This window comes from Calonectris borealis, chromosome 1, assembly GCF_964195595.1.
Source record: "Calonectris borealis chromosome 1, bCalBor7.hap1.2, whole genome shotgun sequence".
In the NCBI taxonomy this organism is placed as follows: domain Eukaryota; kingdom Metazoa; phylum Chordata; class Aves; order Procellariiformes; family Procellariidae; genus Calonectris; species Calonectris borealis.
Genome location: NC_134312.1, coordinates 136,759,849 through 136,831,937, shown reverse-complemented (window position 1 = coordinate 136,831,937; position 72,089 = coordinate 136,759,849). Strand labels below are relative to the sequence as shown.

At 40.5% G+C, this 72,089-nt stretch overlaps 1 protein-coding gene across 2 annotated transcripts; it reads left to right on the top strand.

Moving 5' to 3' along the window:
- Nucleotides 1-23,849: 23,849 nt before the first annotated feature.
- On the top strand, nt 23,850-71,271 carry EGFL6 (EGF like domain multiple 6). 2 transcript variants are annotated; one of them, XM_075135208.1, is made up of 12 exons: nt 23,850-23,917; nt 30,337-30,449; nt 32,578-32,670; nt 35,537-35,656; nt 39,436-39,555; nt 43,343-43,477; nt 45,224-45,346; nt 54,011-54,340; nt 65,080-65,160; nt 67,070-67,156; nt 68,446-68,711; nt 70,614-71,271. In XM_075135208.1, exons 1-12 carry the CDS (start codon nt 23,850-23,852, stop codon nt 70,707-70,709), a joined length of 1,632 nt encoding a protein of 543 aa, XP_074991309.1. In that variant the 3' UTR covers nt 70,710-71,271. The 2 variants fall into 2 exon arrangements, with proteins under 2 accessions (XP_074991309.1, XP_074991379.1); XM_075135278.1 differs by having other exon boundaries at nt 67,052-67,156.
- The last annotated feature ends 818 nt before the right edge of the window (nt 71,272-72,089 follow it).

The following is a 72,089-nucleotide window of genomic DNA, read 5'->3' as shown; positions in this document are numbered from 1 at the left end:
ATGTATACCACCGCACACAGTATCACAGTAGCATTCTCCTTCAGAAAGCTCAGCGTGTGTAAAGCAATTCTGTCCACAGCTAACAACTAACGGGACTTGGGTCCGATTCAGCCTGAAACATGTCACTCAGCTGCTAACAGACAGGCACTGTGGCCAAATATCCACCGTCCAGCTGAGCAGAGAACAGGATACAGGGTGCTTGCCGAGCTCATCACCTGCAGTACATTTCCACCGTGCTGAGGACATACGGCCACCGTGTCTCCTGAAGGAGAGGCTTGAAGGGTACAAGCTTGAACCTGAAATGCCTGTTTGCTTGGTTTTGACTAACAGCTTTGTAGACTTTAGAACAATCATACTCAGACACACCATTTTATTGACAAATCTTTTAAAAAAAAAAATTAGATCTACCCTGTTCTCCCTGTTCAGACAGAAAAAGGAATCTAAAGCTTTGTTATAACCTTAGGTTTTGAAATTTTCAGGCATGATTCACCATTTACTAACTTCAGTATATTCTTACTATAAAATACTTTGGATGCTAAGAATGGCAATGATTGTGGCCATGAAATTCTTGTTGTATTTTTTTTGAATTATAACTAGAGTCCCCAAGCTTGTTTTTTGTTGGAAGCTATCCTCTGAAGGCCTTTCTGGAGACACTATATGAGCAGATCTTAGAAAAGACAAGTTGGTTTCAATTAAAAAAAGGCAGAGATAACTTTATTTTAGCACTGTGAAAGGAATAAAACAATGTGAACATCAGTCTATACAGAGTTTAGACATAATGCAATAGCATTTATGCAACCATGCCATTATCAACTCTTGGACCAGAGAGTGAACTTTTATGACCACATAAGGGGTAATTTTCTCATGTGGTTTACCCAGCATCATATCAGAAACAAATAGTAGAGCCAGGTTCTAAAACCACAAAATTCCCAAATTTCAGTCCAAGAGCTTTAGCAAAATACTCTACCTCGTTTTACTAAACTAGATATGGGCCTGAACATCCCTCCACTCTGAATTCAGACCAGATTCAAGGCCTATTTTTATAAGCTGACTAGTCAGAATTTTGGATTTTGATTTCTTTCATAACGTGATAGCATAGGCTCAGCTCTGCTGTGGTAGGCAATTCTAACAGGAAGAAAAGGCTGTTTTTAAGGTCTCCCTGCAATCCTGGGCGATAGCCTGCTGAGCTATAAAATTTGTTTCCACCCTTTGTTTCCTTCTTCCAACCCTATAGCTCTTTCTAGAAATAATCCACACAGAGATAAGCAATAATGTAGGAGCAGGTTTACACACATACTGTCAAAATGTGGAGCATATATTCAATATGTAATGTCCTGATTTAATAGAAAGATTATCTCAATTTGGCAATTTTAATTTATAACTTTGATGTTATGAAATGTCTCCAATTCTACAAAGGAAACATTTGCTATACAAACTCATTTTGCAAGTGATTGCTTTGTAGTTGTAATAATCCTCCTGACAGATTTAATGGTAATTTTCAAAGCTGAGGAAACAACACTGTTTATTCCATTTACCATTAGTTTGAACAGAGGATTAAAAAAGGAAAAAAAGCGTGTATTTAGGTTAGTAGCTCTCAAATTTCAAGTGTATTTTGTTACAGCTGGCACCTTTAAGAAAACCCTAAAAATGCATTTTTGAGAGTGATGTGGAAGAAATTAGATGATAATAATAATAATAATTCCCCATTTAACAACAAAGGAAAAATAGTTTTCTACCTCTTCTCAGTTTCTGTTACATCTTAGCTACCCCCAGCATCTCTCCAAAGTGAATTTAATGAGAAAGATATATCTGTTTAAAGTCTATCAAAAACACAAAAATGAAGCTAGTATATTTACAAAAATATACACGCATCCACCATTTTGCTCACTATGCAGGCCACAGGTTAAAAAAAGAAGCTGTAGTGATAGTTAATTAAGGCTTTATGTTTTTCTATACCATGAGATGTTTTTCTCCCATGTTGGTACTATGGAAGCAATGCAAGTGTAAAAGTACATAGTTTTCCTTACACTTCTGGCAGTTTTCCTTGCATCATTTAGTAGCGAAGCAGAGGGAGTCCCAATTCAAAATAAACAAAGCAAAACCTTGCATATAAATATCTTTGAGTAGACAACTCATTAATCTCTCTGTAACTGAGACCTGACTCTCTCTTTCTCTCCATATCAATATCTCATAGGAAAAGAACAGTCAGATATTTGCAAAACAACTGTAACGGCACAATTGGGTATCTCTGAGGACAAGAATGAGCAGATGGAGGTGGAAAACGTTCAGCCCAAAACGGCTGACAGAAAAATGCACATCAAATTACTCTCCAAAAGTGCTCCAAAAATTAGAAGCCTCCTATAAGCCTGAAGTGATTATGGTCAGGGTTTGGGGTGTTCTGAAGTCCTACAGCACGAATGAAAGCAGTGTTTCCCCAATTTACTGAACTAAAATCTAATTCTAAATTCCTGCCCCCTTTTGGAAAGCTTTGGCTTTAAGAAAAGCATTTGACTGACAGAACTTGGAGAGGAAGGAGCAGTTTTGCCAGGTTTGAATACCTTAGATTTCTTTATGGTCTAGGAATGAATTGCGCCTAGGTGCCCTCTTTCTCTAAAGACTATTGATACGACACATCACATACAAGCAGGTCTGTGCTTATGCATATGTATTGATCTATTTATATCCATAGATATATGTAAATATATGTAAATATTTGTAAAGGAGTGGCTTGAGTGCATGGAGGTTTGTCTTGGGACAGGTAACAAACCTGTAGAGAGAAATCACACTGAACCAACCTGATTGTTTTCTGTGAAAAGGTAACTAGCCTTGATGGCTAGTCAAAACACAGCCTTTGCCCACAGTCTTCTTATCACCAAAGTAGCGAGTTGGGTCGAAAATTGGACAGATTGGAGTCTCAAGGAGTTGTGATGAGTGGTGCAAAGTCCAGCTGGCAGCCAGTAACCAGTGGCATCCCTCAGGTATACATACTGGGGTCCATACTGCTTAACATCAATGGCATGACAGAGTGCACTCTCAGTAAGCTTACAGATGACACTTAACTGGGACGAGTGGTCAATATGCTAGAGGGCAGGGTTGCTATTCAAAGGGTCCTGAACAGACTGGAGAAACGGGCTGAGAAGAACCTCATGAAGTTCAATAAAACCAAACGCAAATTCTTGCATCGGGGATGGAATACCACTGCGTAACAGTAGAGATTGAGGAAGATTGTCTGGGAAGCAACTTTGCAGAAAAGGACCTGGGGGTCCTGGTGAGCAACAAGCTGGCAAGAAACAGTAGTGTGCCCTGGCACCAAAGAGAGCCAGCTGCATCCTTGACTGCATTAGCCAAGAGTGTGACCATTAGGTCAAAAGAACGGATCATTTCTATCTATCCAGCACTTGTGAGACCACATCTGGGGTGGTGTGTCCACTTCTACATTCCCCAGTACAAGAAAGACACTGACATACTGGAGTGAATTCAGTGGAGAGCCACCAAGCTGCTCAGGGGGCTGGAGCACATGACATGTGAAAAGGCTGAGAGCTGAGTTTATTCAGCCTTAACAGGAGAAGGGAGACCTTATTCATGACTTACAACTATCTGGCTGGAGGATATAGAGAAAATGGAGCCAGGCTTCTTCTCAGAGGTACACTGGAATAAGACAAGAGGCAATGGACACAACTTTGAACATGGGAAATTCCAATTAGATATAAGGAATACATTTTTTTCTTTTCAATGAGGGTGGTCAAATACTGGAACAGGTGTCCAGAGAGGCTGTGGGATATCCATCCTTGGAGGTATAGAAGACTTGACAAGGCACAGCCCTCAGTTATTTCATCTAATTAGAGCTGCTTTGAGCAGGGTAGTAGAATAGATGACCTCCAGAGGACACTTCCAACCTAACTTATGATATCTCTCTCTCTCTCTCTCCCTCTCTCTATCTATTAATACACACACAGAGACACACACACACACAATCTATATCCAAAGTCTGAGCATAGATGGAGTGAGAAGAGGTAGGTTTCTTCCAGAATGCAAGCTGGGGATTATTATTAGTACTACTAATAAAAATTATCTCTGAAGATATGCAAAAGTGATATTCAGTTGTTCCCTAGGTTCCCATTTTAATTTGCCTTTTCCTTCTTTCCCTCAAAAAAATTTACTGTAATTGAAAGGAATCATTTATGATTCACACAGCTCATCAGTAGGGTGTTGTGGGAGGACAGATTAGTGAGATTTATTGCCGTGCTTCTCGTAAATGAATGAGGCAAGAGAAATAATAACCTAGAGCTTTCATAGCAATGGAAAAGCAGATAGTCTTCAGGTGACCTATTCGGTGATTCTGAAACACACAGTAAAGGAAGATACCCTTCTGGGCTGTGGAGTGCCAAATAGGAGATACCTGATTTCTTTGTTAACAGTCATTTATATGCATTGATTTTTATACCAGTTTTGTTTAAGGCATTTACTCACTGTTCTATGTGCCATGCTATCTTTTGAGAGAAATAAATTCAAAAATTAAAACAAATGTTTTGATGTCTGGAGGAGAATTTCCCCAGGTTACCAAAACTAATTTTCTCTTCTGCTCAGGTCACTAATAACAATGCCACTATCCCAGCAGGAAAAAAGATGGAAGTCTTTGCAGATTCATACCGAAAAATCACCCAGTTATGTTATGTTAGATCGGAGAAGGTAGAGAAAAGGAACAGCAACATTAAGGCATCAAATTAAAGACAACCTGCCACCCAATCTCTTCATCTTTAAGTAAGGAATGCCATTAGTCAGTGTGATACAGAAAGACAGAGTTTGGTGTCGTCATGACCATAAACTTTGTGTTAAGTTGCCTGCTGAAGGCAAAGGACTGCTCCCCAATTATCTTTGATGTGTCTGTAATCACGACCTGTAGGTCAAAATCAACATCTTTTCTCAGAAACAAATTAGAAGCTAGTACAGATTATATCTGCCGGTTTATGCTGCCATTCCTACCCTGAGTATCTAAACACCATTATCAGGCAGTACCACCCCAAGGGAGGAGTCCAGCCTATGCATAATCTATGTATCATCATAAAAGAGCTGTGTGTTTCCAAAGTTACGGCTGTTTATTTTTTTTGCTATCGGTAGATTCGTCTTGGCTTGATGGTGCTGACACATTTTCACGTGTCAAATTCCAGAGGGACGCAAGCAACAATAATGGTCATTGTGGGACTTCTGCTGCTGGCCTGCCTGAAGAAGCCTTCAGATGCTCTAATTGCACCAGCAAAAGATAACTTAAGAACATCTTCATCCCTCTCTGCCAACTTGTCCCCACCTTGATTGCCTGCATCATGTTTACACCCAGAACAGTTGACAGACTGGCAGTTCACACTCCCTAAATATCAAACTTCCAAACTGAGTTTGTACCACATGAATTCATCAGTGATATAATTTTGTGTTTTGTTGAACGTGAGGCTTGTAAGAAGAGAGAAGGAGGATTTCACACTCTCATTCCCTGCAGAAATCCTCCTCAGCCAGAAGTACAGGTCAATCTAGTCCTCAAGGAGAAAGGAACAAAAAGAAAAATTTGTAAGAACCCAGGAAAAATGAAGTTTTCTGATGAGTGACCTCTTCAGTAAATTAGTTGTTCAAGAAATTTAGCGTAACATTCCTACACGGACCTGAGTCACAAAATCCATGCTCAGCCATTTAGTTCCTGTCATAGGCCAGGGCTCAGAGGCTGAAGTTTCTCAGGAATGCCCCCAACATACAGGAACCGACCTACTCGCTTCTAAATCAAGAGCTGCATCCTAGGCAAGTGAAACACACACAGTTATGAAATAAGAAAAAGAATGCACCATATTGTCTGCAGCACAAAAAAGCACTGGTTTTGCAGTGAGATGGCTGGGATTTCTTCACTTTATATTTCCTGTCGTTCTTTCTCACATGGGGCTCTTTCATCAATTAGCAGCACACCTGTGAAATAAATGTTCAATTAAATAAAGAGAACCAGCACAAACACACACATTAAAACACAGACAGACACTGGCATTTATTCGGTATTATAATCCTCCTCCAGAAACCACTGAACGCTCTGTGACACAAAGCCATACAGTTCTGTTTCTAGAGAAGATACTCTCTCCAGAGACCACTCTTGTTCAAGACAGGAGATGTAACTTAACTCTCTTAAACAGATTGCTGGGGAGAAGCAGGGCACTGCACATTGGTTTCTGATTCCAAGAGGTGCAAATACACGTTACCTCTCTGTACATTATTAATTGCTCAGACGTACTGTAAACAGCACTAATTTCAAGAACAGAAGAGCCCATTTCCTACAGTCAACGACAAAGCCCGCTTCAAACACTGAACCAAAACGTTTTTAATGCTCTAAAGCTCTTACTTCTTCCTTCCCTCTTTTGAGCAAGAAGACAAGTCTACCCTGGGCAGTCAGTAGTTCTGGATCACGACTCATCTTTTTCCTTGTAGTCCTCCTTCTCCTTGCACCCTGCTGCTTACATGGCCCACAGGGTCTGCACAGCTTCCCCTGTCACCAGACCTCACTATGACTCCACTGACTAACGCACTGGATGCCTCCCATCGGCCAGAATCTCCTTTTTAACAAACTGCATATCATATGATTTATATTTAAGTTTAATAAACATGTCCATCTTACTGATAATGGTATTGGAAATGGAAGACTGCTGTAAAATGTTAGACAGCTTCCTGCGGCCTCAGAATCACAGGCACAGGAGGATTTACTAGCTGCTAGTGCAATCCCCAACCGTGGCATATCAGTTTCTGCTGCTTCTAGCAAGAAGAAACTCAATTTCTTCAATGTGCTGATTGAAATTAATGATAAAGAAATTAAATTCCACATTATTGAGCAAGCTAGATGACTGATACGGCTTTCTGGAAACAAGCAGTTTTCTTTTTCCATCTCCTATCAGAACACTTCTGTCAAGATACGATCAATGGACAAAGAATCAGCTCCTACTTGTGGGATTTTTCCAGAAAATAGTGATTATATGATTTAAAAAGTAAAATGCAGCAAGAAAAGACAGAGAGAGTTGGCCTTGAAAAAGACAAGTGTCTTTCAAAAGGATAGCACTTGGACAATAACCAGTTCTCCATCTGTGCTTTGCTGTAGCACTGCTTCTTACTGTAGATGACCAAGCATCACTCCAAAAGCATCAAGAGCTAGCTCTGAAGACCTCGAAATGAATGAAGCCTTTGAAAAGATCTCTTGCATTCATTTCTCCTTCAGAAGAGTAGAAGGGCTGTTTATACAGAAGACTAAAGTCCTTCTCCTGTGATCCAGTTTTGGTAATTAATGTACACCACCAAGCTGCTAACAAAAAGGAGAGGATTAAGGGAACCACTGAACAAGGCACTAATGGAATTGCAGGTATAGTCTATGAAAGCTGAATCAGGCCTTTACGCAACAGTTCCCAAGCGGAGACTGGGGTCACACTGGTGAGGTGCTAGTGAAGCACACTATAGATGACACATGACAAAAGGGACACACTAACAGGCTCTGCTGTCCTGCGCAGGTTCCTTAGTGCACCATGAGGTGCAGAACACTCCCTCCTTCCAGGTGGGGCTAAGGTGCAGAGAAGTTGGGAAGCACTGTCATAAAGGACTGAATTACCTAGAAATGTCATATAGATATACTTCTGATTTCCCCTTCACATACTCACAGACCCTTAGTGGGAAAGAAGAATTGACTCTGCAAGAAGCACAGAGAAAGCTGAAGTCAATAAACATTTCCAGTCCTCAATTTCATCCTGAAAGCTTCTGAAATCTGGGCACTTCATCTGCTTAGAAGCTGTGCATTATTGGCCTGCAGGAGATGGCATTAGAAAACGCTTGTTACAATGACACTGATCCCACATTAGTATTTTAGCCACATGAATCTAAGATGCTTGTATGCATCTGTTCGTTAAGGAACATCCCAGTGTCCAATCCCACATGGCAGCCACTTCCAGGAGAACTGTGATTACACAGTACAGGGCAATACGACAGCCAAACGCAATTACAGAGCAGTGACAAAGAGGCTGTAAATTCCACCCAAACTAAATTGTATTTTTCTTTAGCAGGGCAGGATTAGCCATTACTCATTCTTATAACCATCTGAAGTTACTATGCATGGTCAAGAATGATGATATACAAAACACACGGTGCCCAGTAACATCACACTGGGGCAATTGTTGTAACTGCTATGAGTCTGGTTTTTTCACTAGCGCTGTTGAGCTCTGCAAATTACATCATACAGATTGCTTCTATATCTGGCATCCATTCAGCCTGCATGTATACTTATCCACCTCCACCTGTCTGCTTGGACGAATCAGCAATGGGAAAAAACCAAAAAAGCCAGGCACCATATAAATCCATCTGCACTGAATTGCAGAAGAATTAATATTAAACACTGTGCAATGGAGAACTACTTTAGATTTCAAAATGGAGCAACTCCCATCTAGAGAAGGAGGGAATCCAGTCCACAGTAGGAACAGAAAAACTGAGCACTCTCACATGTTTAAGCACAGCAGATACCAGCGGGATACAACATTACAAAACAAACAGACAGCTATCTACTCAATCTTACCATCAGTCAGTATTGCCTCCTACTGTTAGTCTACAATGTCTGTTTTCTTCAAGTCTTTGTTATGGGTTGCCTCAAACACAATGGCATCAAAATCCCACAGTTTATTGCAAGGGGATATAAATTAAGCCACAGGAGAAGCACCTACACAGTTGAATAATTCAAGGCTTTTTTCACAGAATAAGAATTCTGAAACAGGCCAGTGCTGAAAATGTAAAAAAAAAATTTCATGATACTGAAGGGATAATGATATCATTCTTCTTCTCCTCAAAAGAAAGATAATCCTCAAGCTGGAGGTTAAAAGCTTTCTTAGTCTTAGCATTATCACACATGACCTCGTAGTATTTGAATGGAACAGAGAGATGGCCTCTCCTTGTCAAATATTGCATTCACACTGGTACATTTTTTTTTTCGTCTGTGGCTATAAGTAGGAGCAGGTGTGGGTTTTGGTTATATTCTGCTTTCCTACAAGCTTTAGATTATGCAGCTTTCTGAGTTGCTGTGTTTGCCATAATGTGTTCTCATAATGAACCACCTACCACTCTTGTCTTTTCATGGTATGGGGAGAGCACCAGTTATTCATGACGCCTAAGTCCTACACAGCTGTAATTCCAAGTTTTTCCTAGAAGTGCAACCAGGATGTAGAGACTTGTAACAGAAGTATTGAGGTTGGCAAGAATTAAATATGAATGGAAATGTGTGTGTGAGAGAGAAAGCACCAGAAGAAACAGCAGAACAAGGGTTAAAAAAATAACCTAACGAAGAACACTGTTCCCAGTCAATCACACCGAGGAATGTGTCAAACCCAGACAACATGCAGTGTGATAAGACTGCAGCAGAAATGTCTCATTAATGGAAAACACTCTGAGAACAGAACGGATGGCAACAAGGCTGCAGAACATCATATATGCCATTCCCTCCTGTTATCACAACAGAAGGATAATAGCAAAACATTATTCCTAAATAGACATGAGAGATCTGTCCAAAAACTAGTTCATCATTTTGAATCATGAAGAAGCTGTGATGAGGACTCAGTAGCCACTGCCCCTGGTCCTTTGTGTCACACACAATGCCGGACCACTCAGACACACTTGGTGCTTGTGAGTAAGTGGAAGTAAGAGTGTGAATGAAGACAATCACTGAGAGAATGAGCGTGAGTAAAATCAACTTACTTGGAGCTTTTGCAAATAACTTGCACCTTCCCCTTCCTTTTAGATCTGACACTGAGTTTTCCTACACCAGTTACAAACAAGTTTCTCTGATTAAGCATCTATACTAACACTGTACCACCAGGTCCACAAAAGTGACCTGTCCTACAAGAATTTAAAAGAGTTCAAAAGCCTTTATACCAGATAATAAAGTCTTCTAGAAATTAATATTCATCAATATAATGTTCTTAACTTCCTTTTCCATTAAGGACTTTTTCCTATAACACACATTCCTCAACACTTCTTGGACAATGGGAAAGAGCAAAGCTTTTCCATCTTCCTGAACCCAGACCACAAGTAACTGTAGATTAAATGAAAGAACACCTACCAAGCAGGCAGAAACACTCATTGCTTTCAAGCTTTCATCAGCTGGCTGGGTTAATTTAGAACCATGCTATGCATTCATGGGAACAAACTGCTTGTTAGTGCTGTGAACAAAGAGGTTCTGAAATATTGCGTAAGTTTTAAGACAACAGCTATTATTTTAACAGCAGTCATTTTCCAGTTACTGTGGTAAGCACACCACCCAATGTGCCTTGAAGACTGAAGAGTATAAGAATGGGATATTTCAAGAGGTCGAGCTTCCAGGCAAGCAACCAAGCATCATGGAAGAGCTGCCGAAAGCCTTCTTGAGAGTTTATGGTGAGAAAATAACAAAGCTCTTCAAGAAAAAATCCGGGAGGTCCTCTTTCTCTGAAAGTTGCCATGCAAAGGTTAAACATGGAAACTTCTTAATGAGCACTGTGATTGTTTTCTGTCTGACACAGAGAGTAATAGAAAGCAGATGTTTCTGAACAGCCACCTCTAAGGAAAGGAGAGCAGGGATGGATGAGGGAGAAAGGCAGTTGGACATGAACACTATGGCTTCAGAGTACAAATTTTTTTACAGTAAGTACACAGCTGAGAAGCCAAAAAAAAAAAAAACAGCAAAAATATTTTCCAGGAGGGACCTAAGGCATACACTTAGCTTTACATCGTGCATATTAGCAACAGATAGATGTTAAACAGATGTTTGTTGTAAAAATATCCATAATAATACATCTCCACATATAGGCTTAAGAAATAACTGGCTCACGTGCAAAATTTAAAGGAGAGGAATACATGTTGGAGGAAAAAGTTCCAAGACAGGGTGGTTAAGACCAAAGAGGTGTCTACTCGGCAATACAAATGGAGCAATAAGATTAAGTGCCACTCTGGAAGACAGAGTGACATGGTACAAAAGTGCCTAGTGATGAAAGATGTTTGTATTACCTAAGGAAATTAATAGTTTTAAACTCGAAAAGCCTGCAAAGATTTCTAGCCCTAGGAGCAAAATGGCAGATCAACTTCAAGAGGACAGTCCTGATTCTGCATGAAACACAACTCAGAGATCTTTTACCTAGATCTCAGACTGGAACCAAAGCCAATGATAACAGTTTCAAAAGCACTGACACAACAAAGAATGAAATGTGTGCACTTGTATATATGAAACTGTATCAACTGAATGTTTATGTGAATAGTCAAACAAAACTAAGTTTTATAAAATATTGCATATTTAGGCATTTTTTCATTTGACTTAATTCTGCATCACTTCTATTTTTGTTGAATCTTCTCTGGATTCTATTAAGATTTGTATGAGGGCAGGAGAAGTCATAACATTTATGAGAAAAGGAGGTAAAGGACACTGATTGAATGTTGAAGGAATTCAGAAAGTTCAGCTGAAGAATAAGAACATTCCCTCCAAAACTCTCATTTGACATTTCAGTATCTTACTCGACTGGACTCCAGACTCGTGAATGATTCCTGCGTGGCTGCTAGGCAGTGGCTAGAGCATTAAAGCAATAAAATCTCTGTGAGACTCTTCTTTCCAAGTATGATTTTAATCAGAAAATGTTTGCATGCTTTTTGTCTATCTCATAACTTTTAGATGGTGCAGGAATGTTTGGTTAGTTTATAGCCAGCTTTATAAGCATCAGAAGATGCTTATCTTGTACTTGAAAGTCATTGCGTACTCAGGGGCTGAGAGACATTTTTGCAGGAGTTCCTAGGAGCCCAGAAAGATATCATTTCTTTTGCCTTGCTTTCCCCTTTTCTTTTCTTTTTTTGATCACTCTGATCCTAATCAGAAGGAGAAAGCATGCAAAACATTAATCAATAGTTTCTATTCTGCCCGCAATAAATACAAATAAAGAATTGAGCACCCATCAGAGCAATGCACTGAAATAATCTCACAGGCGCTGACACTTCTTGTTCTGGCCAGATGTTTGGTGTGACCCCTGTAATATCAGCAAAGAACCAGGAATGAATTACAAGAATCTGACTGCAGAAGTGGAAGATTAATATCACAAGTGTAGTTTCTAGAGGTGTGTCAGTGGGCTTCAAGAGCAGAGAGTCGGTGGGTGAAACAGTGGTGTCAGTGGGTGACTTCAAAGCAAAGGGCTAGAAACTAGATATCTCAGAAGAAAACAAAAGAGAAGGAATGAAACATCCCATTCTAGAAGAGGTTATAGACATACAAAATGATCAGAAACATAAAGGATACACAGTCTTGGATACACTACTGGAAATGCCAGTTTCTGTTTAAGAGCAGGTTGATCACTAACAAGGAAAGCCATATCAAGATTATGTAGGCTGACAAGAGAAGCGACCAAAGCAAGAAGTCATTTGTCATCCAGATGAAGGCACTGTGTACTCTCTGTTTTGTGACAGAGAGTGAAAACAGACCAAAATGTTTACCTAGAGGATATCTAGAAGTGAAAAACACTTTCTACACCTATATGTGACAAGACGGTTCTTTTAGGAGCAGAGATCAGGAAGGGGATTATTTTCAGAAAAATTATATAGCCACATGTTTAAGCATTGAAAATTAAGGTCTAGGGAAGAGGAAAGAGCTTATGATAGGAGTCACATGAAGACTAGGGTAGACAGCCAAATAAAAACCCTGAGGGTTTGAAAGATTCCCTTTGGAAAGATTTTTTCCAAAGAGCAAGTATTTATTTATTATAATACCAGTACTGTCCGTAATGCAGACACAGATGGTGTGTCTAAATCTACATTTTAGTTCAAATCAGAATTGCACTTTTTAAGTAAAGCGCGTGATTGACTGTTTAGCATGCTCAAGTTCACACAGACCATGTGAAATGGACTCCATGGGTTTTAGCTGAAACCTGAAGATGCACTCCAAAAGCACACCTGATGCAAGTGAACCAGTAATGAAGATCTGTGCCAGAGAACCAGACTACAGCAAAGAAAACCTTGACTAGACATTTCCACGCATATTTTTATCCATGATCCCCTCAGATTTTTCATTACTTCCATATTGTCTTCCTTTCATTTAATGACCTTTGTCTTATCTGGCAAAATAAACTTTGTCAGCTTTCACTGAGTTCTTCTTCATGTTCTCCTGAACAAGTCATCAAATGTGCATATATATCCTGCAGTTCAGTCAATACTGCCAAATAACTTTATAACCTCACTTGGAAATCCAGACTGTGGAATATAAACCTAACATATGAAACCTCTTACTTATATGTTTAGAAAAGTGAACTGCTCCTGATCGTATAATTTTAACAGGCCCTTGTTAATGTTGTGCCAGGCCACCCACCATCTTGAATGCATGATTTTTAATTATTTAAATATGATAAAATACAAAGCATTTCCTAAACACTAAGCTTTTATGCTTGCCATTATTTTGGCCAGAAATAAGGATCTCCTCATAGAAACCAGAATTTGGTTAGATGTGCTGATCTTAGGGGTATCTGGGATCCGTGTTGATTGTGTCAATGCATTCATACCCTCTGCTGCACAGAACTCAGCAAGCATTGCCCCATGAACTACAGGGTTGAGTTTAACCATGGTACCAATCTGAATAAATGTTACTAAATATCAGAGTGATGCAAACAGCCCACTTTGGGGGGTATTTTATAATTTCAGGTGGAAAAGAAGGTTGAGGTTCCAACTAAATATTCCTAGTGGCAGAGATAAGTTAATACTCGTGCTCTACCTTTAACAATCTAGTCTGCCAACTTTTCCTCATGCGCATAGTCTCAGTGAAGCAATATTACCAGGTCTCATAATTCTCTGGATATTTGATAGTTTTCCTAAAGTCTCAGATCCTAGTTAAATGACTGCAAGATTTTCAACTTTCAACTTAATTTTGTTTCTCAAGATAGCCTGAAGCAATACGAAATGAATGATTTCTGAGACTCAATCAGCCAAACCAAAAATTAATCACAATTCATTTTATAATCATGATTCTAAGTCAATTCAGAAATTCCATTCATGACTTTTTAGTGGTTTGAAATGGTCTGTTAAAGCTGATAGAATGATTCATGGGAACAAGAAATGAATGGTTTGCTCTTATTCCTCTGTTTATTCTACCGCACGAAAACTCTATAAAATCACTTGATCTGAAACTACTTGGCAAAACAAATGGAAACTTCAGTAACCTAAAAAAAGGGACGTAGTCATGATTGTTATTATAGCAATATTGAATTATTTAATCCTTAATGCTGTAACTGATTTATTTTTCACTCTATCCAAAGCCTAATGTAAATGTCTTGGCTAAAGTATTTCTATTTCAACTTCATCGGTCCTTCGTGACTCCTAATTAGAGATTAGATAATTGATACTTCCAGCATAAGAAAAATTAGAATCTTAAACCAACACCTACTTCCAGTAATAAGACACAGAGAGAACCTGCAACTCACATGATATCAGAAGTGTAGTCTTTGCAGGTAGAATTGTAACTACAACAATCTGTGAGCTGAGAATACAGGACCAAATGCCTTTGTGATGTGAAACCATGAAGATCCTCAAAAAACAACACACCTCTGCATGGGGAAAGCAGTCTCCGGCCATTCTCAAACTGCTATAGAGAGAGCTTTCTTCCAAAACTATTTAGATGGTCATACACATCGCAGGTGGTCTTTATACAAAAGTATCTGAGTGAACTAAAGGGATTTCACTGTTTTGATAAATATAAACCTTCATTCATTCTACTTTAGCTGCAACATGAGAAAATATCTGCTGTAGGAACTGAGTACTTTAACATGCAGAGGAGCCTTGATGAATTCTGCAAAGCAGCTCTGCATCCTGGCTTGCAAAAATATAACTGCTCTCAAACTAGATATTTTCGTTTAGGAAAATAAAGTCAGAGGAGTCTTTAGACCCTTGGCTTCCTCCTATAAATGCAGAGCCCAGCTGCCCCATTCTTCCCGTTCCTGTCATCCTGGGTGCCTCATGACCACTGACAATTTCCCTAAAATGTCAGGTGATTACGAAAAGATGTAGCTGTAATTTTTAAAAGAATTTTCCATAACTCTTAGCTGAAGAAAAGGTTTCATTCTAAAAACCCTAGAAGCAAAAAAGATCTATTACCAATTTTAAGACCATTTTGTAATTTAAATCTTTTAATTGGTACGATTAGGGTAAACAGTACTTCCTGTGATAGAGTTTGTAAAACACCTGATGTATTGCTGTGGTTTTTAAGCAGTACTGCAACTGAGATGTTAAATGATAACAACCATTACAGTAAAAGTAATAACAATCCTAACAGGGTTGTATCACTATAGATTTTCCAGAAAATCCCTCGAACTGTTTAATTTAATTAAAAGTGTTTGAAGTTTTTAAAAATTAGATGAAATGTCAGACCTATGAATTTCAGATTGCTACAGTCTCCTTCCTCTATCAGTTCTATAAAGTCACAACTATTACATGGGGGACGGTCTGTGCTTCCCCACTAAGCTAAGATTTTTGTGTTGTTACTGAGCATGCCAGTACTGAGATGCTCAAGGGGAACAAATGAGGATGCATCTTGAGGATCCAAGTTAACAGAAATCTACTGCCATTCTCCATACAGTAACCTCAAAGGGCAGCAGCAAATTAGGAAAAGCTGAACAGCAGCAGCTATGGATCCATGGTAAGTTCAGTGTGGCCCTATCTGACTTTTAATCCTGACTTTTTTTCATTCTTTTGCCACATGCTGTACACTTTCATGATTCAAATAAAAAGGACAAATTGTTAAAGTTTAAAGCTCCAAAGCACAGAATTACAGGACAGTCAATTAACATTTAACACTTATTAATATGACAAAATAAAGGTATACAGTACCTGAGCTTTTCATTTTTTTAAATGTAGTATTACTGAATAAACTTTAAAATAACTGTTTTTTTCTGTCAGAAAAAAAATAAACTGCTAAGACAGAGGTAACATGTTATTGGGCTACCATATGGAAAGTGTTATGTATAAGAGGATCAACAGTGATTGAATTATTTTTGTTACAGGCTAATATAGTCAAGCAGTGAAAGGCTTGTGCTTTACTATGTAGAGAAATAATGTGAGAAAAAAATGTCTAAATCTTTTTGGCAGGAGACCTGAAACTAAAGAAAATCACGTCAAAAGCCAGGAATTTATACTTACAAAATTCCTCAGTAAAAACCACACAGTGATCTCTTATTACACTCATTCATAAAGCTGTTGGAAATGGCAATCCCTCATACACACATGGGTTGCGTCGGTATCAATTAAAATAGGCCAGGTGGGAAACAAGGACTCACACGGGGGGCATTATGTATTAGATACTTGGTGTTGGGTTCTTCCCACAGGACTTGAAGCACTTTTCAGGGTTGAAGGTTTATTTTGAAAATGTAAGCGCTTCCTTTCTATCGGAAGGGATACTTGAGGCATGGGGAAGAAAGGGGCAAACCTAACTCAGCTCTTCCATAGCCTCAGTAAGCCACCTTCCATCCCACCCTTCCGTCCCTTTGAGTACCAGCATTACTGCCTCAGAGGAAAAAGCACAGCAAAGCATGGTTTAGCCACAGTCACGTCAGTGCCCGTACTTCATGTCCCTCAGCACGCTGTGGAGACTTAATCTCTTCCCTTGCATGGGAGCTTCAGGGTCCATCAGTCTACAGAGCAGTTCCACAGTAACTTTCAGAGGGAAAGTAACAAGCACGAAAAGTAGGAAAAACCCAAGCAAATGCAAATTTGTTGGATTTCCCAGCACTTTGCAAAATACGCCATGAGGAGACTAAAGTGCAACAGGAGACTCAAGGTCTTAATTGCATGGATGTACCAAGCTGAAGAAATAATTTTTCCACACAGAACCTGGATTCAGAGATTACAGAGAAGGAAGCAGTCACGTGAGAGACACAAGTCTTCTCATAATTACCATAACTACCTTACAGCATAGCTAACATTTAAATCATGGTGAAAAGATAGCAGGAATATTGACAGTCATAAAAGGCCCTCAAAAACAATTTCACTTCTTAAAAATGATCAGCTTTGGTTTTCATTTTGTTTTCCCTTTTTGTGTTTTCTTTCTGTTTGCTGTCACTACCATTCACCTGGAGCCATGAAACACATTCAGCATGAAAGCCAAGAGGGCAACATCTGCAAAAAATTTGGTTCTTTGTCCACCAGGAACGTGACCAGTTTCTGGCAAAAGCGGTCAGTAAGGGCCTTTGCAAACCTCTGCCAAAGCAATTGAGTTGCCACTGTAAGTAGGAAACGGATACTAACTTCCCACTAGCTTTTAATAAGAGAAAAGCATGTGCGTTTCACTTGTGCCTTTAAAAATCACTTACTGTGCATTTTCAAAAAATATGGTTGAAATTTGAAGCCTAGGAAATCTTGGGTTCTTGAAGGCCAGAGATATCTTTCTGTAGAGATTCTGAAAATGCTTCTCTATACCAGCTCAGTCCCAGTTTAGTAGGGGTTGTCACTGATAATGATGATGATGACAGTTAATGATGATGATGATTTATAAAAGAACAGTGACTTTCTCTGGTAGCTAACCTGATCTATACATTGGGGCTCAAACCCACTTAACCTTACTTGTAGGAACTGTGTGAATGACCTAAAATGGAAGCTCTCCTGTGATTATTGAGAGCAACATCTGATTCTTAAATTCACAACCATAAAGATTGTGACAATTTTACTCTAAGATTATTTTTGATTAAGCTAAAATGGCATATCTGTATACCAAAATTACCTTAAAACATCTTTTTAATTTTGAAGGCAAAATATATATCATTTAGTTTAGCATGTTTATTGTAAATAATTGCAATCTTTATGACCTGATTAAACCAAATGACCATTAAACCAAATGAAAGTAGTTTTTCAATTATTTTGTTATTGACCATGCAATTTTACTGGCAGTATTTGTGCATGACTGAAAGCTGCCTATTAAACATAGTGATGGTAATCATTTCATATGACTGACAAGGGAAACATGGGGGGGTTATTCTGTGTTAACAAGAAACCTAGTTAATCTCAAAGCCATATCTCCTTTGGGTCAAATCTGTCTTGCAGTATTTTTTAATTATCATTTTATACATGCAATACTCGCTATAAACACAAAAGCAATTTCATATCTGTGATAAAAACGGGATTTAATTTCATCAAGATAGAGGTCACTGAGTTGCAGGAGGTGCAATTTAAAATTTTGTGTCTTCTTACCTCTTGTTGCAAAGCCCAAGCCTTTAATGAAATCAGCTGCAAAGTGCTGCAATGTTGTAACAAGAGCAGAAATGGGCTTTGCAGAATGTGTCACATTTTCAGGCTTTTCACTTCCTCAGCACAAGCTCATTTTCACATGTATCTCAATGGAGGACATGATCCAACAGCTGTAGAGATACAATACTTAAGTCAAGCAGACGTAAACCTGATCAGACGTTTTAATTTGAAACGTCAACAGCTCCACTCCAGTAGTCTGCTTACACACACGCAGCTTAGCATAAACACAGCACTGAGGGGCACAGGATTTAATTTGCTGGGCAAGCTCAGGCACCAAGTTCTCCCCTGCCAGGAGAAAGACATCTTGTTCCCCTGCTCCTCCCTCCCTCCCTCCCACCTGCAGCGTGGATGCTGGCCCTGGTGCTCACTGGAGCTCTTTCTAAACCAATTTTACTCACCAAAACCGCAGAAGATGATAATGGTTTTTTTACTATTTTTTTTTTCTGGATACGTTTTAGTGCATTCCAGCGTCATGTCAGCAGTCCAACATGCAGCAGTGGGGGCCAGTGATGCCAGTGCATGGCTGGAAGTCAGGCAAATGAGGAAATGAGGGGGGTGAGCAGGACCCCCCACACACAAATTCAGAGCTGTTATGTCCGTTCGCCCCATTTTGGGAAACCGCACCCTCAGTGGGCAAAGCAGTCCTGTCACGGGGCCTCACCTGAGTCCAGAGATGACAAACTGGAGTATAAAACATAGCTAAGACCCAAAACTAGGAGCAGTGCTTCATGAAACAATAACATGAAAAGTGTTCAGTCTAGCGACAGGATTAATAATTGCCATCCCATTAATTTTTCATTTTGCATTCTAGATCTCAAGAAAATATTTGGACAAGAGGATCCATGAGCTCTGCTTTGGGACCAGGATCACATGGAGTAAAAAAAAGGTTTTGCTGAAAGCTGAGGGAGATTCCTGTAAGACATGTTAAATAAGACTCTGGAAGCCGTGGGCCACTCTTACGTCAGCCTGGTATGAAACAGCCCCTGTGACAGCTCAGGGCAAGAGTGGGAGAATGGTCCAAAAACTGCCCATTAGCTTTCACTCAGGAGACAGCCATGACTATAGCCCAAATAAGTAGCTCCTTAATAAATCACAGGGAATGGGGGAGACGCAGGCATTGCTGTGAAATACTACTTAGCAGGGACCATCAGGACCAGACGATGGAGAAGATCATGCTGACCTTTGGGAGCAGCCCAGAAAGACGGTATACTCCTCTGAGCCCTGCCACAAGATTTTTCCTCTCATTTGTACAGGTGTGAATGAGGGGTTATTCCACTGAAATTTGCTATTATAAAATAAATACAGATTCACTGGTACAAAACAGCAATATTGACAAAAATGAAAACATATTCTACAGATGGCCAAGGAATATACAGAAGTGTGTTTGTACTAGGTAGAGCGTTTCCAGAGGATTACTGCCTCTTCTGGCTGAAATAGTAGGTGTAGCACCAAAAATGTACTTATTTGCTACATATATGTATGGCTCACAGCATCCTATTGTTATTTTGGAATTGGTTTTTAAAGCAAAACAAAGACATTAAAACAGAGTATTACTTGTGTCTATGACTTTACTGACATTCATCAGTAGGCTGGGTCTCCTAATGAGTGAAAAGAAGCAAAATCTTTGTCAGGCAAGGAGTCCTCTAATAGAAAAAAAAACTCTCAGAAACTTTCCTTTTCAGATACCTCTCTTTTAAGCGATAAAGTTCTTTCACATCTTCTCTTTTCTTTCCAAAATTATTTTGCAGTGTTTTTTTCTGCTACATCTTTTTGTGTTGCTTCTCCCTGGAAACAATGTGTTGTGGTATCAGGTCTCTGCAGCTGTGCTAGTGATGATGTGCTGCCATTTATACATCTATTGCAAAAGAACATTTCTTCTTCATAACTGCCTTTTGGGAAAAATATATATGTATTTTAAAATGCATTTAGAAATATACATGCTTAAATCACACATTTTCCAAACAAATGTCAAAATAACTTAGTTTTTGCAATAAATTTTGTTAAGATTTTGCATAGTCATACAAATGCATGTTGAAATAACTGACTTCCTATACCCCATTCTTCAGCTAGTAGTCCCCTTTAACAGCGTAACCCATCAAATGCTTCCTGGCCATGGGCCAGGTAAAAACTGGTATTGGGGAACCATAGATTGGGCATTCTGTGAGTCATTTACTCAGTGCAGCCCAGCTCAGTTTGCTGCAATAATCTCTCAGCATTACTGATTCTTTTTCTTCACCTTATGCCAGAGAAGTACTTTTCATACTCAGAAGAAGGAAGCCGCAAATTTATTGTATAAATATAGAATATATATTCTATATATAAATCTGTCACGTTAGGAAGTTAGATTGAGCCTGTGCGTTTTGTTTGTAACTGAAAAAAATATTTGAAAGTCCGAGTGGAGCCTTTTTATCACCTCAAACTTCTTTTCTCTATTTCTGCACACCAGAGATAAAAAGCATGTAGAGGTTAGCAGTAGCTGGGGATAAGGTGGAGTGAGAAATCATAGATGCATTAAAATATGCTCCACCTTGGGTTCGAGTTTAACAAGTGCTCTGCTCTAGTGGGTTAATGTTGCACCCCACGGGAAAGTAAAATGTCCTGACATCCACAAACACTTCTAAAAATGGCCTACAACACACATGTTGCTGTTCTCTCGTCTGTTTTTTTTTTACTAAAAATGACACTTTTATCTAAAATTATCCCCAATAAGAAAGACTGAAGACTCTTCTCAACTCTTCTGTCTTGTACTGCTGTGTCACCATTTCCACGAGTACTGGAAAGTTTTGTAGAAGGCATTCCCAAATTCATATTCCTCTTATACAATCACTGACTATCCAGATTAAAAAAAAAAAAAACAACCAACAAACAAAAAAACCTACTATGCACTTAAGTCTGAACTTTGATATTGGTGTGTTTGAATGGAAAAAACAACAAAGAGAAGGCAGAAGTCATATTGAAACTCTTGAATTTTTTTCCCTTTGTCCTCTGAATACACTGCCCACACTATGGACAAGCGCAAGTGATCCTTTGGCAGTTGAGTAAACATTTACAGTGGGCAAACATGAGTTTGTCTTCCACTGCAAGGCAACAGAGAGGTGGCTTCTACAGCCAGCAAGCGGACGGGCTCCAGACCTTGAGCTGAGCAGAAGCTGTGCTGCTCCCGGGCCAGCTGCAGAGGTGACCCTTGGCAGGTAGAGGGAAGCTACAGGAGGCAGCTAGTGCACGGTGGGACACGGGGGCATGTGCCATGCTGGCCGGTGTGAATGAAGAGGAGAGGATGTCAGGTATGAGACTAAAATTTCCCTAGTGTCCCAATAAATCTGCATACCCTACTGGCAAATAGGCATACTTAAACTCTAATAAAAATCATGGTTTACACACTGTGGCTCAGGTTGATTATAAAAGCTGATTAAAACATTTGCATGCCTGTTATAACCAGATCAGGCAAGTATAATTTAAGAATTTTCCCAAAGTCATAGGTAGTAAAAGTGCAGTTGGAGCCTTGACCTCTTCTGTGGCAAAGATGCATGTAACTTTTTGGATGGTTAAAGCAAAACCGAATTAAAATGGTAAGTGTGAATATCTGTCTCCTGTTTCACTCTGTACCATCTTTTCAGGGATGGATCATGACCTGATACTTGAGAATTTCTCATCTTGGGAATCATATGGCAAAACACTGTGTGACCGCGGATCTCGGAAAAGCTCAGTATCTTGCAGGCTAGAAGGGCTAAAGAATGCAAATGTGAATATCCTAGCAAATATAATCATGCTCTATGAACTCCATTGTTCTTGTTTCTCTAATTATTATTCTAAATCAAGGACAGAGTTTCAGGTAATCATTTTAGACTGACCCAAATAGGCACTGCTGCTTCAAATACCTCTCTTGAGTGTAGGTGTTAATATTGCTCAGCAGAGGATTAAGCTGGAGTGACTAAAACATCCCAACTTTCCTGGACATTCCCATGGCAAGGATGACAGAAGAACAAGCTGGCCAAAGGCTTGCGCTTAAAACGCTGAATTCAATATGCCAGTGTACAAACGCTCTCCTGCAGCACGCCTGGCAATCCCTGGGGACCGCAGACAGCTAGCGGCGCTGACTGTGTCAACCATCCCAGGCTAATCTGCTGAGGCACGCTTGTCGACACCCGCTGAACTGAATAGGGCGACCCACGGCAAGTGACCTTGTGAGAAGATCTGTTTTCTTTTCCTGCCTTTACCACAGACTTCCTGGCTGATCCCAGATAAGTCACTTATTCCTTGGCTTTCCCTTCTGCCAAAAAAGGAAAACTAGTGCCTTCAAACTTCCAGCAATGTTCCAGGACCAACCTCATGCTCACAAGGGTCTATGAAATGACTGAGTGGGTGGTGTGATTCAAACGCAGTCAAGAGTGATAAAAGCTTTCCCTATTTTATTTTGTGTTAGATACCTTATTGCTGCAATCAGAGCTACTGTAGGTATTTTTACCTAGCAAAGCAATGTTGGTTGGTGGTAGTGGTGGGTATTTTTACTCCAGAATTATCAGTGCAGATCAGAATTCTCTCGACTTAAACTTTCAAATTTGTTTCAACACTACTTTTATAAATATTTCTTCTTTCTGAATCAACTCATTGATTGTGAATATTACATTGCATATACATATGCATATACATGCTGCATATACACAGCACTGGGGAATTAAGTATGAATTACCACTTCCTTGTGATTACTCAGGTTGTAACCTTCCATCGAGCTACCCTTTGTAACAGCTGTTCTTTACACTCCCCGGTCTAATTCTGGATGTGTCCAACTAAAGATGGGCTTGGAATCCAGTATCCAGATACTTTTGATAAGAACAGTGAATGTGACTAAATATCCCTTGCTTTGTACAGGCGTTATGCTATCTCTGCTGATTCTGGCTGCCCTCCAAAGCCGAAGGACTAGCAAGAAGCAGTGTAGCCAATTAGCGTTAGCAGCTTAAATAAAAACTTAGCCCAGGGGCAGTTGCCTTAGCGGCTTAAACAAAGTTTGGCCACGGAAGGTCGAAAGGCAAAACCTGCCAATCTTGCAGTGCAAATGTTATTTCCCTGTGATGGACCCCGCGGGACAGCGGGGGCTATTGCACGGACACGCTTATAGCAGCGGCCGCGCTTGGTGTCGGGACGGGGCTGGGGGGCCCTACCGCCCGCCGGGCTGGCACGGCTTTCCCTGGGGTACACCGCCGTGCCTCCGTGCCCGTACCCGCGGGGCAGCGGCTCCAGGGCTGCAGGCTGCCCTCCTCCCGGCTGGGGCGACCCGGCGGCGTGGGGCCCCCTTCTCCCCCGGCGGAGCCGCTCTCCCCGCCCGGGGGTCGCTGCCCGCCCCGTCCCGGGGCGTGTGGGACGCGCAGGGCGAGCGCGGCCGGAGGCGGGCCCGCCCCGCCCCGCCAGGTTTATCAGCCCCGTCCCGCCACCGGCCCGCTCTCCGATCCTCCCGCCCTGCCGCCGCCGCCGCCGCCGCCGCCGCCGCCGCCGCCGCCGCCGCCGCCGCCGGGCCAGCCAGCCGCCGCCTCACCGCCGCGGGGCCAGGGCCGGGGCCGCCTCCCCGCGGCCGGGCGATGGTGCCGGCGGCCGGTGGCGCCCTGCTCGCCGCCTTCCTCGCCGCCGGGCTAGCCGCCGCGGGCAGGTGAGCGGGGCCGGCGAGGGGGCAAGGCGGCCGGGAGGGGGCCCGGTAGCTGCCCCGCTACCGTGTGGGAGCGCCCCGCGGGATCCGGGCGGGCCGGGGCTGGGTCCGGGTGCTCGGCCAGCGGCTCGGCGGGCGGATCCCTGCCATGACGGAGGCTGCCGTGCTCGCCCGCCGGTGCGGGTGTACGCGAGTCTCTCCTCCACGCGTGTCCGTGGCGGCGGCAGGTCCCCGCGGCCGCTGCCTGCGGTGCCGTGTCAGGGCGGGTGCGGCGGCGCCCGGCTCCGTGGTGCTGAACGCCGCTCCCGAAGCGGTGAGGGTTTCCAGCCGATGTGTGTGCCCCTTGCCCTGAAGGAATCGCACCAGAGCTGCGGGGCTTTTTCACTCTGGGGAGAATGATAACTTGAGTGCACTAGTGGAGATCCAACGATGGGAACAGCTGCACCACATATAGAAAGGTGTGAGCCGCTCTGGTCTTGGTTTGCTTATATAAACAGACGCTTTCAAATCGGTGTGACAGTCGTTACGTTCTGCAGAGACAGGTACATTCCAGAAACAGAATGAGATTTTGAGAGAAAATAAATAAAACTGTTTACTCCGGATTAAGCCATTCCAGTGTTCCCTCTGCCAGTTCTCCAGAAGCAAATAAAAGGCCACAAGCAAGGGAGTAGCTAGTAAAATTCACAACAACTGGGGATGAAGCCTTCAAGGTTATTTGTTTAGTATCAGATTTGTGAATGGGAATGTTTATGATTAACAAGTGGCCGCGTGCTGTTCCAACACATGCAGGGCTATCAAGTGGTCAGCTCAGTTTATAAACTCCAGACCTGCTCTTAAAGGAAACACATTTGCTCTCAAAGCAGAGCTCCATTTAAATGCTCATATTAGTAATTTCTTGATGTTGTGTGTTTGCATTTCAAACACTTTGAAAGGTGTAAAACCACAAAATAAGAGCATTATCTCCTTCCAGAAGAAAGTATGGCCTGGACTTAGCTGAAGCAAAGAGGGTTGTGTTCGGTAAAAATTATGTTATTTGACACTAAGTCAGGAAAGCTACAACCTACCTAAAACTGATTGCTCTACAGCCTGTCTTATCCAAGTTGATGTTGGATGATGGTGGTGGCATCTCTCTTTTCTACCAAGATTGTCATTCTGCCTTTTCCATTGGGAGGAAGGGGAAAGAAGAGATTTTCAAACATCTTGAGGGAAGTCTTGGATGGCAAGGGATACTAATTTAAGAGGACAAAGAAATCCTATTGGCTCTGAATACCTAGGAAGAAGGAACAGGAAATAGTAAAAATTAGAATCAGTTTGGAAAAAATGAATTAATTATGATTATTTTTGTCTCTTAGAAGTGTAGCTTTCCCACCTGGGCTTTTAACTTTTCTGCTCTGAGCACTTCTTTTAAGGAGTTTGGTGGGCACATGAAGCCTTAAAGGAACTTCTGCAAGCCCAAGCGAAACTTCATTTGGTGTTTTGGAGGGACTTGCAGTGAAGCAGGACTGTTGTCATGTTGACTGCCTGAAACTGGCTGAAGGGATATCTAAGACACAGTTATTAAAAGATAATGGGTGGCACTTTTTTGGTTTTACTTAATACAATTATAGATTAACTTTTTTCGGAAGGAATTCACCATTCAAATAAACTTGGGTAAAAACAAGCAAACAAAAACCCCCAAAAAACAGTCAACCACCACAACAAAAAAAACCTATGCCTTTATTTGGAAAAATGTTCAAATGTATTTCTGCATGACATACACTCATAATAGACCTTTTAGGAATTTCTTTCAAATTGCTAAGTTGCAAGATACAGCTTTTTGTCCTTCTGAATATGCTGGTTGATCAAAATTTTAGGTTTGGTCCTAGTTGTTTTTTGCTAGCAACAACGTCCAGAAATTTTTAAGAGGAAAATTAAAGAAAAGGATAATATCCTGCCTTTGAACTGTAAATTGTTAATAATATAATTGAGACCTTCCCCCCACACTCCCTCAGCAGCAGGCAGCTATTGTATAGGCAAGAGCTGACCGAAAGTGTCCTGTAGAGATGGAAACAGTGCACTAAATCTATTCAGCAGCTGTGTCTTGAAGGAAAAAAAAACCAAAACCAACCAACCAACCAAAAAAAACCGGTAAAAGCTCATAAATGTTCTTTGCTAGAGAAAACTTTAGTAAAAGACAGAATATTAATAGGACCTGAAGACAAACTACTGTATTAACTCACACCATACCCGACTTTTGTTATCTACCTACCTGGTTAAATCAGGCTTTTGAAGACTTGCTCGCTCATCCTCTGCAGCTGGTACTGTCACATAACTCAGTTCAGAGAGGGCTTACACCGCTCATGATCACTGGTCAGGAGAATATGATAAGTAACTTTTTTCACTGTTGGGATTTTTACTTCTTTTTATTTTAGCTGTTACTGGTAAAATGGCTGCTGATGAGGATTACAGTCCAGCACAGCTATCCACCCAGTTATTATATTTGAAATTTTTGACTGCCCATTGGTATACAGACATTTTTAGTAGCTTGGATTTGGCCTAGGTCATAACTAATTTTGAGAAACTGATGCAATGTAAAACCGTTTTCTTATTTTACAGAATGAAACAACAAAAAAGGGGGGCAGGGGGTGGCGGGGGGAGTCTGTTGAATAAGCAAGTCCCAACATTCAGGTGTGCTTTATTCCCCCTCTTTCACCAGTTACCGTAATATTTTCCTTTGCAGTTGTTTGTGATTGAAACTATTGAGGATATCAGTCCTACCCTACCCTACCCAACCTAGCTCTGCTGGAAGATCTACCTAGCCACTCAATCAGTGGAGCAGGTGAACTTTCTGAACATGTTTTATTGTAAATACATAAGTTTTCTTTTTGAATATCAAATTAATTAAATCACTGCAAGAAATCAAAGGTACTGTGTGGTAGTTTACGGTCTGTCCTCACATCACACACCCAATTTCTTTTGTCTGCTGCCATGCCACTGTAGGTATAGGTATATACCTACCTGGTCCTGGCCAGTATCTGAATGCTTTGCTCTGAACTGATCCAACTTCTTTTGGGGTAGAATTCAAGATCTTCATATTACTCGAGAGAGAAACATTTTTTTTGAGCAGCAGCTGAATAAATGGGACATAACTTCATTCATGCGTATGTTTGTATCATTACAGGCAACATCAGATCTTTCTCAGTTTGTGAAAGAGACTATGTACCTTAAAATTAGGTAGGAATTGTTCTCCTGGTTCTTCAATGCTCTTCAAGACTTTCACCCCTCTTGTGGCTGTGTTCATACCCTTGTATCCCCCTCAGAGTATTAACAGGCAGTAGCACAAGAGCAACTGGAGATAAATGGGCCTTTCTCTTAACAAGCTCTTCTCTCTCTTGTTTGGAGCTGCCTGACGTGTAGTAGGAAGCTCTACTACTTTTGGTTTTGTTCAGCTTTTGGTTTGTTCAGCTGAAGCCAAGTTCTTCTCATCCTCTCTAAAACAGGTTTTTCATCCTTCATAGCTTTTATCATCATATATACCATATATAATTCATATTTCTTCAACATGGATGTTAAGAACTGTACACAATACAACCTGATATGGCAGCAGTAAAACTTTCCTGGAATTTTGACTGAAACACCTGAGGGTCCCACCTATTTTATAATGGTGCTAGTGGCTCACAGTAATCTTGTGATAGCAAATACGGCCAGTTCTTTCTTTCTATCACCTTAGCTAAGGAGGCCCTGGCTTATTGTAGAAGTTCTTGTTATTGATCTTCAATGTTCTTTGCTAAATGCCATCCTACTGGTGTCAGGAATGTCACAGCCACATAAAATCGGTTACTTCTCTGCTTCCTGGGCACCCTGGATGGCTCAGGCTGCCACTTGTTATCTTTAGCACTCGTGCTGTAAACTGCTGACTCTCGGAGGACAGAGTTCTTCACTAGAAATGCGGAGATCGCTCTTGCCACTGACCTGCACAGCGATTCGACTTGCAGTCTACCTTCTCTTGCCTTTCTTCTTCAGTCACGTATTTAGGCTGCAGGTTCTTCAAGGCCAGGCATTTTTTGCAACTGAGCAGAGAGTGACAAGCACAGCAATCTCACTCAGGCCTCTAGGTACTCCCTGTGAAATCCTATAAGAATATCATATAGGGAGGCATCAGAAGCGTCCAGTGCCTCCAGTCTGCATTACTTCTCCCCCAACGTCCAGGAGGGTCCATGTGACATTCTCCCGAAAAGGATCTGCCTGCCTGAAAGGATCCCCTCTTTCTAAGTTTCTTTCTTTTGCACAAAATGCTGAACTCCTGACAGCAATAGTTGAGCTGATGGCTGGTGGTTCTTCATGGGTAGGAGGGACTAACCTGGCATCCTCTCAGATTTTGGGATCCGGGTGGGGTCTCAATGATCTAGTTGACCTTTCCCACTGCCAAAGGTAGGCTTTAACTTGGTGCTTGTTGTGGAAGTCAGAACGAGCTGAAGACCTTGTCCATGGCAGTATCCATAAAGTTCAGCTATGTTCGTTTTATTTGCAGTTTTATGGAACATTTCCCAGTTTTAAGACAAGTTTGTACTGAAATCTTGTGAGATATTGTATACTTTGTGAAGACTCTTTCAGTATTTGATTTTGAAGTGAATTATTAAATAAAATGTTACTGAATGAGTTTGTCTTCCTGTGAAAATGAGCACCTTTTGGAAAGTAACGGGATCCTACTTCCTCCAAGCTTTAGGCATTTTAACCTTTTAGGGGAGTCATAGCACTATCCACTTGCATTCAAGGGGATTTTCTGGGATGTAAGCAGATTATACATTTACTATCCAGGTGCATTCAAGGGCACTTTCTAGCATGCAAGCAGAACATACGTTCTTTAACTTGTATACTTGCAAGTGATGTCAGCCAGCAGCATTTGGAGGAACAAAATGGAAAAAGGTTATTTTACTGTCTATAAATCCAGAGGCAGGGCGCTGATTTCTAATAGACACCCATACGGGAGTCGTAGCTGTTCAATACGCTTTTTCTCCTGCCTGAAGATGGGGTGTATGTACTCCTGTAAACTGCATCGCTGGGTTGATGGCAAAGGCTGGGTGACTTCAGAACAACTTATTCCAACGCTGAAGTCTTTTTACTTGCCAGGTGACATAAGAACCATCTCTTCATTCAGGGTATTTCAGATACATGAGCTTATGCATTTCCTCTGAACTCCCTTCTCTTTCCAACGGTTCTGCTACTAAAGAAAACTGTGAAGTAACATCTTATATCTTTGAAGTGTATGCATATATTTATTTTACTAGTTTGCCTTAGTGATGTTTACAGTAACTGTTCCAATACGAGTGCAACCCTTACAAATAAGCACAGGAGGATACGTGCAAAGCGCTGTTGTAAGGTGATAAAGCAATGCCTTTATTGTGATTCAGACTAAAAAATGCAAAAGTTCCTGGCCTGTTGACTTTTTTCCATTTTTTTCCCCACCATGGAGATGTTTGTTGCTGTGTATTGCCCCCCTCAATACCCCTCAATCAGTTACTACGAAGCTCTTGCAAATAAGGTATTTTCTGTGTCAGAAACAACACTTCAGACTCTTTGAAGAAAGTGCATTTTAAATTGTGGCCTGCAAAAAGTGGGGACAGAGGATTTTGGATAAAGAAGAGAATTTCATAAAGGGGACAGGCATGTGGTAATGGAGAACTTAAGTAATAGAAAGCAGAGGGAGAAGAGAACCAGAGTCACAGCACCCGTTGCAGCATAGAGACTTACGCAGTTGTAGATTTCCATCAGATTTATAATTTTGGCAACTAACGTTGCAGGTTTTCCAACTCTTGCAGCTGTTGATCTGCACAGTGACTTTGAACATCCTGGGCTTATTGGCAGATTAAATTAATGTTAATTTGTATGGTCAGGAAGTCCCGTGCAAACAGAATGCACAGGACTGTTTGCACTTATGCAGTCAATTTGCACATATGCAGTGGCTATGAGCCTGCAAGTCACTAGCTTTTATGGGGCTGACTGATGTCCAGAAAGCTGCTTTTCTGGAGAATCAGTATTTCATCATGCAAAGCAATAGTGCTGTCAGGTATGGCATCATATATCCAATCCAGATTCTTACTGTGACACAAGCTGGAGCAGGCCCATTGAATTCACCGATATTAAAAATGACTCATTCTAGCAGGGGACCTGGCTGTATTTTTTGCCTTTGCCATGTTTCTCATTAGAAAGGATTTACGTTGCACAGTTAATTTATTGCAGGTGAAACATTCCCATCTCCCCTGTTTCTCCAGCCAAATGCAACTTTGCATTCCTGTCTAGGAACACTGTCAAATGCTCCAAGGTTTGATGAAATGAAAATGCCTGACAGTGGATAAAACATGAGGGAAATGTATGAAGTATATGGAGCAATGGATTAAAGTGTGTGTGCCTGCTAGAGCTAGTGTTTATCCTTCCTTACACAGCTCGAGAGCTCGTGGGCAGCTGGTGGCGGTGAGCCAGCCTGGGGTGTGTCGCTATGGTTCTAGGTTGGATTGCTGTTATGGCTGGAAAAAGAACAAGAAGGGCCACTGCGAAGGTAACGTTAACACTTTATGCTTATTCCCTCTCCACGGCTGTGTACTTGGTACTAAAAGAGGGATTTCGTATACATCTGCCAGAAGTTACAGAAAGAAACCTGAGGAGGAGTGAAATCTCTTAATTCTGTGAGAGAGTGAAGAGAACATGTTTGAAAGACCATCTCCTCAAAAAAGCAGAGCTTTGGATAAATAACACCAAGCAATAAAATACATATTCAAAAATTCTTAGATCCAGAAGGGACCATCTGTTCTAACCTCCTGCACCGCCCTGGTCAGTGCCTATACTGTTACAGCTGTCAAGTAATTGCCAAAAATGCAGTGTCTTCTAATGCTACATATGGACCCCTGAAGTGCTTTTTTTATCAGTTGGCATCCTTTCTCTTCAGCCGCTGAGAACCAGGATATCTTAACTTTCTAAATACATAAATAAAACCCAAGCAATAAGAGCACCTGACTTGAGCTTGGGTAGCCAGCCAGCGTTCTGGTCTGTGGATCATTGGCTTAATGAAGAGTCGATGACTCTTAAGAAATTTCAAATTTGTTAAAGGTCTTCAGATCCCGAGGAGAAGGTGATGCAGAATCTCTCTCTCCGGCTCTACTTGGGTAAAACACAACAAAGTCATAAAATACATGTTTTAGGAATCTTTCTCAGATATTGCACCTGTTGTCCCAGAGAGTTTGGCATTGTGTATCTGGTGATTTGAATAGAGGCTTAGGGTTATTCGTTGCTGAAAATCAACAGACTGATGTCTAAAACGGAAAGATGTAAAAAGTCTCTGCTCTGTATATATAGCATGACAATTTAAAAAAGGAAAAGCTGATTAATTCCTTTATTAATATTTATGCGTTGCTTAATAGCACCTTAGTTTTGATGCAAATGAATACCTTGAGGGACAACTGGCAAATGTAACTTCGATCAGCCAGTGGAGTAAGTTGTCTTGTTGTAAAGCAATAGGAAGCTTTATTAGTAAAATCCAGTTTTCATAAACTTTTATGATTCTTCTTTGGCAGATTTCTTTAAGCCAACCATAATGTAATTCTGCATTGTAAATCCAGATGCAGTGGTGTTCTCTGCTTCAGTGTGAATACTCAGCTGGTCTCACACTATGCCACGTTGCATTCAGGGGTGGGGGTAGTGTTAAAATATGCCTTAATGTGCAGAGCTAGTACATCTGAATGAGTCTTTAAATGTAAGGAAGATACTCAAATTCAGCAGTGTGAATTTTAGTTAAGAATTTTACTATATAGTAACTAACACTGTGACTTTCCTATTTCCTCTTGTTTGGATAGCAGCTTAATTATACAAGGTAGCGAGATGTGCATCCTGGTGCATACTCTTTTGGTGGTTTTCCAAAGCTAGTCCTGATTTAAATACATGTGTGGTTTGCTTTTCCTGAATAACCCTCATGTTGACAATCACATTGACTTAGGAGCCTTAAGCCTTATAAAAGCCAACATTTAATTTCTGACTAATGATCCAGAGGGCTGAGAGTTAGAAAATTTTTACTTTTTAATGCATCCAGGCTAAGCACAGCCCTCTCAAGTCATTGTAAACCTGATGCAATTATACATATTGGGATGTGTGGTAAGGATAGTTGCCTGCTCATTTGACGGATGTGCTCTGGATGTTCCACCATGGGATGGACATGTTCCTCGGCTGCGAGGAGGTCCAAGAGTGGAAAACTGCTGCAGGGTAACGTGTCTCCTGTGGCTGCAGGAGTGCTGTTGCCTCTTTCCTACTCCAGGTGCCAAGCATAGCAAGTCAAGCTGCTGGCTAGCTGCTGCTCTCATAGGCTTCTTAAAAATAGGAAAAGGGCAAGAGTACAAAAGTAAATGTGAACTGTAAGCGTGGCAGGAAAAGCATGAGGGAGAGAACTAAAAGGAGCCCCTTCTTTTCCAGGTCTTTACAAACCTGGAAAAGCACACACTCGTGTAATCCATGCTAGTGTCACTTTTCTCCAGCAGAAGTAAAGTGCTGATCAGTAGCTACCATGCCCAAGCTAGAGGGGGAGGTATGGAGGGTGTTGTGCAACGAGTTTTTAGACAGCTAAGCAGGGCAAAAGTTCTCAGATAGAGTATTTCTAACTTTTTCTTTTTCTCTCTCCTTTCTCTGCCTGACTCCCCCAGCTACCTGTGGACATGGCTGCAAGTATGGCGAGTGCATGGGACCAAACAAATGCAAATGTTTCCCTGGATTTACAGGGAAAACCTGTAATCAAGGTTTGTGCACGTGGGTATATTACTCCAGAAAGCGGACTGTTGATGTTCTGTCTCCTTATCTTGTAGTAAGGATTGTGTCATCTACCAAAATAGTAAAGCAAGATATTTTCTTGTTTACATAGAAGATCTTAGAGTTTAAGGCTCTTGCATCTCCAGCATCCCAGACAAGCTCTAAGCCTCCTTCAGCACACAGAAGTTTGAACCTATATCATGTATCTCCTGCAGGCTGATGACAAGGGTAAACTGTCATATTTATAGTCAGAGGATTAAAGCGTGGAGAGATTATATAGGAAATTATTAGAAGAGCCAGAAGTCAAATCCAGAACCCATGTTACTTTCTTAACTAACCTTCTCATTGGAAAGACAATGCAATTATATGCTAGGCATGTAATTTCTCAAGCTTCCTGGGCCAATGCCATCTGTTTGCATATGCTGATTGGTATTTTTGAGAACACAGAATTTGGAGCCTTTAGGATTGCATATTCAGAAACTTTGAATGCACCACTTTCCCTCCATGAACTTGTAGTTAGACATTGAAATATTTCAGCTAACACATTGGTGACAACTCAGCTTTTTTTTCCTGTTCCAATATATGAGACCCCTGTGTTGGATCAGATGAAAGGAGCAGGTCACTGTGCATGAAGAGGGGCCATCCTACTGCAGTGCAGATGAATGAACTGCAGGTGTGTGAGGCAAGCAGGACATAAAGGCCACGCGAATGGATGGGTCTATCCTCGCTACTTCCTAAGCACCTGCAGCCTTTGCTTGAAAACCTTGCATTGACATACTAAACACACTCATGTTTTTCAGAGTCAAAACAACCCATTTATTACACAATATCTTTCAAACAATACGCTATAAAGCTATACTGTTAAGTATTTAGAAAACTCCATATTTTCTACTTTTGACGTTGCTTGCAGGGAAATAAGTCAATTCCTCAGTACCACTAGAGAGGAAAGTGAAACAGCAGCCGTGGTTGTGTGTAACAGCTATGTAGGTATCACTTACAGCTTCAGCCTCTACACCCAGAAGTTTAACTTCAAAAATGATTTGGCAGCTTAAACGTTACCAAAAGGTAACAGAGAAGCTCCCAGCTTTTAGACGTCTTCTGTGCAGTAACTCCGGCTGGATTTGATATGCCCTCCATACGCAAGCAGATCAGTTCTGCGCACTTGTGGCAGATTCAGAGACTGAGGCTTGGTGGAAGCACCGCTCAGACCTACATGTGCAAATTGCCTGTTAGCTCCCTGGGCTGTTCTACCTTCTGAAGCACGGCCAGGAATTTTTTAGTAAGGTGGTGGCTGGCACAGGTCAGAAATGTCCTGCAGCTATTTCAATAGTACAGCCATATAGGTGGTCATGTTCCAGCAGCCAGGAATGCTCAGAGCCACTTTTAATTTACAGGCAGATGTAGCCTTGGTCTGTCCTTACAGCAGAATGCCCTGCTGAGCAAGCTCAACATGAGCTGACTAAAATAACAGAGATAAGGGGACTGTATTAGTCTGCCACTGAGTCTGAGCTAAATTAGCCTTATCTCCATAGGTTCTCTTTTAGAGCTGTGTATGCTATCTGTGCATTACTGTGCATTGTGCAAGATAGGTTCAGCTAAGCACTTTTGAAAACGTATGGTCTAAGTGGAATAACTTTTGTTCCCCTCTAGTTTCTTTGTTATGAGAGTCTTGGTTATTTAGTGGAGCCACAGTAGCACAAAAATCCAGTGTGACTGGCAAGCTGATAGGTTTTCCTCTTTCAAACAGACCCTATGTTTAAATAACAGAATGCAACCCTCTTTTTCTTCCCTGGGCTGAACTGTAACAAACACTTCTGCACATATATAACCACCACGAAGTTTGTGCTTTCAATGGTCTGGAGATTTTTCTGTGGTCTGCAGGGCGCATAGACATGAGAACATATGCTTCTCTCATTAGAAGTGGAGCTGCACAAACTCAGTGCTCAGAGAGTTGCATCTTTATTGAAATTATATTATTGGTAATAGGTACCATTAAACACATGTTGAATGGGCTGCGTATGCTCGTGCTGTTAATGAGTTCTGTCTGTTTACTAATGAGGTTTCAAAATACAAGCAGGAGAGGTGTCAGTTCACAGAAGTCACAAGCATAGATGTTGTCCCCTTGTCATAGGATCAATACTATTGTCAGCACTGCTCTGCCTATACCACACAAATTAAACTTTTTAGGATTCTAGTTTTCTCCCTGTCCTTAGGGATAGCTATTGGGAATTTGAAATTAATTTAGTTTCTGCAAAGCCTTTTAAATCCTGGATTTTGAGAAGGATTTAGGATGCTTTTATTCTCAGGATTTTGAGATTTTTGACATTTGTCCTTTTATTCTTAAAGTCACATAATTCTTATCATATACTGTATTTCATTTCTGCTACTGATAACCTTGGTGCCAATGCGTAGCTCAAAAAAAAAAACCAAAATCTTTGTTTCACTTTATCTCAAGCTGATTTGCTGTTCTTAGTCTCATGTTCTTGCCTTTCTAGTACAGAGGTCAACTGGAGGGCTAAAATCTCCAGCTAGAATCAGAGAAATCCATAAGAATAACTCCTGGAAAAGAGACTAACTGCATTGTCTCCCCACCCCTCCACCTCTTCCTAACAAGCTGCCAGATGTGGCCAGAGTTTGCATTAGTTTTTCAGGTGTAGAGGTCTGTGTATGTTAGTTTTGCTAGCAGTCCTTCAGCCAGATGGTCTGCTAAACTCTCATCTTGCAAGGGGCTGGCTCATTTTCAATCCAGGCGATTTTACTGTGGGGAATTCAATGCATTAGGCGATATTATCCACCTATATGTATGAATATATGTGTATAAACCCAGCACTCACTTCATTCCAATGACTTCTGCAGATCTGAATGAATGTGGACTGAAACCACGTCCCTGTGAACACAGATGTATGAATACACATGGCAGCTACAAGTGCTATTGTCTCAACGGGTACATGCTTATGCCAGATGGCACATGTGCAAGTAAGTAATAAAGTTGATAGGACAGGCACACCAAAATCATCTCATCGCATTTGATCCCAGCAGATTTTCTGCTTGTGATGGATGGATTTAGCTTATTCAGGATAGGGTCTTTGCCTCAGCTCTCTGGTACTGTCAGCAGCTGAAAGAGGCTTTCTATTTGGCAGCACCTGGGTAAAGTAAACTAGGTCATACTTGTATTTTGGTGTTCAGAGGAATTTTTGTCCTGCTAGAAGTAGAAATCCCTGATAGCATTACTTCAGATGAAGGTCAGCTAGTATAACCTTGGTGTATAGTCCTGCCAGTTCATCTGTTGAATAGGGATGAATGAATCTATCCAAGCAAAGCACCAATATAGACTACTTTTTACTGTGTTGAATTTCATGCCATTACTCCTTGCTTTACCTTTGTGTGTTCCCTGACTCATTTATTTTCTGTGCCCACACTTGCCATCAGCTTCTTGCAAAGGTTTGTTCACTGCTAAGCCTCAGCTAAACTGTATTTCTACCTATTTTCTTTGTCTTTAAGCCAGCAATGTAATGGAAGGTATTCTGCTTTCTTAGCCAACCTGATTTTTCAGACCTGAGGAAGCTTCTTATTTTTCAATGACATTGCTTTGTTTGTAGAAAAGACTTTTTTTTCTTCACTTGAGCTGTTCCGTACAGGTATTTTGACTCTGAATTTCACAAGATCCTAGGTAACACGGTGACAACCCTTTCTGGAGTCCATGGGACTGAAGCAGATGCATCAGTTGGACAAGGAAGCTAGTTGGTCTCAGCAGTGGAACAATCTGCTTGAGGTCTGTTCTAAAGCAATGGACCTAGCTGTATGGGGTGCAGCACCATCTTTCCCATGGGTATGACAGAAAACCATAAACTCTGAAAGGATTTGATCTCCAAACCTTGGAGACAACCATTCACCAGGCAGGGTGTCCATCTGGTGAGTCTGCTGTCAGTTTTGGGATAACTGGAAAAATACCCAGCCTTAGCAAACACTTGCAGGAATGCAGGCTCTCCAGCTCTGGGGCAGGCAGAAAAGCCAGAGCTCCTACTCTCTCTCTCTCGTGGCAGGGAGACTGAAATTGCTGTGAAAGGTGCCTGGGGCCAGAGCTTTTGGAGGGTTTCCCTCCCCTGCAGCGCAGCTCGGGGTTGTGCCTCTGCGTTACTAATCGTGGTGGGTATCACCGGCAGACAACAGCTGCGGGGCCCTGAGATGCCTGAGAAATGGATATGTCCTTCCGTTTCTTCCAAGATAATTTGTGTATCTGCTGACATCACACACCGAGCAGTTTTCAGTAAGGCCGCTGGACAGCTGAAGTTGGTGGCAGCCAGAACTACAGTCAAAAGAAACTCTCTTTGGAGCCCAGCAGCAGCTTTGTCCCATCCATCCCTCATTCCTGCTCCTCTGAGCACAAACGCTTGCTGCAGCCGCACTTCTGAACCAAGTCAGAAAACTAGATCCAGGTTGTTACTAACCATTTCTGCTGGATTAGCTTTAAGCCAGTCTTAGTTCAGGACTGGTTTCCTGACTTAAGAAACTCTGCATTTGTACTAACTTTGTACCAAATGCGCAGTTGCACCATCTCTTGCTTAAGCCAGCACAAAACACTGAATTTCTCAGCAGCAGTAGTGGCCAGTGTCGAGTATATATGAAAAAATTGCTTGAGCAGCTGTGAGCCCTGGAGCTTGCATTTTACTTTGGCACACGGAAACATTATTTCTCAGTGGAACCCCGACAAACACTGACACAGAATGAAACCAAATTTCAGGGGGAAAACTGGGTTTCCCATAGAAAGGAAGTATTCATTCTTCACAGCTCTAGTGAAGAAGGCAAAAAATGTTCATCCAGCTTGTGATTCATTAACCCAACCCATCTGCCACCTTCCAGTTCCAAAGAGTCTTTATTTTCTTAAGCAGAAACTATGATTATGAAATGAAGTGGTAAATTATTTACTCAAGTAGTCATTATACTTGGTTAAGTCCACCAGCCTCCCATTTCACTTGATGCTAACTTAAGCTTGTGCTCAGATTAAATGCTCGGTTATTTAACCAACTCTAGAATTCTCATCATTTTATTCAGGCAAACATTTTGAACATAATGTTGCTCCTTTTAAATCAAATTCTCCACAACGTAAGTCTCCTTAGCAAGATGAAGTCCACCTAGTCTGAGCAGTCGGGCTTATGTGCAACCATACCTAGTGACCGTGGAGCTGGAAGAAGGGTATCAGAAAAATGTGGCTTTGGGCCACAGAGGACCATTGCTTAAAATAGATAATAGGTTAGTACCTAACACAAAATCACCTAAACTCTGCAGGAATTACTATACTAGACCTGATCAGCAGTTCATCTAAGCCAGTATTATGTCTAGCCAAAGCCAGGAATAGGAGCTTCAAACAAAAGAGAAAACAGACAATTACCGATTAGAGAAGAATAATGTTTAGCAAGTTTCTTTATTACCACTTACGAAGTAGATGATGTGACAAAGCATTATGATTTACAGTCCATCTTTTTTTAACTGTTACCTCCTGTATGTTATCATTCATACACAAGTAAAATGCATTTGCAAATACAGTGAATTCTGGGCCTTGAATATTTATCACTTAGCCACAAAGTCTAAACAAACCAGTCTAAGAAAAATAATTTTACCACAGATTAAACAGATTAATTTTAATAGCACACAAAACTAATAGGCATTATATTTTATATTCAAATCAAATAATATGGCTGTAGCTATATATGCACCTGCACACATTGTTGTCTTTTCTGTACACTCTGTTATTATACACCGTTCTGAAAGTGCTAGTACCTCTGCCAATAAACACATTGCATTTTAAAATAAAATTAATATAATTTTCTACCTAAGTGGTGAGCCAGTTTCAAGTTCTTGGAGCTGGTTTCTGTCTCAAATAAGTTGACAACTGTTCCAGGCTTTCCACTTACAAAGACCCTATATACAGTTCTGTTTCCCTGAACATGACCAGAGTGAAGTAGCCAGAAATACTTTCTTTGCACATGCCTCCATCCCTTCCAGTAAACACTTCCAAATACTACTTCTCTTCCTGGTGTCATAACACTAATGCTTCCTGGATATCTTCAGGATTTTAGAAATATCTCCCTACATATTTAATACATTTCTCCTACTTTTCTAGCCTCTCATAGGCCTCTCAGACAAGATCTAGACCCTTACATTTCTCTTTAGAAGCTAATCAAAGTCATCTCCAATATTTCACACTCCTAACCAACCTATGGCAACCAAGACTTATGTTCGGGCTAGTGCCTTGTTAATTCAGGTATCTGTTCCATAAAGGGTCAAACTAAAGGGCAGTTTTTAAGTCCATCAGGCTAAATAGTTTTTTTAAATCAAATTCTATACTAGAAGCATGTTTAATGGTAAGCAATAAATACAGTTCACTACTGAATAAGAGTTTTCTGTATGGTAAAACTATTGCAATAGAAAATATAAAAAACCTTTTTTCTATTTTGAGCAGTTCTGTCTCTGAATCTAAAAGGTAGTAGTAAGAAGTCACAAAAATGGGAGCAGAGAAAAAAGGAGGAATAAGGACAAGTAAGGAAAGAACAAAGTGAAGGAGAGGGGGGATTTAAGATCTATCTCATGGACTCCTGAATTGTATTACTTATGTGTTAAAGTATAAACAGCTTGATTAATGATGAATGGAATTTGTTGTTCTGATTAATTTTCTGCATTCATTCAGATCTAAATTTTAAGTGGGTGATCCCAGCCTAGATGTTTGTTCTTTTTGTTATTTTAAATACTGTTTTCAGGTTCTAGGACATGTGCCATGGTGAATTGCCAATATGGATGTGAAGAAGTCAAAGGCGAGGTACAGTGTCTTTGTCCATCAGGTGGCCTTCAGTTGGGACCAAACGGAAGGACATGCATTGGTATGGTTAGAGAACTCACTCTCAGCTTCTTTTCTATAGGATCCTGAAAAACTTAAGAGTCTGGGGAAAAGTTAATAAGTAGCTAGCTCTCCTCACTGGCTTGAATAATGCTTCTTGTTACTCACAGTGTGATGTAAAGCTTGCACGCTTCTTTAAAAAGCTTATCATAATATTGGCCATGTAATTCTTTGGGCGAGTCCCATCCCCAATAAATAATTAAATGTTTTGATATAATTTGGGGGCATCAACAGGTTTAGTTTCTCCCTATTGCTCTCATTGTCTACAATGTTTTGCCTGCAGGAAGCTGTCCTACTGACATAATGCGTTATAGGATGGGGGTTGTGTTTGGATGGGTTTTTCTTTTATTGTGATAACCCACAATACAAGCTTCCAGATTTTTCTCCAGAAGCCTCAACATCACTTTACCTGGGGGTTTCCTGTGTGATGAAGAAAGCATTACGTACAACACTTGGTACTGTTCTGTGATACCATTTTACATTGTCACCTGACAAGGCAGTGCTACAGCATTGCAATCGAATGCTGAAAAGGTACCCATTTCAATATTGAAGCTAAATGAGCTCCTTTCAAAACCCAATAGCTGTGAAACAAACCCTCCAAAGCAGGGACCACTCCAACAACCAGAGAAGACGGGGCAGTGAAGTGCATGTCAGGGAGCAGCAGGAGCAGGGCTGGGGGCTGGGAGCCGCGTCTGACCCCAGCGTCTGCAGGGCTGTGCCCTGATAAATCAGGTCCAGGGTCTGCCCAGGCATCTTTCCAAAGGCTGGAATATTCTTGTTGCTGTTCTTCACAGGCAAACCTGAAAGGCTCTGAGAGTGTTCATTTTTCAGACCAGATGGTCTTTGTTTTAAATTTAAGGGAAATACTGCTTTGTATGTACTTTATGCCATTTCATTTTAAAATAGGACCAGTAGCAGAGCTTCATATATGAAAAAAACAAAACAATTTTCAGTTCCAGATTTCTTCTTTACAATAGCTCTAGCTAATTCTTGAAATGCAAGTTGTCCTTTTGAATCACTAAGTACATTTTCCTATAAAATGCTAACTTGTAGCATTTGAACAATATCAAGTTAAAAAAAAAAATCGTTCAGAAAACGGTTTTTGTTTCCTTCTTTCCTACTTTCCCTCTTTCCCAATCTAGCCTTTCTTTCCTAGTCTCACCTGCCTTTAAATGGGTAACACCCCTAAGCAACCCCAGGAAATGATATTTTGTGGTTTTTTAATCTTTATTCCATTCAGGCAAGCATATAAGATTGAAAATTGCAGCTGGGAAATATTTTATTTCCCAGTGCTGCCCAAAATAGAATGGAAAATAGAGAATGGAAATTTCTCCTTGAAGATATTCAAAAGCCATTTTGACATGGACCTGGGCAACCAGCTCTAGGTGTCCCTGCTTGAGCAGGGGGGTTGGACAAGATGACACCCAGAGGCCCCTTCCATCCTCAGCCATTCTGTGATTCTGTGAAAAAACTTTCTGCAACAAGTGCTGTTTACCAAAATGCCTTTAGCAACATACCTAATGACACTGATGATTTCACATATTTTTACATTCTTTCTGTCACAATGGTGCAAGTCCTCCAGATCATAAAGGGCAGCTTGGACATGATACCTTACAGGCAGAGAAGAGTAACAGTAGCTAATCCATTTCTGATGCCGCTTACCAATACATACTGGTTGAATGATTTCTACAACTTCAAGAATGTTTTAGATGCTGAGAGGTTTAACATTCAAACATAAAAAATGAATTTTAGCTGCAACGGCCAAAACAATATTATACTTAACATTTCAAACAAAAGATTAAATAAATGCATCGACCAAAAGGCTGCTGTGTAGAAGGACAGTTACTGTATGAATTGTTCTCCTTAACACACAGCTGTAATATCAAGTCACATATGAGGGTTGTATGGCCTGGGACTACTTTATCACTTTTAGGAGGTATTAGATAAACCCATATGGATACTTGGCTCAACTTCCAAACTATAAACACTCTAACATGAGAATGCTATTTCTTTCTTTCAAATGAAATGAGTTTGTAATTGGAAATGACCTGCTTTGAGTAATCAGCAAGGCTTTCGGACTACTACCAGTCATAGTTAACATGTTTGTATTATTTAAGAGCTATTTGAAGGTGAACATTGTAGACATATGTACTTAAATACAGTAGACAAGATGAGTGGTTCTCTTAAATCTCTTATTGAATTATTCAGGCAACTCTTCTTATTCTTTTGTATTGAGTTCATTTGTATTTACCTTGCCTTTTCAAATGGATTTGGAGGAATGCTGATATATATGATAGAAGGTAAAATAGACAAAAAGGTATGTCCCATGGTTGGAAATATCAGACCCCTTCTTTCTGCATGACTTGTGGGATGTCACTGTTTTTCTGTCACCAGTTCTCCCTCTATAAAAGAGAGATAGTAACATCCTGCCATATAGCATAATGCTTAATAGTTTATAAGATACTCTAATACTCTGGTATTAGTCACAGAAACACTATAAACAGATAAACGTTTGAAAATCCCTGGTTATTAGTCTTAGCTTAATTCTCCTAAGAAGCTGCATTATTCCTGGACCTGCAGAGCAGAACAGCACGTTAATGTGTTTCACTTTTCCTCTTCTACATGTGCATAGGTGAAAGAAAAAATTAAAATTATAGATTAAAAAAATTAATTAAACCTAAACCTGTTGTTTCTAAGAGTATGCTGAGTCTTCAGTGTTCATTGCAGACATAAACTTCACGCTAGGATTGAGTGCAGCAGGCTTGTCCTTTAACTTGTGACAGACCCTGGTCCTGGCAGAGGCACCGGGAACCGAGAACCTGGAGAGGTCTGGGAATGCCCTGGAGGCTAGGGAACAGAGACCATCGTCAGAAATGTGTAGCATGGGCAGAAAGAGGGATTTTTTGACTACAGGTTTGTTTAAATATTTTTCCGTTGTTGTCCACTTTCCTTTCATCACCTACGCACTGTAAAAGAATGGTAGAAATGATAAAAGACAAATGTGGTGTCCTGCAGCACTTCTAAGCAGTTCTAAGCTGTAAAGGGCAGCAGTGTGGTATGATGAATTACGTGCAAAGTCACTGCTATGTGCTAAAATGTGATAGGGAAGGACAAATGCCAAATATCGTAATTGGCACTATTTTAAACTTGGCGTTACAACAAAAGAAATCAAATTAGTAACATTTAATTACAATGGTTGTTGAATAATGTTCTTAGGCTCCTCCCATACCAAGCCTCCTCTTTCTCTCTCCAAAACATCCATCCCTGACATCTACCTTGCTTGGCGGACCACTCGCAGTCTGGAAACTCTCTCCCTGCTCTGTCTTGACGTAGCCCAGCAAGGAGAGCTGCAGAGATTCAGTAGAAAGAGCTGCTGGTGCTCTCGGTTTCCTCTTTGTGGGGCTTTCTCTTAAACTATTCTCTGACATTTCCTTTCCCAGTGAAATAATGGAATTTGTGGAGTTCTTCCTGAGCCTGCTCCATGACCTGAGGGCAAATCATTGTCCCCAGTGGGGAGAATCCCCACTGCCAGTTACCCTTTCTTGTACTGTGCCAGGTCTCAAAATCTCCCATGAAGCTAGTTCACATTCTGCTGCTTCATTCATATTACCGCATGCAAAAGCCATGCCCAAGTGTAAAATTATAGGACTTTTTTATTAAACAACTTGTGATGGCCAAGACCAAAGCATTCCCGCGCAAATCCCAACTAGTTCTTGCTTTCCTGGTTTACTTTCTCATGGATCTGACCAGAATCCCTTCTCCTGCTCTAGACATTGATGAGTGCTCCACTGGCAAAGCTGTCTGCTCTTACAACCGCAGATGTGTCAACACATTTGGAAGCTACTACTGCAAGTGCCAGCTTGGTTATGAACTGAAATACGTCAGGGGCCGTTATGACTGTGTAGGTAAGATTTAGCCCATGAGTTTTCCTTCGTCATTCTTTTTCATTCCCACACCATGCATATTTCCTGTCATTGCCTGAAGCATGTTGGCCTAGTCTGGGGATACTGCCTCAGAAATGGATAAAAGATATCACTAAGAATACTCTTGGTGACACTTTGAACTTTTCTCTGGGTTTTCTCTGTGCCCTTATGAAAAACCTAATCACTGGCACTTGCAAATTAAATTGTCTCGTTGTGCCAAGTCAAGATGTGCAAGGGCTTGTAGTATATTAGCAACAGTTGACTACAAAGAAGTGCTACTTCTGGTACAGGTTGAGTTAAAGAGCCATTTTTTGTCCTCTTGGCTTTCAACCTGTGATGAACAAGCAGTCCCACAGTCTTTTTTTTTCCTTTTTTTGTGTCGTTAATGAGGAATATGAATCAAGTGCCTTCGTGACTGTAAAACCGGTTGTTTGGATGGACAGTACAGAACTTTAAAAAAAAAGTATGAAAATAGTAGGTTTTAATTACTTTTCAGGTCTCTCTTGCATGCCTAAGTTTCTCCCAAACAAAAATAAATACAGGCAGAAAGTTATCTTGACATGCCCAGGTGTTAAAACAAATGTCAAAACACCTTTACTCCTGTTTCAATCCATTAGCTGAATGGTGGAAGAACAACAAAGTGTAAGTTACTGCAGCAGGCACTGCAGCAGTATTGTTCAAGCAGTTGACTACACAAGGGCCTGGAAGGGTTGGAACTACTACAAGAAGTATATACAAAAGAGAATGCATGAGTTTTGTTTATATTTGCTTGGTATTGGGAGTTAGGGGTGGGAGGGAGATCATAAGGCAGGTTTTGGAGACTCAAGTTTGCATTTCCTGTTGTAAGCAAACCCCGAGAGTCTTGAAGTGGAAAAAAATACTTGCTTTTTCATACAGTATGTGTGCATGGGGGAAAAACTGGAGAGGTCTCAGGAGTCAGGACTTTATCTGCAAACCTGAATCTCACTCTCAGACATACCGTATTTTTGAGTCAGTCTTCCTGCTACTTGTCTCCTAGCTGACTTACCTTTTGAGAGGACCTGTCAGGTGCTAGAAATTAAGCAATCTGGATAAAACGCAAGTGGTGCAAAAACTTGTGCAACAACCTGGCTCCCTCCTGTGGGAGGAATCAAAAACATCTTTGTGATGTAGCAAAATAAAGGAAAAGGAGAACAAAATCAGTTACTCTTGATGCCTGTACATTTTGCTGTCAGTTGAACGTAGTATTTTCTACTGAATTTTTCCTGATTATACGTTCATCATACGGCATCATATGTATGCCGGAATGTTAGAGGTAGAAGATCTCAACATCTTGGCATGCTCAGGGTTACTTTCCATTGCATTTCTTCTAGAGTGAATGAAAGAATGAGAAAGATTTGGTGAATTGTTTTTTAATTGATGTCACACGTTCTCTTGGTGCCTTTTGCTTTTTATTAATAGAACAGTGTGTACAACCTGTAGTTTGAATCCTGTTCTCAGTCAGAAAATCACTGTGTTCACTTTGTCTTCACTGGGATGCTCATGTATTTTCCATGGATGCATATGCCAGTAGCTGTGCAGTTGGAGCTGACGTTACTGTGAATTCTTCGGCCTCCGATGGTCTCTAGTCTCTGTCTTGGTCTAACAGTAGTAATTTCAATACCTGGAAACAGATGCCGGCACAAACAGGCTGTCATGAAGCTGGGGTTTCAATGCAGTTTTCACTAAAGCATTTATATCTTTCCCTAGATGTAAATGAATGTGTGACAAATACACACAGGTGTAACCTCCATGCAGAGTGCCTCAACACCGAAGGATCCTTCAAATGCAAATGTAAACAGGGCTACCGAGGAAATGGATTTGATTGCACTGGTGAGTACCACTGGGTGTCAGGAATACTGCTATATTGTTTTTCTCCAATAATTGATGGTTATAAGGCGTTTTCTAGGAAAGATCGTGCTGAACTGTGCTGCAACACCAATCAAGGCAAACCTCTCCATGAAATAATATATTTATTGTATGAGTCATTGCATAGTTGATACAAATATTGCTAGCTCAAATTCATTTTGCCTATGAGTCCCCAAGTCTCATAGTATCACTAGGAATCGCAAATGGAACAGAGAAGAGAATTTGGCCTGAAGAAACAGAGAAAATAACTTTAAAAAGTCTACTGTGTATTTTCCTCAAACTCCCATGGCTAGCCTCTTGGAGGGCTGCGCAGTGGCAAGCTAACTTAGCAAAACGTGAGAGAAGGGAGGAAAGCCATGACTTCTGTGCTAAACTCTTTCCACTTATAATTTTGCCTTTGTTTGTCTATTGAATATTAAAGACTTCCTATAAAGATGTCTTTGCCTGGTTCTAATTCAATATGACCTTCCAAGAAGAAAGAAGAAAAAGGCTGCTCTTGTCTTTATATTTAAAATGAACCTTTTTATTTAATTCCTGTATTAAACCGGGCAGAGATTTCTCCTGCAATGTCATTAGAGATGTTTTCCTCAGGAGGACATCTAAGTCCTGCTCAAATTTTTTGAACAAAAGACATTGCAAAAACATTTTAAATGTTCTTGTCTATAGCAGAGGAAGTCTACCTAATATATAAACCTTCTTTCCTTGATCTTTTTCAAGTAATCCTTGATCAGATATGTATTATAATTATACTTCATGATCACAGATGTTCTATGAGTCTCTCTATTATTCATGTTCCTACTCCCATTATAATAGTAATTGAAACCTCCAATATCACATCAGTATTGCTGCATTTGGAATAGTGCTTTATCTGTATGATGGTTTATCAACAATTATCTTCTCTGCATTTAATATTAAATATATTCACTCAGTATGAGCACTGGTTTAAAATCAATGGTTCCAACTCCAAAGCCATTTGTACCCTTTGGATCTCAGGTATGAGTTATTTTACAACATTTTAGGTTTTTATACTCCAAGAATGTACTTAGTATCTAAATATCACGAAGATCCCTGCCAGGGTCAACCCAAAACATCTGATTTCAATCAGGTTATTTTATAGATTAAGAACTTGACAGTGCTATGCTAAAACTGTATGTATACATATATATGTATGTGTATATATATATATTTGACATATCTATGCATATATATGCATGTGTATGTATGCTGTTTCTCCTACCCTATACTGCTGGAATTCATAAAAATATATATATTGCACTCCTCCAGGCTTAAACGTTTTATGAATTTATTCTTCATTCGAAGTATGGTGTTTTTGTTATAATCTCTCTTCTGTATTGTCATGCCTTTGGTGCTGCATTGAAACACAACCTTAAATGTTACATACTTTTCTTTTTAGTTATGCAAATGTAGCTTTTCAAGCCCAAAATTGGTCTAAAAAATGGGATATTCCAGTGAAAAGTAGAGTGAGTGATAAACCCAGTGGAGTTTTCAACCTATTGTTATAATCTGAAATTATTGTTAGTACCTATAACTGTATAATCTGGGCACGTTAACATACGTTAAACACAAAGCAACTCCATACATTAGTTGGGCTAAAACTATATTTTGGAAAATAAAAAAGCACAGAGATTTCTCCTAAGTTAAAATTTTGTTACGTTTCTACTTTTAACGAGAAAAACCTGGCTGGTACTGAAAGGATTGATTTGGACACAGATTGCCTCAGCAGAGCTATTCAGAAGGGTTTTTTTATGCTCAAATTCAATGTTATGAGCCAGTTTCCTTGCTAGACCACATCCCTTGTGATATGTCACTGCAGCGTACTGCAGCGGCAGGGTGCAGTGGGGCTGGAGACCTGACTGAATATCAAAGCAAACTGACATAACACACCTTGGTATGGTTCTGTTAAAACAAAATGTACCACAGATGAAATGTTAAACAAATACATCTCTGAGCAAAAGGGTCTTGGGGGGTGTGTGTGTGTGTTTTTTTTCTTTTTAACAAGAAGCTGAACATTTCAAAGGAAAATATCTTTTTGACCAAGTCTATGTATAAAATATTCTTTCCTCAAGCAGAAACAATTCAACAGGAATGCTTGCTTAAATATAAACAAAGGAAATATTTTAGCTTGTGGAGAGGCTAAGACGCATTTTTTAATGTCTAGCCCTGTAAAAAAATCAGTGCTAAAGATAGATTATTTCTATTTTCTTACTGGTTTTTCTCTTAAATTGTTTTCTCTCTCTCTGCATACTTCCTCATGTCATATTTCCAATTACTGAAGTCCATTAGTTGTTTAGAAGAGGCAGGAGCTGTGCATTCATAAATTTAGTAGAACACACTAAGTAAAAAAGAGATTTAATGCAAGGCAGGATAAAGAATAACGCACAGTAATGAGAGAAATCAGAGCCGTAGGCAGAAGGTCAAAAAGCAAGGGTCTAGCTAGAAAGATGTATACAACAATATACAGAGTCAGTGGTAGGTAAAACCTGAAAAGCAGGGGTGCTAAAAAGAGACTGGTTTATCTGGTAGTAATTCCCACACATGCACCTTTTTTTAAAGGGAAGAGGAGGAGGTTCTTTTAACCTTGAATGTTTCAATAATTGATTTTTACTGCAACCCTCAAAAAAGCCTGATCAGTGTAACTGATGGGGGCAGGACACGCATTTTGCTATCGGGGAAAATGTTTTTTCGAACAGTGACACAAACAGCAATTAGATGTACCAACCTACACTGAAATGCTAAGTGTTCTCCACGTCATACGGCAATTGTGGAAAACCTTTGGCTTTATGAAGTCAAAGGAAGTTTTCCTGATGGATTTAATAGGATGAGAACACCATCCTGGGAATTTAGGGGCTGGAGGCTGTGGCTTCACATTTCTTTTGGTGGCAGCGGCTGCAGCTCCTGCAGCCCACCCCAGCTCCCAAGAGATGGGCCTGGGGTTGTGCTGCAGCTAAACGAAAGGCTTCTTAAATATGTCCTCAGTACTCCACAGAATTATTCCCACAGGGTGGGAATCCTGTTTTCACAGGGAACCATTAATTCTTTATAGCAATTGTCTCTAGTATATAACAAACTGGCAGCAGTATTAGCTTTTTATAAAAAATGAAAACATTTTAATATATAGCTTAATTTTCAGAGTATGAAATGTGAGTAACTAAGCACATTGTTTATAATGAAACTTCTATGGCTACATCTCCTCATGCTACCAAATAACCTAATAAGTGAAGTAATGTAAAATTCACCTTTGCACAGAAGTTGGCAGAAATTATTTCATTTAATATGTATGTCAATAGACTAACTTAGGAGAAACCTGCTGAAACATCAGGCTGCAAACAGGGCTGCTTGTATGGATACGACCTGTGATTGTTCAGGCACCCTTTTGCCATTCAACACTCCTATATGCATGAAACGTTGGAGGTTGTTTCTGAACTGTCTCTAGCATACATTTTATTTGAGAATCCATAGAGGTGTAACCTTTCAAATGCTCCCTAAAAGTGTCCTAGCCATTTCCACATCTGGCCTCTATCTTGTTGCAATCTGTTGCTGTTCTCAGGTTCATGTGTTTCCTGATTTCCTATTGTGCATTGAAAAACCACATTTCCCTCACCACATGCTTCTCTGTGTATTCCAGCTTTTATTGAAGAATAGGGTCTCACAAGGTTCCATAGGCAATTAAGATTCCTGGGGGGAAAATGAACTTATTTTTGATTCACTTTTTTGGTAGGAAACTACAAAATAACAGGAAAAAGCAGTACTAACTTAAAGCCTATAACCTTCAGGCATCACTCTAAGGAGCTCAACAATGGCACTCTTGTTATTGCCTGGCTGGAGGCAGAGGCCACTATTCTTCATTATGCTTTGCTGGATATCTAAACAGCACTATAGAGTCATGACAACTCCCTTTGTCCCTTTTGTATTACTCGGGTTCCTTTTTTGCTCATAGGGTAACTCCTAAAACCCATATATGATTTTGCTTTCTTATTAACTTGCCTGAGAAAAACTGGGTTTGACATCATAAAATTTCAAAGCTTAAAAAGTGATTCTGGTCATATCACTGGTGAGATTCTTACAGTTTAATTCAGTATGGACCCAAATACTGCTGTCATCCTTTAACGAATAACACTTAAGCTTTTGTCATACCACATTTCCTCTACTGGAAGCGTTGCTGGCTGGTTTAGTCAGGTATTAAGCACAGTCCAGCGTGACGAACTTGCCCTGATTTCTCAAAGCATCCTTCCCTAAGTAAGATGGTAAGAATTTTAGAAATGAAACAGGCTAGAAATAGATATTGCTAGATGATATTCCATGGTGCATAAAATAGTGTTTTAACCTGTCTATGAAAGCTTTCAGACTCTCTTAAGACTATCTAAAAGAGGTTGAGAACTTTTAGAATTATTTCTGAAACCGTGTCCTGCTGATTTAATCTTTGCTCGCATCTACAGCCTCCCTCTAAACATGGTAAATTATTGTTTGTATCCCTCATGCCCTCTCCAACTTTTACATACAGAAGCAACAAAGGGAGCGACAAAAGGACTTGTAAGCCAATCTCCTAGGCTTGTCTCTCACCAGGTTTTTAAATACATCGCTAGGTGTGAAGGTGGAAGCAGTGCAGTGCCTGCTGGAGTGCAGAGCAAGCTGTCTCCTGTTGCAGCCCCCCGATGTTCAGCCCCAGCCAGCGGGGGCTGTGCTCACAGGGCATGCGGGAGGAAAACAGATCCCTGTCTGTCCCTCTCCTGAATCATCCCCAGAGTATTTCCCTTTACACAATACAGCACAGAGACAGGGGGTTGGCATCTGCTCTCTCTCTCTATTTTTTCCAACTCAACTTTCACAACTTGGTCATTAGATATCCTACACCAAGCCATTTCTGTGGTTTTATAGTCTTGCACAGCAACTGATGACAGAAAAGATTTACTTTTAGCCCTCAGCCACCATTTGCCTTTGTTTTTCCACCTCTCTCTAATTCAAAGAAATAAAATACCTTTGAAAGCTGAGATATTTTCATACTAGGGCAATAAACACAAACTGTGTAAGAGCAGGAGGTGTTAATCTACATGCTTCCTGATGGAAGGTGCATAAAGGATAGCTGGGATGAAATGCAATCCATTTCTTTTCACTTTCTAAGATTCTCTATGCAGTCACGTGGATGGATAAATGCACAAATGTCTGTGAGCAACACCTGTGCATTTATATACATGGCTTCGGGTGAAGGGTCCTGAAAAATCACTGCCTCAGCTGTAGCACCCCAGATTGTCGGAGAAGGTGAGCTGTTCATTCAGGCAAGTCCACAGGCAGTGGATTCAACAGAACAGACTGAGTTTAAGGTGGTCTGTCCTTACACTGGATTATTCCTCCTGCAATTTATGGGTAGACATAAAAAGCCTTAAATCCACACCTCCGGCTACTCTAAAGCTGAATGCAGATTAGAAGGATACTAGTGACATATTCTAAAATACGCTTGGTGTCTAGTCCCTCTTTGTCCCCATGAGCATGCAGATTTTCATATTGCAGCAGCAAACTGGAGTCTGCAAGCACGTGGGGATTATACACTTTCATCCCCCTATTTTTGTCACTCCTGTCTGTTGATTTTCTGCACTGCTTAGTTTTGCACATACAAGGAGATTGTTTTTCTGACACCACAGAGGTTATTATGTTGAGCTGTAAGAATTTTTCATTTCGCTAGGAAGACTTCAAAGCAGAAACTAAAAGCAGATGTTCAGGTTTGCTGAGCAGTCAGTCCTGGCTTGAAAATCTCCATAGCCTCTTTATTAGCAGCCTGAAGTTTCTTGTTCCTGATTGTCAAGAGGAAATTTGTTTGGAATGAAGCTTTCCTGTTAATTTTTATTGCTGCATTCTGAGTTTAGACCCAGAGAACCTTACAGCCTTCAATTTTTATTTATTTTTTATTGGCATCCATTTACTTTATACCTCCAACTGCAGCCTCAGAAAATCTGAACGCACCAGTGGGCACACCAAGAGAGTCTGATTTTGTTCCCGGGATACTAGGGATACTACTGGGATACTGGGATACTACTACATGTAGTTGCATTTGCTGTAAATAAAATATGATGAATTCACAGTGATAGGATTGTATTTTCCAGGAGTGAATATAAATTCAGGGAACTTTCCCCTTTTCCTACTTGACTACAGTTCTGTTTTATTAACTGGTGTTTTTTCTTCTGCTATGTTTTTATGAAAAGAAGCACACAGAAAAAAGTACTACCCAAGGTTACAAGTCCAGTCTGTCTGTCCCAAAATACTACTATAAAGTTTTTATTATTACAAAGTGAGGAGCAAAACAGGAACATATTCTTGCCCTGATAATGCAATCACTAGACAGCAAAAGCAGAGGGAAATAAAAATAGCTGACCTCCCCCACCATTTGCAATCCCAAAAGACTGTAGGCACTACAGCATTAATACGGATCGAGAATCAAAGATAGGAAGCAGTATATAAGGCTATTCTGACCCATTGGTGGAAATGGTCTCCATCTGTGGAAGAGCCTTTATACAGCACACTGGAACTGCTCAGCTCTCATTGTCTCCTAGGTACGTCATGTGAAGGACTCAAACTGCAGAAGACTGTCAGTAGCTTATGACAAGGTGTGCTATCCTGCTTACCAGTCCTTCTTCCTAACCCACACAGATTCAGGCTGTGGCCAACACTAGAGGGCTGGATGTATAATTGCATACTGACTGGTCATGTCACAGCAGTCATGAAATCCTGAGCTGATTCAAAAGCCTCGTTGTCTCAAGCCTCAAAGTCCATTGCCATGGACTTTAAACCCCAAGGACACTCTCCTTCTCAGTAGCTCTGGTACTATGACAGGTAGGGACTTGGTTAGCTCTAGTGGAATCCTTATGGTGGGATGGGATCATCTCATAAACTAGAACTCATCAGATTTATGTCTTCTCTAAAACTTGCGTATTTATCACACAAACCCTTCCAGACCTCGTTTTGGCACAGTGGTGTTCCTCGACTGATGTTGAGCAGCAACTGATGTTGCTGATAAAAAGCAACAGCTGCAGTATTGCCATAATTTCTCCTTTGAATTTGCTTTGTACTGTACATATACCGTGAACAAACTGATCCGAAGTAGTCCTGGATTTAACCCTCACAGTTTGGCCATCAGCACAAACACCCATCAGTCTTTGTCAGATGACAGAAGAATACATCTGGAACAGACTAAAAAAGATCAGTTAGTCTGTTCTTTTGCTCTGGGGCAGATCATGTCCAGCATATTAATGACAGATAGTAGCCTAACAATTTTTTAAAACTTCTAGTGATACAGTTCAAATAATCTAAGTGGCTTGCTCCTGTGTTTTAGTATCCTACAGCAAGGATAGTAAGCAAGTTTTTCATACTACGTAACTAAAATCTCTCCTCATTTCACGTAAACTGATAATTTTCCAATCTTAAGAGAACATGGAGAACAGCTGGCCAACATACTGTCTCAAAGGAGCCCTTTGCGCTGCTACTGGGTCCCACCACTGGTGGAAAACAAATCCTGCCTCCCCACATCCCTAGAAATGCATCTTCAAATCGTTCCTATGAAAAATGTCCCTCATTCAAGCATCCAAACATAGTTTGATGATTGTAGAGAGAGAAAAATTGAATTTTAAAAGACAAGGCTTGTGTCTTGAAACTCAATACATTGACAAGGAAGACATGATTTGACAATCAGGGCTACCATTTAAATGTAAAAATGTCCTCTTTCCAATGAATGTTTTGAAGTTTTTGCCTGGATATAGAGGATATTTGACTTTATTATACTTCATAATAGGGAAAACCGCAAATTCAAATTTTTTTCTTTTGTTTTACAGATTTGAACAATCTCAGTTGATTTCTTACCCCACTTTTTCACTTCTGGCAGCCTTTGTGTTTCTGAGCAGAATCCAAAGTTGCAAGATACTACACGGCTGGTTAATCTTTTAGTATTTTGTAGCAAAGAGGAATCATAAAATAGTAAAATTCTCTGGAAGTTTTACATTTATGTTCTAGTCCACCTTGGAATTGCAAGAAGGTAATAATGTGGCATTTTTGGATGCCTCTCTGAAGTTTTGGGGTTTACCCCTAAGACATAAATATCCCTTAGAGCTAAATGAAATGTGGCGGAGCAGCTCCATTTCAGTGGCTTTCAGCCTGTGGTGCAAGTAAAGTTAGGCCAGAGAAGTTCACAAAAGATGATAGTTAAGAAAAAGACTCATTGCTAGTAGGCTGACATTTGTTATGCAGGGAATCACACCTCCATGGACAATCTTTAGTAGCCCACAAATTGAAGAAGGATAATTTTTTTTAACCCAAGCTCCAATGTAAAAATAATTAATGTAAGGGGCTCTTTGGCCTGTGTTACACAGGAGCCCAAATGAGGTTATGACAGAGGGTCGCTTTGGTCTTCTCACTGTAGCTCAAACAGAGGGTTGTCTGTACGACAGAGCTAAACACGTGTATGCGTACTCAGTTCTGTGCAGAGCTGAACTTCTCTCTCATAGTGGAGAATTTGGTCGTATGGGTCTCCGGACATTGTAAAGGACACTATGGTGTCATCAATAAATGTTGTCATTGCTGAATGATTCCTTAGATGAATATTTAATATTTTCTTCTTGGTTCTAGTTATCCCTGAGAAGTCAGTGAAGGAAATTGCAAGAATCCCTGGTACAGCTAAGGACACAATTAAGAAACTTCTTGCACATAAAAAGAGTGCGAAAAAGCATGAAACAATCAAGAATGCGATCCCAGAAGCAGCTGCGACACCAGCTTCTAAGACCCACTTGCAGTTATTGGACTATAAAGGTGGTATCGATCTTGGTGGGAGCTACACTGAGGAAGAGAAAGAAACTGAAGCTGTTGCAGAAGAGGAGGCAGAAGAGTCAGACGAAGAGGAGAAGGAAGATTTTGAGAATCAAATTGACCATGAGCGAAGCCTTAGAGGAGATGTCTTTTGTAAGTTTCTTCATTTTTTTAAAAATCTGGTTTCAATGTGAAAATGTATATAAAGACTAACAAAATCAACACGAAACATTACAGCCATTTTATCAGAATTTACTTGTAAAGAATGAAAAGCAACCTAACATACCTACTGGTGAGACAAGATACCGAATCTCCCTGTTAGGGGAATCTGTCTGCAGTCGATGTGAGCAGAGGAGTGCGCCGTCCTGACAGCCGTTCTGCAGGCTCTGCTTCCAGAGCAGCTTAGACATAGCACATAGCTTCTCCCCATTTTCTTCACAGAAGCCCCAGCAAAACAAGATAGTGTGCTGCTTCATTACAAGAAAGACAATAATTAGCTTTGATTCGTGGTAGGTATACTCATCATCCTAAGTAGTGTGCATTGTTCAGAGGAAAAACATAGACTCGGTGTCCTTGTGTTTCAAATAATATAGACGATATAATAGGCACCACTGTTGTTCATGTCATTACCACAGAAAAATAACGACCTGAATCACAGAGGGGTTTTTTTATCCCTTTTGTTTAAATGTGAGAGTTTATCTGAATGGACAGTCTCAAATTTAAAGCATTTGATGGTATTTGAGCAGGAGTCTTGCTTAATTTCTGACATCAGTCATTTATCAGGAAGATTGCCATAGGTTTCCTCAGTCTGCTTTCAGGTGTTTCCTTCCAACTATTGTCTTGTATGCTATGCATTTTCTTGCTGTGTTCTTTAAAGTTTTCAAATGCATTTTAATTGGCTTTTAGTACATCTGGCTCAGTCAAACATTCTTCAAGGTAGTGGCAAAAACATGTAATATGAAAAATACACCCTGCTAATAGTTTATTCATGATACTTTCTCTTTTCCAAAGTATAGAAAAATAATAAATATTATCCCACAGTAATTAAAATTATGCACCATATTTCATAATGATCAAAATGAACACAAATTAAGTTTAAGTTAGCATTCAAATTGTTGCTATTCGATTTGAAAAGACACATAAATATAATTTTTTTAAAGGAAAGATCATTTTAAAGTCCTCTGGAAAAAATGGTCTGTAATATTGCTACTGTAAGAAAGCCAAGAAACAATGTCATTATTGACCTAAATACATTTGAGAATACAAGCTTCTTTGCCAAAGGCACTCTTCTCCTAAAATTGCCTTTTTTCGGTTTTCAGTGGTAATTAGCCTGTTTCAGTTCAGGCTAAGGATATAGACTAATATCGCTTCCCCAAATTATGCTAACGAGCTGATAAACAGAGCAAAGTTAGGTCTTTGTTCATCAACCTCCTCCCTTCCTGCAAATATTAACAGTGAGCGCTTATGGCGTATTTCAAGTTTGCTGATAATACCAAACTGGGGAGAGCAACCCATACGCTAAAGGGCAGCGCTGCTATTAAGAGGAACCTGGGCAGGCTGTGGAAATGGGCTGACAGGAACATTATGAAGTTCAACATCAGCAAATGCAAAGGGAGAGAAAAGCCTCATGCAATATTACAGACATGGGATGACTGCTTAGGAAGAAGCTTTGCAGAAAAAGGGAAGTGGTTCTTCCCCTCTGTTTGGCACTTCTGAGACCACATCTCAGGTGCTATGTCCAGTTTTGGGCTCTCCATTACAAGGCAGATGTGGACTTACTGGCATAAGTCTAGCAGTACTTCACCAAGGCCAGGGGCCTGGAGAACATGGTATATGAGGAGAGGCTGAGAGTAACTCTTTTTTTCAGCCTTAAGAGGAGAAGGCTAAGGGGAGATCTTATAGCTGTCTTCAACTATCTAATGGAAGGTTATAGGGAGGGCACAGCCAGACTCTTCTTGAAAATGTACAGCAATAGGACAAGAAGTAATGAATACAAGTTGGAACAAAAAAAAATTCTTATTAGATAAAATTAAAAGAATATTTTACCTTGAAGGTGGACAAAAATTGGTACAGGTGTGAAGAGAGGTTGTGAAACATCCATCCTTGGAGATATTCATAATATGACTGAGCTGGGACTTGAGCAACCTCCCGATCGGGAGGTCAGACTAGGTGACCTACAGATGTCCCTTCCAACTTTTACGTGATTCTGTGATTCATTCTATACTTCCAACCGAGCATTTCAAAGCAGTTTAGAAAACAGTGGTATCCAGTAGTAGACCTGCGTCCTGGAAGATGCTTAGGTGCCTCTCTGGCAGTGTAAGCACATAAGCTCAAAATTCAGTGATATTTCCAAAATATCAAAACAGCTGCCACCTAACCACATGCAAAAACACACTTCTGCATGTCAGCTTTTAACCGGACCGAATGGTGAAAATACTCAGGACTGATGTGCCACTTCAAGCCCTTCCTTGCACAAGAAGAAAAGCTCAAGGTGGGATTACCAAAGTGAGGGAATGATAGATAGAGCTCTCTCTTTCATGGTGGGACCTTGGTGTATTGAGAGCCCTCTTCAGACCTTATGGCTGTCAGAGGTAAGAGGCGGTTGGCATACAGGCTAACACAAGGTACCCAGGTTGAAAAATAAAAAACCAAAAAAACCTCAACAGCCAGAGCAAAAGAAGTATGTTCATGTTTCCATCTGATAAATTGGGAAGCTCAGCCGGCATACAGGAGATCCCCCCTAATTCAAAATCTGTATTGCACAGACAGCAGGGACTTCAACCCACCTTACCTTCTCCAATGACTGTCGTAAGCTCCAGGCTATACTCAAGCTCTCTGCTTTTTGTCAAAAGTTTCTGGCTAACGGTGCCATGCCTCCAGAGTTGAGGATCCTGTGCTCAGGATGCCACTGTCCCTCTGGCCAGCCACACCAGATTCCTTACCTAAGCCTCAGCCTATCTTTTTACTCAGCCTTTCACTCCTGACAGGCTTATGCCACTTCCTATCCATCTTCTAAGGATTCCTTCATAAATCACTTACCTAAAAAAGGTGCCGGTGCAGGAGCTGAAGCCAAATTGGGGTTGAAGTTTTCACTGGATGGCAAGCTACCCTTTGGGTTCGGCCTTACCATGCTGGTATTGCCAAATGCATTTCAGAGTCTCAGACCAAAGGATTAAGTGACTTGCCTCTGTTCTTCACAAGAAGCAATAAACCCCAGATCTTCTGATGGCCAATCTCATATTTTTACGATTAGAGAATTCTGTTTCACACACATTTCCACCAAAATACTATCCTAAAGAAGGACATAACCCTTCCCAGTAACGCTAATTATCCAAAGTTGGCCATAATTTTGCAGGAAGTATGGAGAAAGTGAGCAGAAGACGGTTGCAATATATATGGCGACTTTTGTTAGGACTAGGTTCTCAGGTACTCAAGCTTCTTCATGAAGGTAAGTTGATGGGAAGCTTGCATGTGCCAAGAGAATGGTGTGAACTGACCAGCACTGGTAGTACCAGATACGTTCGGCTAAATGTGGTTAGACTGGGAAGGACTCAAAAAGATTGACTAATTGACTGCAAAATGCTAGTGGAACCTGAAGGGATATTTAGCCTCGGCAAGAGTGTGCTTCCCCGTAGTGATTTCTGTAGGGACAAAAGCTTTTCTTTCCAAACAGAATTGGAAGAATATTGCTGGTCTAGCACTTTTAGGGGCATAGTACTAATAGGGTCTGTTAATAGTTATTATAAATAATAAATTAAATATTTATAAGTAATACTGTTATTAGTTATAGATACATTTATTGAAAATTCTGTGCCAAAAAGGACTGTGGGCTTTTCTACTTCCTCAATTGTGAGGCAAGGCAGCCTGCTAGGAAAAAAAAAAATCATCCAAGGCAATCCTCCTAACCCTTTCTGCCTTTCTGTGACGGATGGATGGATTGCTGGATTGGGGGAGGTAGCTCAGACATCTCAACAGGTTTCTTCTGTAAGCTGCTTGGACAGGTCAGGAAGGATTGCCAGAAATAGTGTCCCCAGGGTAGAGCCACCATCTTTTTTTGTTAAAAGGACATAGGGCTCTGCTCTTTGTGCCTGGTGTTACAAGGAGAACATGCTCTTCTCTACTGGGCTGCGTGACTTGACGCACCCTTGCAAAGGGTGGATCATGTAACCTTCCTGTTGAGTACTCGGTGCCACGCTACTTGGAAGAGATTCATTTCCCAGACTTCAGTTTGAGTGAGGGCACACAGGGAAGATCCTTTGTCCATAGGAAAAGCCAAGTCAAAATAATATACAGGAGATCTTTGTCATGATGTTTTGTGAGATTCTTTTTCAAGGACTTTCTCAACCAAACGAGGACATTTGAACACCATATACCTGGGCTAGGCAGAGACTACTTGTCTCTACAAAAATGCCACTACAACTGACAGCAGTGACAATTAATATTATTGCTTGAAAACATTAAAGCACTGTGGTTTTGCTTATACTGTCTTTGTTCCAGTCACATTTGGCTGGAATTTTTCATTATTAATATAAGGGATTTATATGCTGAACATACCAGAGAGATTTTGTCACCAGGGGATCCTGGCAGAAGGTTGGTGTGCTTCTTTATACAGGGATACTAGTACGCCAGTATCAGATGTAGTTTCATTAAGTATGTGAACTTGTATTATTTATGGCTTTCTTGTCTGATACCAACTGTGTATAAGACTTAAGGCATTGTTCCATTTGCATTTTTCTTTCAGGATGGGTTGCATATGTTAACTGTGTTTCCTTTCCTTTTAAATTTTCATATGCTATACTTGATCCTTGTTATTATAAAAATTCGGTCATGATCTAGGCACTTAATTGTTTGAACTTTTGGCTTTAAAACACTTTCATTTTTAATGATATTGAATGATCCTTTGGAGTACATGATTAGCTCGTATGTACAGCTCGTAAATTTACACATCGTTTTTTTTCCTCCTCTGCTGATGTCTGTTCAGCAGTGATTCCTTTACTACCACATTAAGTTCCTCCATATAATCCCCTCAAGTATTCACATAGCATCTGCCTTTTGTATTATTAATATCGGTACTGTTTGTCTTCCAGGAAGAGTCGTTAATTAGGAAAAATGGATAGGTCACACTTTTCAGAGATCCTAATTATTATTTTTAAACATATGTATTATTTTATTATAGTAGTTTTACTACATAAGAAAAATATGCCACAGAAAAATACTGTAGGGAAAAAAGGAATTATTATATGGAGATTGAAATTATTAAAATAGGCCAACTATCAAAATACAGGACATTCATGAAAATTACTACTCACAGGTTTTTTTAAAAGACACAACAGTTAAAGATAGCAAAGTGAAGCCACCAACATTTAAGAAATGTCAAAATTAAGGTCACCTGTGAAAACTTAAATTTTTCTTCTTATATTTTTATACCTTATGTATACCAGTCTGTAATGACTTTAAATGACTATTTTCCATGTGAGCCTTACCTTGTTCAATGTGAAGGAAGGACCTGTCCTGCTGTGAAAGGTGCAGCTTAATAAATAGGACTCTGTCCTATTGATTACAAAAATTGCAGGTGTATAGGAAATGAGAGTAAACCAAAGTATTGGGAAGCTCCTTCCTGTGTGAGAAATGTCCTTTCTGTAGATGGAAGAAGACACAGAGAGGTGGACCAAGGTGCTTGGTTGCATAAGCAATGACTGTACAGATGCTACGCTCAAGCTAGAGGTGAACTTATAGTGCACAACCTTAATTCTGTCATTTTCTAACGTTTCAGTGCTTTTCGTGTACCATTCATAATCCAGAATGGTATTGCCAACTGCAGCTAAACGCGGTATTGTGTACTTTATCAATTTATGAAACTCATACTGTGCTTAAAACACTCCCGTAGTATCACGTAGCCAGCTATGTTAATTACAGAGCCCCTTGCTTTGATAGCACCAAGAATGATAAAGACGTTTTGTTTTCTTGTTTATTTGGCAATACTAAAAGTGGACCGTTTCCTTTATGGGTTCTAGGCTCTTAATTCTGAACAAGAGCACTCTCTCAGTTAATCAGGATGTTTGCTCTTAATCTTATTCTTTTCTGATAATTAGACTGCTGTGTGAACGAATAATGCTCAGACCACAGCTCAGTCCACAGCCACAGATAAAAGGCTCAAAAGATGTCACACGTCTGGCAAATGTAATTCTTTCAGAGGAGGATGTGATACCAGAGGTGTGGCATATTCCTTTCAGTCCCGCATAGTGATATACTGTATATATAGGAAGCTAGTCATCATTTTACGATCTCTTATATTCTGCTTGATTTTTTTACAGTGCCCACTCTGGTTTTCTGGGGTTTATTTATGATCTTTGAACATTGGGGAGCAGTGGTAGAAAGACAGCGAGTACTGGTTTTGTGAGAGTTCCCACATGCTGCGGTTTCAGGCACTTTAGATTTCTACATGTTAGAATTACCAACAGTGAGTTACTTTTCCCAAATTTTTGTGTGTTATTTTTACATTTAGACTAACTAGACTACCTAGGCAAAACCAGGCATAGGCATTTTCCAGGAGACAGGAAAATCAAACAGCCATAACAAGAAATAAAAATACACCACATTGCCCACAACTAGCACACTTAAATACATGGATGCTTATATTCTGCTATATATCTGTTCTTCCAGTATAGCTGCCTCAGCAACAGCTCAATGTGATGCCACAGATGATTTATAAGAAATACAGTCCCACTAACACGAAAAAAAAAGGAATTAAAGCTTTAAGGATACCACATGCATTACTGCAGACAAATAGAAAATTACTTCCAAACTATAAACCAAGCCATATTTTTTCAGACAAAAATGTAATTTCCAAATGCACTATACGTAATTTTATATACAGCAGTTGGCAAAGCAGAGAGGTGAAACCAAGTGCACATAAAGGAAAATCTATCAGTGTTTTCAGTAAGGTCCTTTAGCACCACAGAGTCACTTACCAGTTACTTACCAGTGCTTTTGTACTGTTTCTGAAGGGTGCCCATAAAACAGCGCTCCACAGACCTATTCTATCGAGCTTCTGCGTGTTGGGTTTGGGGTTTCGGGGGTTTTTTTGTGCTTTTTTTTTTATTATTTTGAACCTTTTAATATTGCAGCTTAGTCCAAGCAGTGCTTTTCCAGATGTGCTCCTGAAGCTTCCTATCGCTTTTGTGATCTCGTTGCCCCTTATTTGACTTATAGACTGACTTGAGGGTCTATCTACATGGTACTTTTCGTTCGGACCTGAGCTCGCTTTAGTTGTGCTCCAAGCAAGCCGGGTGCAAGCCAGCTCCAACCCAGAAGTCGTGTAGTCAGAGTTGGCTAAACTGGCAGACCAGTGCTAACAAACCTGCCTGACAGGCAGAGTGAACTGGTGTCTGCCTGTACTCCTAGGAGGACATTGCTGTGCACTGTATGAAAGGATATGCTTGAACCTAACTAGGTCTTTTGCTATATCTTTCAGTGGCAGTCTGTTATCTTCCTTTGCTTAGCTACCTAAAGGTCCTCTGGGCAGCGGGATGGCTAGGAGGTGGCTCTCAAACCTCATCTATTTCATTATGCGCAGCGCTCCCTGTAAGCCTGGTGTTTTTAAAGCGGAATTCGATTTTCATGTATAAACTTGTTTCTAAATCCCCTTCGTGGCCCTCTATTTATACTCACATTTATACTAGAACAATGTCTCAATGCTTCTTTTCAGCACTACTTTCTCATTTTCTGAGGTTATTGCTAAGAAGCATTTCCATGATTGCAGACATCCTCAGTAGTTTCAGCGTTGTTTTATGTGAGTCCTACTATTTTTTAGGGAAGTACTTGCAGCAAGATAGAGCTGGCTGGGGCTACTCTATTTGCAGAAAGTCTTTTTCCTTGCTGCAGTTCCTGATATATAATAAAATTGACAAACTGCATCTAACATGACTCAGAGATCCCCCTCCTCAGAGCAGGGGCAATACTCAAATATATGTGGCAGATAGCAACACTGAATTTCTTGCAGATGCAAGAACCTGTGTCAGCAACAAGGTGGCTGTTCTCAGGACCAGAATGTCACCAATTTTCTTATGCTCAGCTCATCACGACATTCATAGACAGAACTCCTATGGAAATTGGTGGTAGTGAGTTACATACGTACCTCTGAAGACCCGGGCATTAGTACTCTCTGCCACTAATTCCTGTTCATAAGATCAACCCATCTTACCTCATAAGAGTATCATGATGACATCAACGGTTAATAATGTGTGGCACCATGATACGAAGCGTTTTATATGTAGAGATTATACAGTAGCTAGTGCTGCAGATAAGTTGATGGGTGGGCACCAGCAGTACAGAAAGAAGGATAGACTCTGCTGTGCCTAAAGCGTGTGAGCTTTTGGTGGTGAGAGTATGTTCTTAGAGAACGTGAGACGAGGCCTGCCTTTCTGCAAGCACCACTTGACAGCAGAAGAGCTGAAAAGAGCAATCCTGACTCCTGCCTAGTACTTAGGAGGGGGTAAACTTTGGATCCTGGCTATGTCCAATGATGGTCTGATGTAAAATGTAGGCACATTCCAAGAAGTAAGGTTTCTTGGAAACCTTTCTGTAAGCTGAAGCTTACAGTTTCTCATAATACGCAGGTGATATCTTCCAGTAAGTGGAGAATCTGAGTTAATGCCTGACACTGGAAACAAAAATAGATTTGGATACAAAATTTGGCTCTTTTTATGTGCATGACAGTTCTTCACTTGAAGCATCTGCAGCACACAGCTACACCTGCATGTATATCCCTCAAGTGAATTCAAGTGTAATTCAATAACCCAATAAATAAATCATTCTGGCAGCTGTTGTCTTCTGTTAAATCACTCCACTCTTTCCAGAACTGATCATATTTTAATAGCCCTCTTCATTTTGGCAAGGGTTTTCACAGCCTGAGCCTCTTTCACTAAGTACGAGGCCAAGTTTATGGCATGACAGTAAACTTAACACCTAATCTCTATGTGCCTGTTTCTAAATGTGTATATGTAGACATATATTAATTTGGAGAAAGATACATTAATCCTTGCCTTAAGTAAGAATATTATCCAAGTGATTTAAGCAATGGTCTGGGTGAGGGGAAGGCTGCAAGGGCAACAAGAGAGGACACGCTCCTGGCAATTCATCAGAAAGCTCGTAAGATTGCATGAGTCTCCTTTCTCTGCTCGATTCAGCACCTCTGGAAGTGCCTCCAGGGCCTCTTTGTTAGTGTGTGTTTTCTCTGCTGTACACACAGAGCAATTTTTGACAGTTTTGAAGGAGAAGAAAGGTTAAGTAGATGGCATGGTCTTTATGGTGCTAGGAGGTTCTGGATTGCAGTGGGTTGTAAGTATATTCTTAAAACTGAGAATGTGTTTACGACTGTGAGTATGTTGGAGTATTTCGATGGAAAGCTCTAGCTCAGTGGAACTCACGGGAACAAACTCCCCTCCGAACAAACGTGCGTGCATGTGAAAGTAATGACTTTTAAAATATTTGGCATTTGCGACTTTCTAATAGCGTGTATGATACAATGCTGAGTAGGGAGAAGTAATTTCCATTTCCATAGCTCCTATCATCTGGCACTGTTGAGGAAGTCTGAGCTTTTCTAAGCGCTGCTGCCCACATGGTGTGGCTGAAAAGTGAACTTCAGTCTGTCAGGCTTTCCACTAACACCTTCTATAAGCAGGAATCCAAAGGATCCTCCCTCACTCCTCCTCTAAAATGGCACATTTAAGCTCCTCCTGTTTTCATAGGTGTGTATGTATATATCATAGGTATCATCTGCATATGTGTTTGCAAAGGATAGAATCCTCTGTCAGTGAAAACAGATCTTCCCCTTAACTCATGTGTGATTAGTTACTTACACAGACTCTGCACAAAGAAGTTGAGACTGTAATTTTTTTTTTCGTGAGTGCACTTCTCTATTAATCACTTAAAATAGTACAAAAGAAGCTTAAAAATACTTAGAGTATTTTAGAGTATTACTTAGAGTAAGTTAGAGTTTGCAAGCTTCTATATCTTTGTAGCTCATCAGACAGGAGAGGTTTTGCCTTGGTCTCTGAGGCTGCTGCTGAAAAATAGTACTTCTTGAGTAACCACCTCCTTTAGAGCAGCATCTTAGAGAATGCACCTAACATTCATTGACTCTGCTGCTGTACCAACTCTTCGAGTTTGGCACAAGACACGTCAACCAGTTTTTACAAAAGAACTTGTTTGGGGGTTTCCACCAGGACTGGTTATCAGAACATCAGGGCAGCTGTTGCAGGGAGGGTGAGGAAGGGGTAGGGCAGTCGCTGCACTCTTCCTTCCCAACAGACAGCAGAGCTGATCAGGTTTGCAGGAGAACATGTACCACAGCAGAGAGTACGGCTTCAGAAAAATCATTTCCTGGGGCTTCTGTTACAGCAGTACCAGCTATCACTTACCTGAGTACAGAACTGCGGGCCTTTGATCCCCCAACGTTTATGGCTTTTACAAAGTCTCTGACATTACCCATTTTTTGAGGCTGCTGTTGGCAAAGTGGTGCCAAGCCATTGAGTCTTTGTCTTCACTGTTTGGTAGAGTTCAGGTACTTCGATCATTAGCTGAAGTTTTGTAGCAAGAAAGCAGATCACCACACCAAAGAAAGATCATGTTCAACGTTTTATGACTTTGTGAATCTTGTAGCTCCATTGCCCGCAGCTTAGAAGGCACGGTGCTGTGGAAATCAGCAATTTAAACAAAGTTTTAAAATTCAGAGTTAGTATCTAACTGGGGTTAGGAATGTGAGTTTGGTGGTGGAGTGGAAAACACATACACAGAGTTACTTAAATAAATGATGGCAACTGGTATAAAGGAATAAAGTTCCATTTTCTGTTCCCATGAGGACTCAGCACTTGACAAGTTGTTTTCCCTAGTTCCCAAGATGAAAGAAGCAGCTGCTTTCGGCCCTCTCCTGGCACAGAGGAAAGTTCCAGTGTCGAGACCAGAGCAAGAAGGTAGATAATTTTTTTTCCTGTGTATTGTGTGTTTTCATGACAACCTATATTAGCCAAGCCAGAACCAGTTTAAAAGCCTTTAACATAAAGGTTTGGTGAGCACATTAGAGACAGTATCTGGCCAAACCATTCTGCTAGTTCCAATGTGAGAAGCTCTTTTTGTGTCCTTTTCAAAACATACTTTAACTGTTTATGAGCCATGTATAGAAAGTTCCCTCACATTGAAACTTGACTTGCAATTGAATTTCACTTGATTTATTTCATAGTCATGAAAAAATAAAGTCATTTCTATCATCTATAAAATTAAACCATGTTAGAAGAGTGTTGCATAGCACGCAACAATATGCCCATCTCCTTCAGCCATATTCTCTGGTCCTCTGTCAGAAGTCAATAGGAATTTCCCCTGAACAAGACTGCATAAATATTTACCCTGAATCTTAAATAGCATGGCTATGAATTTATGATAGTTCCCAATTCATCAGTAAGTCCTGTGGATATCAGAGTACTACCTGTTCTTTCTCACATTAAAAAATTGTTGTAAAATCAGAGATTTTACAGTCAGGAGAGCATACAAGGTCCAAGACCTGTCAATTTATTTACACAACTTAAGCTTCTGCCATGCCTTATAAAACTGCTTCATGCACTTTCAAACAGAAAACTTCACTGCTTGTTGGGAACTATAACAGACTGCAGTGTAGCTCTGGTCAAAGCAGAGCATAAAGGCAGATCAAAGGGCACTCTCCCCCGCGTTTCCATTGGGAAGCAGTTTTCCTGTGATGGACAGAATCATGAAGCTGACTATAAGGACCTGCTTATGAAAGCCACGCAAAAAAGCAGAATCCAAAAGGGGGGACTGAGAGATCGTATTGAGCTGATGCATTTACAGGGCAGCAGCATCCTCCTGGGGAGTTCCCAGCCAAGTGGGCAGGGGCTGACATGCTGGGATTGGCTGTAGCTGAGATTATTTTTAGGACAAGGTGGGTTTCACCCAAAACCAATCCACAAATGCTTCCAAATCTTACAGAAAACAAAACAAAACAAAACAGACACATGTGACATTAAGGGTAAAATCATGGGGGTTTTCCAATTCAGAAAGCAGTAGTCTCAGAAACAATGGATTTTTACAGTAAAGCTCTCTAAATCCCAAGTACTGGACTTCTTAGTCTTATGATAAAATACATGAAAAGAACAAGAAGGATGCTACTTTCTGAGGAAATTCAGATGGCTGACGTATTATTCTTAATCCAATCTGTCATACTTGCATTGCACAGTGTTTCTTTCTTTGTGTATGTAATGCTTTTCATCTGCACAGTCACGAAGGCTGTGGTGTGCTCCGGGTGACATCCTTTTTCAGTGTGCTCTAAAGGCCAACTGATTTGGGCTATTCCCAGCTCCCTGTAGTATGAGTATCAAGTGCTGACGTAAAGGATTCCTCTCATGGGAGGCCAGCTTCTCTCTTTCAATGGATAGAACTGGAGTTTGAACATCTCAGCTGATTGCAACTACAGCAGTGTAACAAATGGAGAGAGGAAAGTTCTAAAGTTGGCAGATCTCAAACCATTTATGATGCTAGAGTTCAAAACTAACACCTCCAACTATACCTGGAGATCAGCAGGCGCTCAGTATACAGAAATCACAGCATATAAACTCATGTGCAGATGGGAGATTGGCAGTAAAAAGCCACAATAGATTTTCCTGTGAGTTAAAGAAAGAATTGCTACATAAATTCTAATGATTTGCTTTTTTGCAATTTAATCTAGGTCAACAGTATCTGAACTCAGATTGTAGATAATTTTAGAATGACCTATACATTCATAACTGAGTGAATAAAGAGCAAATTATTTTTATCAGTACTTATGATGTAGTGCTCCTCTTATCTCTGAGTCTCCAGTGCCAATTTTTTTTTCAGTTGATTGCAGCTTCAGTCGAGGGGTCTGCGACTGGAAACAAGATGCTGATGATGACTTTGACTGGAATCCTGCTGATCGAGATAGAGGTATTTAAATATCTGTCCTATAGCTATGCTTTGATTTGGTGGCTCACCCTCTCCAAAAAAAGAGGGACAGAGGGGAAAACAGAATCAAGAATTAGCTTTGTAATCAGCAATGTATTTCAACACAAACGAATCAAAAGATGAGAAAAATTATTAGAATATAACTGTTCAGGATTGCAAGGTACAAGGCAATGGAAACCTTATTAGTTACGTTTGTGTCTCTCCAAGACTGGTAGGGCATTTAACCACACAACTGCCATTTAGATGGATGTGGCAATATGTAGTCACTCACATGGCTTAGACAGCACTGTGATAACTGTTCAGAAATCTCAAACTCTGCAAGACAAACTAGTGACGGCGTTCCTCAGAATGAGCCAAGGGCAGGGGGCTATTCAAGGACAACCGATACCTGACCTGGTACCAACTGCAGGCCTGCTAAAACCTGAGAAAGAACTCCACGAATGCAATGTGTGACTGCTGTGCTGGTGTATATAAAAAGGTGTGGCTGAAAAAACTTGTTTGAAAGGATGTCTCTTCCCCTGTGACACAGGAAATGTTGCAGAAGTTGCTGCAGTAGGGACCGGTGGGTCCTGCAGGTCCTGCAGGCCACTTGCTCCAGTTCCCACACACACATTCTCTCCCTCTTCCCTCACAGTCTTTCATGCCAGTCTTTCTTCACTATTCCTTCCTCTCCTGTTCCATATATTTCCTTTTCCCCGAGTCCCTTCCCTGCGATGTCACTTCCAGGAAGACCGTACCCTGACCTTACCCCATCTCCCTGAACTTACATCTGCTGATTAGGACTTTAGTTATGGACCCAGATGTTTTATCCTTTTATCACACTGTGTGTCTCTGTCATTTCATTGCTCCTCAAGGATTTGGGGAATAAGCTATCAGTTCCTTTATGAGTTTGTCATCACTGCAGAGGACAGCGGGGAGACTGTTGAGGTACCTCAAGTACTGGAAAAGGAATGACCACAAAGGCACAGCAGCATGTTTCAGGCTGTTGCATTTGAAAAACTGAGATGGTTTTGCGTTTGAAAGATAGTGCAAGGAAGAATGACTGCAATTGCCAGTGAAATATGAACTCATCTCCTCTCTAAACTGATCTGACTTCCAACAGTGCAAGCTTATTCCTTGCAAAGTACACTCCCTGCTGCTTTTCTCCAGTCTGATTTTAAATTATTCAAGTAACCCAGCTTCCACATATTTTCTTAGCAAATAGGTATTCAATTTGCTAATAAATAACACAAGTCCATTAAAGATGCATTTTCCTTTTTTTTTGTTACAAGGCGATGGGTACTACATGGCAGTTCCAGCTTTTGTGGGGCACAAGAAGGATATGGGGCGTCTAAAACTTCTCCTCACCGACCTCAAACCAAAGAGCAGCTACTGCTTGATTTTCAGTTATCGAATTGCAGGCGAGAGAGTGGGGAAACTTCGAGTGTTCCTGGCAAACAAAAAAACTGCTCCTGTCTGGGAGCAGAACAAAGGAAAAGATGAAAGGTGGAGAACTGGAAAAATAGAGATATTTCAGGGGGCTGAAACAACCAACAGTGTAAGTATAACCCAATTTATAAGCCAAATACCATAATCAACGGCCTAATTCCAATGGTATTAGGAAATACCATAATTTCCTAATCCTCAAGTGTTCCACTAACTGTTTTACAGGCATTGCTTACTGGCAATTGAAAGGCTTATCTGAAATGGGAAACAGGAGCACAGATTTTAGGAGGCAGAAAAGTTATTATCTGGTTGTAATTTCAGAACTGAATTGCCCCAGTTGGCTAGAACATTGATGCCAGTAATCCTGTCATTTTGTAAAAAATGCATCAGATCATAAATTAACACAAAGAAGGAAAATCTCTGTTTAATATCTCATGCAACAGAAGCATACATATATTCCTGGAAAAATGAAAATTATCCTTGTTTCATAGAAGAGGATTCTCTCAAACCACACTAAACCAGATAATTAGTGCAAAAGGAGGCATCATGTATAATCAAGGGCGAGCAATCACCCTAGGAGCAGGACATACTAGCCAACAGGGAACACGGTGCACAGAAAACTGCCTCAATCAGGGCTTCATCAAGTTTCTCCTTGAAATGCTCGGGCTTGGTTTTCATTTATGTGACTGAACATTTTCAGTGCTGTGTAAAGGCTTCTACTGTATAATTGAATACCATGAGTATAAATGAAATGCAAGCTCTTTTCAAGGTTCTTTGCACTGCTGGAATGATGTAGAAAAGCCCTTACATAAATAAGAATCAGACTATAAAATAAAAACCCACATATCCTATTCATAAAAATGAACCTACTCTCTCTATATAGTATACATGCTATACTATACATACATACTATAGAGAGAGAGTAAATATATATACAGTATATACACCCAAAAATTAAGGATCCAAATAGATCAAAAATGAACAGTTGTAATGTCTTCAAGAAAAGGAGTGCACTAATATCACATACTGTGATAAAGCTACATTATTATAACAGGATTTCACTCAATTTGTATTTTCTTTGTACAATGAAAATAAGTAATCTTATTAAAGGAATCCGTTTGGTATTGTAAATCTGTGCAGAGGATTATCAGTCTAGTTCAAATAATACACAGAAACTCTAAAAAGTGCAAGGGTTTAAGTCATTAAGTCATTAAGTCCTGTATTGTGATAAAACATTCCTCAGATATAGCATAATAATTAATTAACATTCAGAGTTGCTAAATGGTTGGATAAACTACATTTTCCCTTTTCCCAGAGGAAAAGGACCTGGGGGTGCTGGTTGACAGCCGGCTGAACATGAGCCGGCAGTGTGCCCAGGTGGCCAAGAAGGCCAACGGCATCCTGGCCTGTATCAGAAATAGTGTGGCCAGCAGGAGCAGGGAGGTGATCGTGCCCCTGTACTCGGCACTGGTGAGGCCGCACCTCAAATATTGTGTTCAGTTTTGGGCTCCTCACCACAAGAAGGACATTGAGGTGCTGGAGCGTGTCCAGAGGAGGGCAACGAAGCTGGTGAAGGGCCTGGAGCACAAGTCTTATGAGGAGCAGCTGAGGGAACTGGGGTTGTTTAGCCTGGAGAAGAGGAGGCTGAAGGGGAGACCTCATCGCGCTCTACAACTACCTGAAAGGAGGTTGTAGTGAGGTAGGGGTCGGTCTCTTCTCCCAAGTAACCAGCGATAGGACGAGAGGAAATGGCCTCAAGTTGCACCAAGGGAGGTTTAGATTGGACATTAGGAAAAATTTCTGTACTGAAAGAGTGGTCAAGCCTTGGACCAGGCTGCCCAGGGAAGTGGTTGAGTCCCCATCCCTGGAGGTATTTAAAAGACGTGTAGGTGAGGCCCTTAGGGACATGGTGTAGTGGGATGGTGGTGTTGGGTTGATGGTTGGACTCGATCTTAGAGGTCTTTTCCAACCTTAATGATTCTATGATTCTAATACATCTCTTTTCTTTTGACAGGTCACTTTTGAATCAGAACGTGGGAAGGGCAAAACTGGAGAAATTGGAGTGGACAATGTTCTACTAATTTCTGGTCTATGCCCAGAAGATACCTGATAATGGATATTTGAGTATGCTGGATTTAATCCTATTTTTAATATTTGCCTTATTAGTAGTGTATTTTTGAATAATTTTCTGTATAAAAAAACCAAAACCATGAAAACTGCCTTGTACTTAATGCAGCAATGAAAACAGAAAAACTGACATGTGCAAGATGCAGAGTACACTTTTTTATGAGTTATTCTAATATGTGCTTTGAGCGTAGCACTACTGTATTTTATAATTCAAGGTCAGGGTTTCTAAAGTATTATTTGTCTAGCTTTTCTACAAATTCTACATGCTTTTATTCCTTAAAGTTCTTTTCAAGGCTATTCTTAAGTCTTCTATTTCATTTCTTCTACTTCCACAAGAACATAAAGCAGTATGTAAGAGGATGTTACTACTTCTGGTGACATAATTTTAACTTCCTAATTAGTGTGTGGATATTCAATCTATTCAACAAGAGGAAAGAGTGGAGCTTTATTTCCTTCTTGATGGAGCTACGCAAGTTGTAAGTGGAGTCATGTCCCTGAGGAATATTTTCATTACTAATAAAGTATGTAAAATACCTTGTTTGTCATCAGTGTCTGAGTCACACAAATCACTGTTTAGAAATTATCCCTTTATAGTTTTAGAAGCATTTAATGTTCATCATTAACAAATGATGTTACCAACTGATACTGAAAAAAAGAACAAAAAGAATGACCCACTATTAACACTTAAGAAACTTCACATTATGTGCTGACCTTCAGGAACAAATTGGTGCCTGCTGGATTGCAGGCTTACTTTACCCTACAGAGGTGTGAAAGAATGGTTTTCATTTTCCAGCAGACAGTGGTCACAAAATAAGGCTCTTTCTTACACAACTGAAAAACAATCGTTGTTGCGAGTCCTTTCATATCCTTGCAAACTTCAGCAAAAGGGATGGAGACTATCTGCCAGCCCCAGGAGCAGGGAGGTGAGCAGAACCTTCTCCCACAAACTTGGAGCTGCCACCCTGCCACCCCCCGCCACGCTCGCCCATGCACACACACACGTACATGTACGCACACATACACATATATACACGTACACGTTTGAGGAGGGTCTAGAATCCAGGTTCCACCTCTTCTGAAAAGAAGCTGAGTGACAAAGCTGTGGAGGACAAGACCGTCTTCTTCCCTCTTGTGATCTCTTCTGAAAGTACCCAGTGGTCTGAATCCCAAGGGGACAGAGATGCCCGTGGAAAAGCCCTGGCTCAGGCAATGTTCAGTTAAACGTGCATGCATACATTTTCCTCTTGGTTAGTTCTGTGTATTCCCTTCTAGGCTGACTGCTCGCTGTTTATTATTAGTGACGCTCTTTATTTTATTTCTTGTATGAAGAAGGGGACATCCAAAACAATTGAATAGAATTTTA

Excerpts from the sequence above, each read along its gene's own strand:
- EGFL6 (XM_075135278.1), top strand. The coding sequence starts at position 23,850 with ATGGTGCCGGCGGCCGGTGGCGCCCTGCTCGCCGCCTTCCTCGCCGCC. Across the intron at positions 30,450-32,577 it reads CAAGAAGGGCCACTGCGAAG|CTACCTGTGGACATGGCTGC; the intron begins GTAACGTTAACA and ends TGACTCCCCCAG. Across the intron at positions 67,157-68,445 it reads TCCTGCTGATCGAGATAGAG|GCGATGGGTACTACATGGCA; the intron begins GTATTTAAATAT and ends TTTTGTTACAAG.